The sequence below is a fragment of the Sprattus sprattus genome (genome assembly GCF_963457725.1).
Source record: "Sprattus sprattus genome assembly, chromosome: 15".
NCBI classification, from domain to species: Eukaryota; Metazoa; Chordata; class Actinopteri; order Clupeiformes; family Clupeidae; genus Sprattus; species Sprattus sprattus.
This window is the reverse complement of record NC_137913.1, coordinates 17,967,430-18,039,518: the sequence shown is the minus strand read 5'-3', so window position 1 is coordinate 18,039,518 and position 72,089 is coordinate 17,967,430. Positions and strand designations below refer to the sequence as shown.

Genomic DNA, 72,089 nt, shown 5'->3' with positions numbered 1-72,089 from the left:
CCGCACATTATGGACACAGTGCGGATTCAAGCCAATTCGAGGTCTACATTTTCACCTCGCTGAGGTCTACATTTTCATCTCGGTAAGGTCTACATTTTCACCTCCGCATCTCCCTCCGGGGTCATGAAGGGCTTTCAGGCTTCTTTGGCGCATTCAATAACCCAAAAGGCATCACACCGAACCCGTAACCAAGTCCAACTGAGGAATAGCGCAAAGCACTGGTCCGCTCGGACGCAAACACAAGGAGGTATCCGATGCCCCTTTGTGAAAGGTATTGATCTTGGCCCTGAGGATCTTGCTCGGTCCAGGGGATCCATTCATCGTCCTCAGCTGTTGCCAGGGAGCAGGAGTTGTCCGGGGGAACCACAATGTCAGCCGTATTGATTTTAATTGAACGGCTCAGTCCGTAAGTGGTTCAAATTACAAACTGATTGGGGGGGCCGTGTTTGTAATGATATCCGGGGCAAGCTCTTCTAAACATAGGCGCCTGCTGGCCTTGTGAAGGTGAAACCTAGTAACTGCTGTGAAAAAAAGAGGACGCTTTTCAACCCAGCAATGTGATCTGTGCCAGTGGGGGGGCCTGCATGACAGGCAAACAGACCAAACCCGGGGAAGGGGAGATAAACACGAGCACAGCGTCTTCCTCATGATAACAGCAAATTGGAATTGTGGGGGACCATGTTTTTTTTTTAGCTTTTGGCACCACGGTGAATACCCATTTGCATGAAATTAATATGTGGAGAGGAAGAAAATGTCTGAGCTCTGAAGTTAAACTCATTAGGCGGCTCAGCAAGGGGCAGTGCGTTCTTCACTAGCGCCGAATCCAGAGCTGGCTCTCATTATGTATTCCAATCCAAAGACTCCCTGACACTATTTGGTTTTCTAAATAATAATAAAAAAAACATTGTACTACTGTAGGTGAGGGAGAGCTGCACAGCAGGCTCTGAGCATTGTATCTGGATGACACATTTAAGAAGATGCTGTTTGGCAGTAGGAGATGATGTTTTCATTGAGGCTTATGGTGAATTTTTTGCTGGAAGAGCACCATGATTGTGAAATACTTCAATGTAATTGGTAATCATTACACTACTTCCCTAGGTTTTCATAATTGCTGCATTTGTTTGGCATAATTACATTGCCAGGTTATTACACTACGTAAATAAGGGACAAAACACATAAACAGGGTTGGGTTTGGAAAAAAAACTTGGTGTTCCCTACTGTTTATACAGTTCAGGAGTTTATTTATAACAAACATCAATTTACATACTTGACATTTGAGTATCCACAGTTTAAACCTCAAATTATTATAACATGCTAGAGAACAAGAGTCTGGTCTGATTTTACAAAGTATAATCTATGAGGAACATAAAGAAGACAAGCAATCCTTCTCCATAAACTCCACTGTAGAAGCCTTTAAAAGGCATGCACTCTTTGAGTGAAGGGGAAGTGACTGTCTACACTGTTTGGGGAAAAAGGTTTTTTTGATCATCATTACGTGTGTAATCAAATCAATTGATCAATCAAACCGCTGCCAGATGGGATATATCACTTGCCATAAAAAATATTCAGTTAATCTGCTGAAGGGGAGAGTGGTACCAAGGGTGTCGGGGATAAAGACCTGCGAAATTTCAATTGAGCAGAATGAGCGAAGACAGCTAATACGGGAGTCGGCGCATCTGTGAAATGGATTCATTGTGACAGCTTCTGATAATAAGCTTTACCCAATCAGCTCGGGAGTGCATCCAGCAGCCAGCCATGGCCATTGTTACATTGTCGATGCCCTGTGGGGAACTGCAATGTCACCGAGAGTGTGTTGCGGATGCCACACTCAAAGGGAGACTTTGTCTGTGAGGCCGTGAATGGGGGTTGAACAGTGAGTATGATGAAGATGTTTCATGTGCGTGCATCCATGGCTCCGTGATACTCCGGGTGTGGATCTATTCTGAGCTCTCCTCAGTCTTTGGTGCACAGAGACTTCCCTCACAGTACAATATGACAGACAGGAGTTGATGTAAACTGTGGGACATGTTTGCAATTAATTGAATTTCCTTCCCTGAAATGGGACTTAGTTATTGCAAAAGAGTGGTTGGAAGTGTAATTATGAGTTCCCTTCATACAGCCTGTTTGGTAATGATGGTTCCTTTCTCAAAGTGTAATCCAAAAGCATTTCTTCACAAAGAATAAATAAGAATGATAAGACTCACAGAGGTACTCTCATTTTTTGAACCACAATGAAAGCCTTTTCGGAAGGTACGGATGTAATACATGTTTCATAACAGCACCACTTCCCTCAGAAGAGCAGCTAGCAGAGGGACTATGTGTTTTGTACATCAAAGCATACATAATTTAACAGCATGCTTTTAAAGTATTTTATTTGCTTCAGGCAATAGGCATTTTATTCACAATCACCTGAAATGCACTGGAAGCTACAAAGCACCTACACTAAGCTAATAGGTCTATGGGCAAAAGCTATCTGAGTTTCACACGCCATGACTGATCACACAGCTCATTCAGTTCATTCAATTAGCCATGGCCACTTTTGTCTGTTCCCAACCTCAGAGAACAACAGTAGGTTATACTTTTCGCCTAGAAGTTGAATAATAATATTGAATAATAACAATGTGTTAAAGCTGTAAAGCTTTAAAGAAGGTTTTTAATTAAGGTGTAGATGAAAGCAAAATAGGTAACAGTAACTCACAAGACACGCCTAGCGCAAAACCTTGCGTTGGATTTTTTTTTTATAGGAAGGTTTATGGACATGGGCTTTTGGAATGTCCCTTTAAATTTCACAGTTTGACAATCACAACCACTGCCTTTCTTTTTCCTGCTCTTTATGCAATGTTCCCCATTGCAATTGAGCTACGCAAGAGTATAGATAGTATAGCGTTTATAGAAAAGCTCTGAATTATTCATTTCTGGTCATGAGATTGTGGTTAAAAATGAATTAGTTTGACAAGATTGCCCTTACTCCTATTGTGATTTGATTGCACCAGCCAAAGAGAAGGAATGCTCCTCCAAAGTGCATAAATGAAAGAGCAATGAAAGGTTTTCCTCATGCTGAAACATCCTCTACAATTCATGTCCAAGACCTGAGCGTGTCGAGAATGTATGACAGCTCTTTTACAATGGATGGAGAGAAAGAAAAGAGAAACAAGAAGAAAGGAAGGACAGAAGCATTGAAGGCTCGATGTATGTATGGCTCCTAGGGGTAGCTAAAGGCAGTCATAAATAGTAACACTTTATCTTTTATTTTTAATTGGACACATTACTATGATTACTATGGCTGCACAACATAGCAGTGTAGGGCTTCCTGAGGATGTTTGAAATTTCTAAATGTGGTGCTATTTAAAACGGGATTTAAAATCTATGAAATCCAAAGGGTAACTGCCAGGGACAAAGACGTACGAAGATGAAGTTTATTAGAAACAGCCAGAGCCAGAGGGGCACAGGGGGGAAAAAAAACGTAAAACTGGTTACGAACGCTCAGAAGATTTAGTGTCGAAAAAACTAGAATGCACAGAAGGTAGAAAGTCAAAAACCACAACGCTCAGAAGTAATCAGGGAAACAAAAGACAAACTAGGGGAAAAATGCGAAGTTGAGAAACCAACACTGGAACAATTAGTACAGGAGCGAGAGAGAGAATGCGAAAGGATGGCATGACCTTGAAGACGGAGTCAGGGCAGAGATCGAAACCGAATCCAACCAGTCTGGGGCCTATGCCGTCAGGTTTGCGTCCTAAATAATACGAGGTCAGAAAAAGAAGTGAGAGGAGTGAGGAGTTCAAGTAGGGAAATGAGAGGTGTCTGTGATTAGTATTCAGGTGATTTTAAATGAGATGGAGGTGGGTGAGTTGAAGCCAGAGGGGGTGTGACAGTACCACAGTTTTACTGTTTTACAGACACCAGTAAAAGTAATGACATTCATCATATTGGATGAAATATTATCTAATGTGAGTGTAGTTTTACTTAGTATGTATTTATTCTGCGCTGAATAAAAGTGGTGATTGTATGAAGATGATGTCGTAACATGTTAGTCAGTCAGTCAGTTCCAATTTTCTTTGCTTTTGTTTCAGTAAGTATTTTTATAACTTTTAATTAAAATTCCAGCATCTAAGAGCACTGCTGAGCAAGTGTCATTTTAGTGTTCACGCCACACTCTGTCAGGAGGACTGTGCCCCAGTTAAGTCCTTGTGATGAAGCCCTCTTTAAACTTTAATTAGGTAACCTGACAAGTTGCTATGCGAATACTATGCCAACATCACATCACATCACATACAATAGCCATGTAAGTGGTGAGACAAGCTTAAATAGAGTAGGTTGGTGATTATGAGCGCAATGGTATTGATACCATTTTATCAAACTACAGAAGTATCTAAGGGTATAGAAATAGACATGTAAATGAAATTGCATGTCCTTATCCTAGCCAAAAAAACAGCAGGGTGTGCAATAAATATCACTAAAGATATGAATTGAATGTTTCATGCTTGGAGGTAAAATATAATAACCAGAAATCCTGTTTTGGCTTGCTATGTAGAGACCATGCTGGGAGAATCAGAGCAAGTATCATTTTGTTCATTCATCTTCCATCCCCAAGTTAGCATAAGGGTCACCCCTCTCAGCAGTTGCTGAGCAATAAAACACTAAGCTTACTCTGAGCCACAAGGATGTTATACACAGGCCTTATGGTTAAAATCAATTGAACTTCACAAGCGTTGCCATACCTGTCAGGGTCAGAAGCCCACTGCGTGCAGCCATAAATACACAACAAAACCTCAGATTCAAGGAAATCACAGAGCCCTTGTCTGTATATGTGAATGTGCCCTCCTTGTAAGGCTAATATGACCACAGTGGACGTATTTATGCATGTTATTCATTATTATGGATGGATATATGCATGTTTTATGAAGAGGGAGAAAAAGTCTGTCACTGACTGGGTAGGTCAGTTCTTTCCTTTCCCATAAGTTATGGCCCTTGAAATCTCTTTGTTCACACAGGGTTAGAGCCATGGTATCTGCAGGGAGGTCTGCTGTATGTTGTTAAAATAAATTGCTTGTACGGCAACAAATGTTGAACGGCATGGCCTATATTTTTTGTCATCATTTTGAAGCTTTTCATCCAGTGGACTAGTATCCAAATAAATAGAAGAAGTCCAAGCCTTGAATGAAAATGTTGTAAGATGTAAAAACAATCACCTAGGATGGCTTTATTCTGGAGCCCATCTTTTGGCACTGCCAAAAAAACATTTACAGCTAAGCAGCTACTTTGTTGTTACATGAGACTGTAATGAGAAGATGAGAATGGTGCCTATCTTCTCAGTCCATTGAATGCATGAATAAATACAAAGTTTACTCATCCAACCGTTAAATTAAAAAAAATGCCTAGTCCCCCTTGAAATGTGCTGATCATGGGATTCATATTATTCGACAACCATAACAACCAGGTGTTCAAAAGTCTATCAAGATATTTTTGGGGAAGTGGCATTGAAACAAAACCAAAACCAAATTATTTATACAGAGAAAGTGCTTGCTTGAAATAATTACCTCTGGTTTTCGGAATGAAACCCAGGAAGATTAAGAAAAAAGAAAAAAAGGCCAGACCTTCACAGCCATTAATCTTACATACAGGAGTCGACCGTCTATTGACTTTTTAACCATTGCACACAAAAGAAAAGACTCTCTGAAAAACTGAGCAAGCCAGCAATCCACAGTTTAAACAAATGTACTGTCATGGAGTTTCCTTCAGACCAATCCTTGCTCACTCTGCATTTGTTAACCAAATGAAACGTTCAAATGCCTTTTTTAAGGATTTAAGGTAGTTGGGCTTAGGTGCCCTCTCTGTGCTCATCATGATTATGCTTGTAGTATTTATTAGACCAAGTCTGTAGTGTCTTGATTTCTTTTTCTTCATTTAATTTTCATCAGACTAGGTACAGCAAGTACACTGCTGCCTCCCACCAGTTCAAAACAAAAAGCATTTGGCCTTTGAAAATGGAGATGATGTACGTGTTTATTTGCATATAGAGCGGGGAAGTGAGATTCGACAAGGGGGCACTCGAGACACAGGTGGAGACGCATTCTAATGCCAGGTGTGAACTGATGTACTAAGGCCACGTCCACATGGAACCTGTATTGCTTGAATCCGGAAACAGTTTTAGATCCGGTACTTTTTTTACCGCATCCACACGGAGCAGTGTCATGAAAAATCTGCATCCACAAAGAAACGCTGGAGCGGAGTGGTTGAAAACACTGTAAAGACGTCATGGAGCATGGGCATAAAGTGACAGAAGTCAAGATCCAAGCTGAACGACTTCTCTACCAACTGGAAATCACTGTTACCACAGCACTCAAACAGGACTAGCTAGAATCGCGCACTTCGCTATAACCCTCATTTGTGTTAAGTTACCATTTTGAAACTTCCGTCTATAAGACAAATCTTTTCACGTCAGATTTGCACATATAGGCTATTGCTGACACTTTTAAAAAGCGGTTTTAAACAATGGTCCCGATGCAAATAGATTAAACAGTGATAGATTAAAGTGTGGCTTATTAAAGTCATCCATTTCCTAGGCAGCTTATTTACAACATCAATTTTGTTTATGTTGTTGCCGTTATGAAGTGACACAGCGAGGTTGAGTTTGCAAGGCGGGGCGTGGGGCATTCACGTCATCGGGAAAGAAAATGTGCGGATCGGGCGTCCACACGAACAAGGATCCGCTGGGGGTTTGGAATCTTTCCACTCTGGATAACAGATTCAAAAGGTTGCGAATTCAGGGACCCAATCCGCCGGGTTCGTGTGGACGGAAGGCAGATCTGACAACATTTCTTTCCGGATTCAGGCAATCCAGGTTCCGTGTGGACGGGCCCTTAGAGCTGTCCTCTTGTTATCGGATCACCTTAGACACATGTTAATGCCAGGTGTGAATTGGGCCCTATATTTACATCCATACCATCAATGTAAAAAATACAACAATTGCCATTGATGAAAGTCTATAACATTTGGAGCAACATAGATGGATGGATACATAGGATGCAAAAAGATGGCATTCAACAGTGCAGTATGAAAATACAACATTCTTGGATTTACACAGTTAATGAGAAAAGTGTTTAATTGACCACAAAATCACTGCATGTAATAGGCAATCATACAGTCTAATAATGATAAGTGCCCAGCCAAGATTTAATGACACAGTGTTGCTACCTCAGTCTTGAAATATTCTCTCTCTCTCTTTCTTTCTCTCTGTTTTTTCCCTCTCTCTTTCTCTCTCTCTCACACACACACACTCACTTTCTACTCCCATCCCTTTTCTCTCTCTTTCTCTCTAATCACTTGTAAAGGACCTTGGGGAGTGGAGGTAGTCCAGAGGGGGGAGTGGTGGCAGCCTTATGTTCTCTCCTCACCCCTGGCCTGCTCCCTGGGCACCGGCGCAGTGAGTCATCATTACACTCCCAGGCAGCCTGAAGTCAGCCCCGGCACCTCCAAACGCACCCCTCCGCTCTGCAACCTCGTAATTATTTTCTCTGGGAGAGCCTTCCACGGCTCTATCTTTAATTACCATCACATACAGGGAGACTTTATCAGACAAAGAAGAGACACCGTGTAGCACTTTGATGTCAGGAGCTCCTGCATCTCTCATCCGAGATTGTAATTTAAAATATGAAAAAAAAAACTGGTAGCTTTAATATTCTACTCCTAACTCCAGAGGCAAAGGCCATGTTAAGTAAAGAAAAAACCTCCTATTGTAAAATGGGGATTTATTTTCTCATTACTTTATTATTTTGAATGCACGGAGGGCCAAGAGCTTTTCATGTGGTGTGGTGGGAGATTTTGTGGCAGGACTTGGCTGACGTGTGTGTGGGTGTGTGTGTTTATGTGTGTGTGTGTGTGTGTGTGTGTGTGTGTGTGAGTGTGTGTGTGTGTGTTTGTGTGTTTGTGTGTGTACTTGTGCGTGTGTGTGTGTGTGTGTGTGTGTGTGTGTGTGTGTGTGTGTGTATGTGTGTGTGTTTGTGTGTGTACTTGTGCGTGTGCGTGTGTGTGTGTGTTTGTGTGTGTGTGTGTGTGTGTGTGTGTGTGTGTGCAGGGCTCCAGTAGTGGATTTCCGTCTGGCCATCTGTGCACCTTGATCCCCTGTGCTATGACTGAATCGCAATTGCGCAGCTGGGAAAACGGGTGGCCAGATTCAAATGACAGAGTGTCCTTCCTATGTTTTTTTTCTGTGTGTGCATGTAGGTATACGTCTACCAGCACAGCATACAGTATGTATTCAAACATCAATAAGTACGTCTGTCTTTCTTCACGCATGCATGCTTGTATCCATATGAGTGAGTGTCTCTCTGCTTACATACATACATCCATGAGTGTGTTTGCAGAAATGCACGCGCACAGAAATGTGTATCTGTCATCCTGTTATCATGTTGGCTCCCTTTGATGGCAGTGACAAAGGCAGCTGGTCTATAGAGGGGTCCAGATGGACACAGAGCAGCACTGATTCCCTGGCCAACCCTTTCTCATGCGAGACCTTGGCCAGGTGCAGCTTTCATTAACTCTTATCTGCCGCACTGGGCCTGCGATGACTGTATCTGTGATCATCTGTGTACCAAGAAGCTCCACTCCTTCCTCCTTAATCAGATGTCAGAATGAGTCAGCCATTACAGTGGTATGATTTGCATAATCTACTTTCTCCCGAGCCTGCTGTGTTTGATTTGCACTCGATTCACCTCCACAATGAGTCAATCAAGTTCACTTGCACACGTGCTTGCGCACCATGAACCGGCGTGAACCTTTTTTGCCAACTACTGCAAGGAAACGTCCATAGGTGCATGAGATCCAAGTACAGATAATAACTGAGCTACATCAGATGTATGTAATGCTGGTTGCCCCTGTGAATGTATTTTTCATGCGAGTTTGGCACATCATAAACTTCACCAGTGGATTGCGAGGCTTTGAAAAATCCTTGTGCGTCCGGTTTCGCTCTCCACCCTTAATATCCAGATATGCGCTGACTGCAAGTGGGAAAAACGATCTCAGACTAAGTGTTCACAGTCGGCTCACACAGGGATTTAAAACAACAATCTATCAGACATAATGACTGGTAACTTGGATGGCTCATTTTTTCCCCCTTTGATTAGACTTTTTGATGCAGTGATTCATTCCCTCGGCTGCCTGTTTCATTATTCTTTCTAATTACCTGTGCCGATTCTCCCATCTTATTGGGGGGCACTGGTGAAATGTAATTGCTTCTGCCATAAATCAAGAAACATTCAAGAACTCTCAGGAGTTTTCAGTCCATTACATAAACACATTGTGTGCAGGTAATGTTGGCATTAGTAAGTAGACTCATTCATTTTGATTTATTTGTGAGTCTGCACATGAGACCATCATACCAGCAGCATGAAGGATATCCGCATTCTGCCAAAATGACAACAAAAAATCCCTCTGCTAGCATGCCAAACAGTGCTTGACAAACATGATTATTCTCTGCTGGTTGTTTACTCTGAATATGTAAATGAGGTCCTGGGAAAGAGGGCTTTCTGTACAGAAAGTCACCTAAAACAAACAGGCAGAAACATCAGGATGGACTGATTGTGCTCTGTCCACAGAGGCCAGATTAAAATGCTAGAAATAAGACTGCTGCAGCTCACCTTGGAAGCTGGGTGTCAATGGTCTTTAGCTGTACGGCTCCTGTGCTGCACATGGATACAATGACATGACATAATCCAAGCAAAGGCAGACGCAGGTTTTTTTTTTAAAAAGACGGATAAGATATGATTTCAGCTCTGACAGAGACGTATCACCAGGTTAATATCAATGCAAGTTATACTGTCCTATGTATAGAGCTGAATCTAATAATTTGCCTTACAGTTTTGACCGTGAGCCAAGAAAATAACACACATCTGAATAAATGACAAGTACAAATGACATTTCAACCACCATGCTAATTTCCAATCCATCTGAAACCAAAGCACTCTGGCAGGGGCTCTGTTGTTCTACGTGTGCTTTTTACATCCAGGGGTTCTGTTGTTCTATGTGTGCATTTTACATCCAGGGGAGGCTACAAGGATGCCTCATGATGATGGACGAAAAAAAGCTATTTTTGTCCGTTTCAAAGTGACCTCAATTACACCTGGGGCACATGATTTAGCAAAACAACAGAGCAGCCATCTCTGATCATGTGCTGTTTGGCTTTTGTGTTACTGTGTCCCAGAGACCTCTGTGTCCCAGGCAATTGATCTAGACCAGATTCATCTGGTTCTCTCTCCTTAGATTCACCTACAGTGCAGTACTGTATCATAATGACTGATGTCTTAATTCCGGCACCAGTAGGAATACGACAATTATATTTGTAAAAAAGTGCATGTAGTGAAGCAGATGCTTATATAAAATTGAATTGCATTCTACCATTAAAGTGCCTTTCATTAAATCATTTTGCGTTTAACTACCCCAGTTTAGGTATCATCATAAAGATATCATATACCTTTAGAGTCCAATGTGAGTGCTCAGGTTGACATTACTGTGGAATTGTATTTGTCCTCATCCTCTAGCGTTTTAGATTTGAGCGACAGGGAGAGAGAGAAAACAAAAGAAAATGCTCCACTTCTCCTTATCAATCACACATCGCAGCAAATTACCCTGTCCCAAAAGACCTATTTTTATTTGCTGAAATCCTTCTCCCTCTATATTTTTATCTCAGCATGTCTTACTGTGTGTCCGACTGCTCATTAGACAGCCCTACATTTTCAGAACCTTAATGACCTTGAGAAGTGCTGTGACCTTTCACGTTGCTTTGAATGAGCTGCTACTAGACCACTGCTGCAAGCCATTGTCTCTTGCAAGGTCATGCTCTAAGAGCTGTCGGCAGCTTGGGCAGCTGATGAGGGATTCCATCTTAATCACTCTGCTCTTTCCCCTCCTGCCTGTCTGTCATTGTCACTACCTTTGAACTTGACTGACCTTTACTGCTGCCAGCTGTTTTAGTGAAACAGTATGCTACACATTCACAACTCTTGCTGTTATTACTCAGGACCATTTCTACTACTACTACTACCACTACAGCAGTTTCAGAACTGTTAGTAGTGAATTACTTACAACTGCTGCCTCGGCCTTTTCCACTACCCTATCATCCTTGGGCCTACATTCTCTTCATTCTGCTGAAGGTATTATCAATTCAGACTGCTACAATATCATCACCTTTGTATCAGGCAAATGCAAACTGCTAACACTGCAGCCACATCTGTTCCCCCATAATGCAGCCTTTGAAGAAAAGGTCAGAAATAAGCCACGTCCGTGTGCTGTAGGTCAAACTAGTAGAGAGAAAGGAGAATGTAATGACTGAATGCAAACATTCACAACCAGAGCCTCCTGCTACAGGCTGGTCTGAGCACCTTACACAATGCACACTGACATGTTTGTGAGGGCACCCCATTTTTTGCAGTGCTTCTTGATCAAAAATAGATGAGCATCTATGTTCTTTTCAATGGGGGTGCAAGTTGATAAGCCCGAACTAATCTATAGTGGCACATCTCTTACTGCAACTGCTTATGGAGATGTGCAGTGGAATCAGACTCCGGCAGGGGAAGAGCCCAAGCCCAAAGACATGGAGGACCCCCTCATAAAACGATAACGCGTTTTGATGAATATCTCATTAATTACCTGCCACATTGAATCCGCGAAGCAGAATTGAGGCACTTATGCAGAAATGCATTGGCTCTTTTCAGCGCGTCCTCCCATTTGCACGCCTGCGAGGCCATGCGGGGAGACTATGGGGCTGCATAACTAAAGGTGTGGTTGGCTGCCTTCCAGGCAAGTACTGCTAAAAGGCACGAAAGTTAAGAATCTTGGCCCGGCTATTCCGCTCGTGTGCAATGAATGCATATACATAACAATGATGTCAAAAAGGCTTAGCAACAGGACTCCAATGTTGGCGTTGCTGTTGTTGTTGTTGTTGTCATTGGGATTGGCCGGCAATAATGCTACAGATGAATGTTCATCTATCTGCGTGTCTGGGTGATAACTGCATTTATGGCCACATTAGCCTTTGAGGCTTTGTCTTACTCCCAACACAACAATTTACAAATCTCTCCTTTTTCCCCTGAGCTCAGCACCATTTTGATATGTTTTGTTTATTGCATCGAAGAAAAGATAAAAGGCAGAAGTTGAATGTGCAATAATGTACTCAAGCCCATCTGTTCTGAGGAGGCAGACTGACCAAACATATCTGCATCCTTCTTTACTGTGATTCATATTCAGCGGGATGCCTAATTAAAGCCTGCAGATAAAGCCAATTATTTCCAAGCTGCTTATCATGCAAGGCATCAGAACACTACAAAAAGAGACACAACATTCAGCATTCAAACTCAAAACTGCAGGAGATACAACGTGAGAGCCAAGGGGCGATGATCATTCAGCATGTTTGTTTGGGGGACAACTGGCTTAAGTGTTGTTAGAGGCACCTAAACACATATGGTGGTTATTTCAGGTTCTTATCAAAAAGGAATGAAAAAAAACTGAAACTACATTAGATGAACTGTGTGTTTATATTCATGAACTTTTTTTAAATACATTACATTACAGCCACTTGGTAAGATCCTTGAAGCGAAGTGACTGCACTGGCACTTAAATCAGGCACGTTGCTCTTTGTCAGAAGTTTTTGGATCAGTCATTTCCATTCTTCCAGATGCCTATATGGGCACCACATCAGACTCAGAAAAAAGCATGAAATATTGAAAATCTACATTTAAACTAAACTAGATGGTCTGGAAGCTAAATGTGATGGCTTCATCAACATTTTCAGGGTGAAACATGAAGATTTGTGCATTTCTATGTTTTTCATTCAAATGTTTGGATGGATGTGGATGGGGTGGGGGTATTCTACGCAGTGTCTGTGCCTGTGACTATAATAAGTGCTATCTCCATATAACTTACTAATGCAAACAGGTATGCTTAGCGAATTTTAGTTACAAAAATTAGAGAGATTTAGCATTTCCAGATGTCCATCCAACCACAAACCACTGTCAATTTTCACAGAATTTTCTCAGATGAAGATAATAATACATATACATGCATGTAATAATAAATAATTACAATTAAAAAACCAAAGGCACTCAACAGCAAAAACACAAGTCAATATTTCTGATGGGATATGGATTTGCTGCATTAGCAACATGTGCCAGGGTCATGCATTATACTTCTGGAAGCCTTGCCATGCACCACACTGTGCATGTGTGTGCATTCACATTAGGTCGGTCTTTTTGCCTCTGCAAAGACATTTGGCGCAACTGGAGCGAGTCCTAGAAACAGCAGCGTGTTGTGGGTTACAGGCAGCAGAGGACCAGTGCAGAAAAGTACCTTCATGATTACCAATGTCACTTTTACCACACACACACACACACACACACACACACACACACACACACACACACACACACACACACACACACACACGTATATTCCTGCTTAAAATGCTGACTGTCGCCGACAAAAAAGTGATGCGTAAAATACATTCATGAAAATGTCATTTTCTGTATTCCTGTGTCGATGCTTATGAATCTCAAAGCACAAGTTGCCAGTGCCACTGAGTGTTTCATTTTCCACTTATATGTCAGTTCTGATGTACGTGGAATGGCAGCATTTTATTCCTTTTTCTATTGTTACTTTCTGATCATCTTCCTGTACAGTAATGTTGCATTATACTGAATCATCAGGGATAATTTGAAATCAACAAGGGATGCAGCATTTGTATGTTTGTGAGTGTGTCTGACATATGAGCATTCATATGGAATGATGGAATGTTAACCTGAATATGATTAATCTCACTAATGAGCGGAAAGCCATATATAACTGATTTGATTTACTGTGAAGCCATAATTGGATTTGTCTTCCATACATTACGCTTTATGGGTATGGCTGCACACTTCATTATTATTATTATTATTGGTGTTATTATTTTCCCCTCACAAGGGATTTGTTGACTTGCTCTTGGGGAAGATTGCTTAAAACCTTCAGGTAATGGATTCTTGCAGCAATCTGCAACAAATATCTCTTTTTGTTTGTGTGTGTGTGTGTGTGTGTGTGTGTGTGTGTGTGTGTGTGTGTGTGTGTGTGTGTGTGTGTGTGAGTGAGTGTGTGTGTGTGTGGGGGGGGGGGGGGGGTGTATTTGCATCTTTATATAGAAAAGTATGAAGAAGCCCTATGTATAAAAGGACAATTAAACTGGACATGTCTCAATTCTTAAGCATTGTAATGGGCAGAAGCACAATGCCACAACACTGGATAGTTGCATAGAAAGCAAAGTATGCAAAGTCCAGTTAGGTACAGGGAGTTACACAACCCCATAAATGTCAATTTAGCCCACTGACCTTAATCGTTTTATAACACATACATTCTGCACATATCCAAATATCACTGACTTAATTTCCCCATCAGAACAAGACAATATGTTGAGGAAAAAATAACCCTTATGTTCTTCCCTCTTAACCACAAAACAGTCATTGAATATTTATGAATGTACCTCACAACGTCAGAGCACACAGTCAGAGAGAGAAAGAAAGAGGGAGCGCGAACGAGAGAGAGAACGAGAGAGAGAACGAGAGAGAGAGAGAGAGGGGGTGGGATGAGGAAAAGCATGTGAGCTAGCCAAAGAGGAAGGTTTTCTTGTTCACCATGGAGAAAGCGCCGCGGACATGGGTACCATCTGACTGAGCGTTCGTTTGTTTGTTTTCCGCTCCACTTTTGTGTAATGTCCGAGACCGGCCATACGGCATGATGTTCGACAATGTCCAGGTTCATTCTGGGCTATCGACACGAATGAGCCACATTTCGATGCATATGTGAATCCTGTTCAGTGTACGACCAAACGCCTTTGAGGGAGGAATGTCACAGCTGCACAAGAGATGTTCTGCAAGTAGACTGTATCATCTGAGAGTGGACTGACAACGAGCCTTTGCAATCGAGCTGATGTGTGTGAAATACGGAGAGACCATCACTGTCCTAAATTTTGAGGATCTGCGAGGATTTCGGGCTGAGGTGGCAACATCGCGGGGCATTCATTTGTGTATGTTGACCGACTGTAGCTTTCTCCGAACAGAAAGGAGACAGTGCGATAATGAGGTTTCTCAAAACCATCTAGTATAAAGTCCGATGTTCGTACTGTACTATCATCAATACCACAACATTGGTCAACACAGGAGAGCTTCGCAGTTTTGGGGTAAATTCGGCGCCTTTATGTCAACACAACCTCAGCCTCCGATCATCCCAAAAGTGTGGTGCTGAAAGGATAGCTCACGTTGTTTCGGGATCCGAAGTGATATCAGCCTTTTGCTTCTTATTCTCACGGGACAGCGGTTTCTCTGAATGGATCATTGTTTAGTTTGACTGCGTCAGCCTGGCTGCTATCGAGGGCTCATATGGCTGTGGCACGCAAAATCAAAACTTTGCTGACGGTTAACATTCTGGTGTTTGTAGGTATCATATTGTTCTCGGTGTACTGCAGGATCCAAGACCGCTCCGAAGAGCTCGTCCAAGTCGGGCGAATCTCGGATCAAAGGTTAAGGACCAGGAATGGCAAAGTTGTTACGAACTTGGTGGACAGGCAGTCAATCCTTCAAAGACTCGAGAGACTTGAAGACGTGGTGTACAATCAATTGAATGGTAGGAATCGTTCCTTTCCTAAATATTTAATAACAAAAGCGTTCTGTATACAGGCAGCTATGTATGACATGAAAATGAAATCCTGTGTTTTGAGGTCTGACCAATCTTGCATAACTTTACCAGACAAGCACGTTCATGGAGTCTCAATGTGTTGGTGCACTACCCTTTAAAGGTTAAGTAACATTATGTCATTGACTAGACTTGTCCTGAGGGACAGCAATTATATTATAAGTGGCTATTGCAGATTACAGTTCAACTGTGGGATGATTGACAGATAACTGCCACTCCTTCAGACATAATGTAGTCTATGTAAGTACAATGCATGTAGCTACTGTAGAATCGCTTAGCCATAACATAGATGTAGCGGCATGATATAGGCCAGATCAAATATGTATTTTCTCCATCAAAACCAACACCATCAAAATGGTAAGTGTCAGTGCAACACTGCCTGCCAAGGACCAGATGTCGGCCTTTTGGGGCAGTTAAGGTTACATCAACGTAATGTGATTTTTATGCTAATGTTACCGATGCTACAGGAGCCTAAGTCAAATTATTCAGGGTTCTGACTTCACTCCGCTCCTGCTCACTCTCTCTCATCTCCAAGTGGTCAAGGGCAGGCTGCTGGAGGGCTCGCGAGTGCAGAGTATCCCGCTCTCTCAGTGTTTTCATTTGATCTTATTATTATTCCACAGGACCGGCATCATTTGTATATGAAGGAGGTCACTCTGTCAGTTTGAATTATCCCTTTCATTTGGAGGAAAGCCAGGAGGCACTACCACACACAAAAAAAGGCTCTAATGCATGCACTCACCCTGAGAGCTTTCGAGCTTTAGGAGCGCCTCTGCCCATTTTCCCCTGAAGGACTAAAGTTCTGAGAATTAATTTAGCTGTCACCAGCCACCTCTTTGATCACTCCACATAAACACCTATTTGTACACATATTTATTTATTGTTGAATGGTGCACATTGTGTTAATGGAATTGTACAACAGCTGGATTTGTCTATTTCATAGAAACTATAGATAGTAACAATTACTTAAATGTCCCTCCCCCAAAGTAATTTGAAGATTTTCACTTTTAAACTACTATTTTCTATAATAGCAGTTGTATGATATACCTGTGGTGTTTGAAATTCAGCAATATTAACTGAAGGTGATACCAAACATTTGCTATTGTGTCTAACTGTAAATGACGAGATGAAGTCTGTGCACACGGCTGGCATATTGAGATACTTTAACCATATGACATGCTGACACCATTTGACCTTTGTATTCCATTCCTTTAAAGAGTCTTCTACAGTGTACAACTTATCAAGTCCCTTTGTTCCCTTAAAAGCAGAACATTTTCCTTTAAATATTCCTTACAAATCTTTCAGTGTTCATTACACACCTAAATCTAGCCTTTCCAGTTGATTCTAGAACTATTGGTTTGCATAGTTTAAGGGGCTCTCCACAGCTATAAGCCACGGAAGCTAATAGCCAAAGAAAAAGAATAATTTTATAATCAGCCCTTTGCTGGAGGGTTCTAAGTTTGACTTCTATGTTTGGCCACACAAACTAACAGCAACATAAAAGCAGGGTTTCTAGATGTATCCTGTGTCTAAAAGATGATGCTGATTACTTATATTTTCTGTTTTTCCAGTGGGATGAAACTTTGAAAGCCGATCATCATGTTACGTTTTACCTTCATGATGTATGCAGAATGAGTAGTGTGATCTTAAATAAATAAAGAATTATGTAAATATATTGGTACATTTAGCTGGTTGCATGAATGCAAAACAGTTTTGTTTTCATAGCAGTTCCGTACAGCAGCAGCGGAGGCAATGTAAATCCAGTTAGTATTAGACTTACCAAGTGCATGGTCATTTACAAAAGCCTTGCTATAGAGGCAGTAAAAAGTCACTGTGTTGCTGAGAGGCAGTAGCTGAAACACCAGGAATGCTGTGGACGTACACACACTTTTCAAAACTCTGAAAAATAAGAGAAGGATCAGAAAAGTTCACACAGAAGATGTGCATCATCTCTTTTTCCTTCCTGCATCAGCAGAACTGTGCTCTAGGATGTTTACAGTTCTGCAGTAGAGTCTCTATTTTTACTCTGCTTCCAAAAGTCGCCTCAATTAGCCAAACCTAGTTAGATTATGTTGTTCCGAATCATTGCGAGGCAAAGTGTAGAGTTTTGGACTGAGGGTCTCCGACATCAACTGCGTACAAAAATGGGGTTTGGGCTTGAACGTTACGTAATATAAGGCTCTGAACTTTTCTTGTGTAATACTGAGCACAATTGTGTGCCATAGGCCTAGTTCCACAGTCTGTCAGTTAGGCTTGGGTAAGAACAATAGTAACATGACAGATTGGTAGAATGAATTAATGTGATGCATAACATACTTTGACAGTCTTCCGCGCTGTTTATTCAGCAAATCTGTAATACTGCTACTTCGGCCATACTGCTTTCACACGTCATCAGGTCTGACGAGTGAGTATGTGTCACACATACAATGTAAGCTTCAAACTGGTTGAGGATAGTATTCTATAAGGAAATGATTTGTGTTTGTCATGAACTATAAACAGCACATGCATTCACAAACATAAACAGTTTTTTCACTTATGCACTTCTCACTACACTGTACTATTGAATTTAAGGCTATTAAACAACATTGTGAAGCCATTTGGCACTTTTTGAGGTATGTTTTCATCGGCAACTACTTTTGATATGGTCCTGTGAAGGACAGGTAAACACACTAGCACACTGTCAGTCCCACTAGCTAGTCCAGGCAATGCACTGTGGACTGGGATGGAACACCATGTAAAAATGAAAGAAAAGGTTTCACAGCACCTTCTCCTTTATATACTACGATATGTGTAATCGGAAGCCAGTTTCTTGACAAAATACCAAAGAACAGTCAACATGTTTTGGGGGAAATTATGACAGTTGTGCTCTGATTCATCACGGTTAGTGCTAGCCAACTCCCAACCATGATGTGTTGCACAGAAGGAACTGGCCAAGTAAATCAAGGCTTTTATAAAGTTATTTCCCTGCAATTCATGATTTATGGACATGCCACATTTTAGCGTTTAAAACATCCACAAGGATTTGTTTCTGTTCTCCATTTGAAAAATAGATCACCCAACCGCATCGTAGCATGAATATTTATAATAAAGCCCCATCAGTGTAGACATGCATATATTTATTTTGCCTTTGAATCATTCACAGAAATGGAGTGTATTTTAGCTAAAAGCTATAAAAGTCCTAAATAACAGACAATTGCAAAGCTGGTACATAATGCATTTCCTTGGGGTAATTGAAATGCTTTTCATTGGTTGCTGTGTAAACTGGTTACACGGCAACATATTTTTGTATACAGTGTAAAAGAGAAGAAACAGACAATAACAACACCTCAAGGTTGCGCTCTGGGTCAAGAGTAATTCACATGCAAAATTGTTCAATTTTCAGTAGAATATAGTAGGCCGACTCCACACATGAACTACTACGACTGGCAGTGCTGTGGTCATTTACTTGTCCAAGGACACAGGTAACAGATATATGCATAATCTCATTCCCATGTCCCATATCCTGTCCGCTTCACTATATGGGCCATTCTACCGAATTGATGCAAAGTCATGTCAGATATATTTTGAATTTTTATATGGTTTATTCCCAAAACTTTGTCCGTATGTATATTGTACCATATCTAAAGTACACATATCTAGTAAAAGAACAGTCAAGTTTTATATTGTATTTTCAGAATGTGTTGGAATGTTTTTCCTCTTCCAAAAATTGTCACTACCGAAACATCACATTTACTATAGTAAAAAAGTATTATTATTGACCTGTTCAGATTGTGTTTCCTTCCCTTCTCTGAAGAGTATTTTTACAAATATTTCTTGAAGGTTTTCACAATGAAATCCATAGAAATGAAATTTTTACCAAATTTTCAAGTTCAATTTATCTGTTTCGGTAGTGACTGCACTGTTTCGGTAGTGACTGCACTGTTGGATGGATGTTCATTTCTCTCCCAAAATCATCCAAAAGGTGCTCTGGGCCGCCCTTTAGTCCACACAACACATTTATTTAAAAATTATGGGATTGAACTACTTACCATTTCATTTGGTCACTACCAAAATCATCTGTTGACTACCATATGTTTCGGTAGTGACTGTTTCGGTAGTGACAATTCTAGCTAACTTTAAGCATAAATAAAGAATTCTAGCAAGCACACGGCTTACAAACACATCTTTGAAGAGGTGAACACACATACAAACATAAGATTTTCCATGAAACCCCAAAAGGTTTACTTAATTGAAGAAAACATGCGTTTCGGTAGTGACAATTCTTAAGGTTACAGGTCGATTTTCAGACTTTGGAACACATTTATATAAAAACTATGGGATTTAGCTACTTACCATTCACCCATTAGGGACAGAGATGCAGTGTCACTATATGGTCAAAAATGCAGAGTCGTGGCTAAAACACAGGCTCAGCCAATGGACTAAAACTCTTGTGTTTCGGTAGTGACATGAAAACTAGGGACATGATTTTTTGAGTATAGTAAATTGATTTAAAAATTAAACCCACAATAAATCTTAATATTCCAAGTTCTGTTTCAACCTAATCATAAAGATCTTTGAAACTAAATCATTGAAAAAAATTAAAAAAAATTGAAAAGTGTTATTTAAAGGCATTGAAATTTAGATGTCAGGGTTGGGGACAGCTACTTCCCAATAGAAAGTACCCTATAAATGATGATTTTGTATATATTTAGCTTATCACTATCTCATGTAATGCATTGGGTTTATATAGACCATAACATTTTCTAATTTAATATCTATGCCTAAATACCTAATTGTTTTGTAAATAGTTTTTATTGTTGAGGGACTGCATATTACACGAATTCGGTAGAATGGCCCATATACTGTATGTGTCATAGTTGATGCATGGCAATCCATTTCTGACTATGATTGATTTGTGCTCAGACATGTGGTCACACTAAGTCTAAGCCTGTCTGTCAGGGTCACCCTCTGCCCGCTTAAATTAACCTCAGTGGGCCCTAATTTCACTGACGGACAGCTGGCAACAGGCTAAGCAATGAGCAATAAGCAAAGTCAGCCACGCACGAATGAAAGCTAATTAAATAACTTGGCATTTCATTTTGCCGATTTAATTCCATGAGTAAGATCCAAAGTCCAAACAAGGGTGGGTCAGCACAATGCTCCCAAATGCCACACGATAGCTTTAGTTCATGTGCACCGGACTTAACTTGTTGCTCTGCCCGTTGCCCATCAATGAAATTAAGGCCCACTTTCTGTAATTAGAGTTTAAATGTGTTGAGTGACCGTCAAATAAGTTCATAGTTTGTTTAGACCAGATCAGACACAGCAATTTTAGAAGGTTCCCCAAATCATTTTTAACCTGGAACTGGAAATCATGTATCATTTGACATTGTGTGCCGGTGCAGGGATTGTTTGCATAGCCACCACGCAATATGTTCTGCTCGGAGTTGAGTAGGTTGATACAAGAGGTATTCATCTAGACAAGAGGTGACAGCTCTGCTAAGAGCAAAAGAACCTAACGCTAGGAAAGTAGCACGGATCATTTTGTGGTACACGAGCATGTATTGAAAAAAAAGTGTTAATCTTCTTTCGGAGTTACTTGGCAGGCATCATGCTGTGAGGATGACTCCATCAGTCTTCAATTGCCACCATTAAATCTCAGCCGCTTCCTGCCCATTATAACAGGCTGCTCTTTTGTCCATCTAAAGAACAACAACCCTGAGTAAAACCCAGCTGTATTCTCTGGGATGTTATCCTTTTTTTTCTGTGTTAAGCATGATGGCTGCTTGGAAGTAATAACGCTAGGTAGTATTATCCACCTCCTCATTGTCAACATTTCCACTGATAAACGACTTGCTCTAATTTTATGCTCAACCAGTTCTTATACCGAAAGTGGCAACACAGGAAAGTGGATTACATTGGGGTGTAAGGTGCTTGTTTTAGTGACTGATTCAAGGGAACATTGCTGAAATAATTATATTACCAGTATTCATAAAGAAGATGTTGTAACAGACTGCACAAAGGAATACCATGTAGCCATATGTTGTGACTTCCACATCAAACACACAAATAAGACCCTCACTCAGTAAATATGGCCACATAGACATCTTTCCTTCAATTATTCTTTCCCAGAATTATTCCTTAACTGGCACACAGATGTCCAGACCCAAGATTTAGCATGGAAGGCCAGAAGTTATACAGAGGCAATAGGCTTTTTATTTCCCAGGTGTGTTTCATCTGGTACTGATACATTTCTGCTCTGTCTACTCACTGAGCTTTATGTCACTATTCTTTGGGTAAGGGTGGGCTATGAACTATTCACAGGTTCGAGGGATTTGTTCACTTTAAGCTGACATAGCGTTCAAGGTTCTTTAGTGTGAGTTGCCTCTTACAGTTTGCTATCTTGAGTCAAGGACCTAAGTAGCCATTTTTTCTCCTTATGGCTTTTGTTTGTGGGGCAGCTGGAGCCAGAATCTAAGTTTAATTAAACGGCAACCGTCTCACGTTAGCGTTTTTAGGATGATTCATTCAGCAAGAATGTGAGTCTCTTTACCCTTTTGCCCTCGGAATCGAGTTCATTTAAAATCCATAATTTGAGTTTTGCTGACACCGTCCTTGAGCTGAGCAAGATATAAGTCAAGGCATGTAATGCCTCAGGAGATCAACACCAGCAAAGGCACACTGTGACCACATTGCCCACCATACACAGCACTCTTTCTTGCTTGCTCTGCGGTCATCACAATTATCCCCTAATGTTTAATTCGGTTTGTATTCTGCTTGTGTGGAAACACGGTGCTGTCAGCACAAACAATCTCACTGGCCATTCCGTGTGTTTATGCGGCCTCTTTCAAGGACAAGTATCAGAGGAGCCTATTAAAATAATGAGGGGTCTGCCTGGTATGGCTCGTTCCATTACTGCGCGGGGGATGTTCCACTGCCTGCTGGCTCGGCCCAGTGGCCCAGCCCAAAGTTGACGTGAAGTGGTGCTAAGATACAGTGACATTGGAAGCAGGAATGCATCACCTTGTCAATGCTCTGCACATTTTATTTCTAGTTTGATGGAGTCACTGAGGCTTTAGTCTCTACAAATGCACCCCTCTGAAAGTGTTCGCTCTAGGCCCAATTCAATTCTATTTGTTGATGGAGTGGATGATGAATGGGATCAAACATAATGATGTCTGCATTGCATGCTTGTGCTCACCATAATACTGGAATGATTAGTGCTTTTAGCAACCATATTGGCTGCCACTGAATCTGGCTGAGCATCGATAATAAGAGAAGTCTCATTTTACTGGCTTTCTTTGGCTAAAAGGCATGGCTTTTATTAGTGCATCTGTAGGACCTTACAAAGGGAACAAAGGCTCCACAGTTAATCACCACCATCAAGTATCAGGTGAAAAGTGCAGGATTAAATCACACTGTAAATCTTGCTGTGCTGAGTACAATCTGGTTGAGGTGGAATAAAATTTGCAGAAAATGTGTGTTCACACATCAAATAAAAGTCTGATTTATTGTCTCAATGAGTCATGGCTTTTGAAGGATTATGTGCAACTGACCTCAGTTTGGTGAGCTGTTTTTTGAAAATGGTAGATTAACAAATAAGGATACAAACATTTACAGTATACAATCATTTTCAGTCTGTAATTGTCAACCCATACACTGGGACGGTCTACTGGTTTGATTCTGTAATATTTTAAAATGTTGTTAAAAGTCATTAAGAGGGTTACTGAAATTAGCTTTGTTTCATATAGATAAAAGATTGCTGTAGTATACATTTGAGACACACAAAGACTGCGGCTGTAATCAAGGTGTATTAGTATTTTTCATAGTTTTTTTTTATTTATCTTCAGAGCACTTCACTGATGGACTGGATTTATGCCTGGTCTATCTTGCCAAGAACAGGCATACCAAACATCTGTCACCTTCTGACCCTGTGATGTGGAGGGGGTGGGTGGAGCCCAGTGTGCATGTCTCCTTGCTTCTGCCAGAATGAAAAGATGCTATGAGGATGTGTAGCATACATGCACATAAACATCTCATGGTGACCTCAGCGCAGTGGAGGTCTTTCAAAGGCTAGATGCCAGCAGTGATGCCCTGCTGTGAAAGAGAATGGCACAAAACAAGAAGTGGCAAATAGTGCCCACACGCTGACACACAGGGTGCCACGACAGTGGGCCCGTTTCCTCTCTTCACCTCGGGGGATCCAGGTGTTGAGCTCATCACAAGAAATTAAAGATGATATCCTGACATCTGGGGTCCTCCATAGGCAACGAACCACATATATACTTAAAACAGTTAGCGGTAAATCGCTTGTCAAAGTCAACCTCCAAACATGCAGTATATGTTTGAATGGTCATGTGGCTAATAATATCTGCAGCCCACAGAATTCTATTCATTTCTGGATGGTTGGCTCCCATGCTGTGGGACCTGCAGGAGCTCACATGCAATTTACAGAGCTTTGTGCAACATGTCTCTGCACGACATTTTACAATTAAAAGGAGTTTCCACACTTCCTACAGTGTCTCTCATGGTTGGCGACTGCAGAGCATTTTAAGTGGACTGGGATGAATATGGCTCATTGCCTGTGTTCTGTAATTCACCCCTTGACAATGTAGCTATAGCATCAGTGGTGAGCTTAGTATTTCGACAGTTATGATCCCCATAAAAGATTTATGGCCTCTAGACACATGAACAGTTGTGAAGGTATTAGAGTACAATGTTATAATGAGGTTTCCCAGTATTCTTAACACATGCCTGATTTTTTTCCTCGTAACAGCGTTTATTAATTCATCAAAAAACAAATATCACCAATGAGCCTGTCCAAATATCACCATTGAGCCTGTCCAAATATCACCATTGAGACACAATTTCTGTCCTGTGAGTAGAAACCACTGCTGTTCTTAGAAGAGTTCAAATTGGAGATTGTTTCCTCACATTATCACACAGATGTGACGATCGCAAGAGCCTGTGCGATGACACTTGCAGTCTACCATGTCTGGACCACTGGTGAAACAGTTAGGGTATGAGCTCTGAGACGTCATGGTATATGAGCATAGTAGTGCTATACACTGCAGGGTCTGTGGTTTGTCATAGTCTAATTGTTGCACGGTATGTGACCACTGTCCATGTCTACTGTTGTCACCTCATTGCCCCAGTGTCACAGTACCCACACTGCCAGGATCAGTCTATGTGTTAACACTTGCTGGTGACGTGGGTGATCATCTGGTGATTATCCAGTTCAGCTATGCAGTGATGGCACTGCCGACAGCCATCCCAGTGTGCCATGTGTCCAAGGGTCTGAGGCCCATCGTATCTTACAGCAACAGTCTGGGTCTGTGTTCTTACAGCAACGCTCGTAGCTGCTGTCCATGGTGCTGATATAAGACGCCACTGAAATTGTCAATTTTGCATTGACACAGTCCTGTCCATTGCTGGTGTCAGCAAACAATAATGTTTGTCAGCAAACAATAATGAGGCCAAATACAGACAATTATAATAGTACTATATAGTTACTGGTTGTGTGGAGGATTGGGGCCAGAATATAGTGGCACCTATACATACAATAACTAACACCACGCTGCATCTACAGTCAATTGTTTGGCCTAAAGTTCCACTGAATATTGTCCATGGTGCTGATCTGGCATTTGTCATTTCTTGGTTCCACTAATGTAACTCTGACATCTACCAGTAAATTGTCCTTCACATTACTGTAATTCAACCTAGTATGCAACACTGTTTATAACATGAGCCTCTGTGCAGTGTGATTACATGTGTTGGCATATATCCTTGTTTACAGCACCTGATCAATCTCAACTGACAGTGTGTATATGTAGCAGTAACATCCAGACCTGCATGATTCAATTGCACGTCTAACCGATGCTCACATGAATATACATGTATTCAGTCAAATAATAATGTGGTCACTGGTCACAATGGTATTTAATGCTGTAATTAATTTATGTAAAGCTGTGTCACTGTGGCATTTACCCCCATGCCTGATTTCCAGAAGCTGACATCGTATTTCTTTTTATTGTCACTATACCGGTTCGTAGAATTGACAGGAGCTTTAGGACAAATTTAATATGAGCTATCAGCAGGAAAATAGAGTTATCATCTATGACCTGATGTATCCAGGTCCCATACACACCATGGTCTGTTCCAAGAAAACCTCCATTGGAAGACATGATGTAGGCACTAAAGCCCCTCCACATCATATGGTCAAAAGTTAACAGATTGATACACCAATTGCTAGCAAAAAGGCTAAGGCACAAGTCCAGTCTATTGAAGCTATAATCAGCTTCCGGGCGTTATGATCTTAAAACATGCTTACACATCTTATTCTGTTCCAGTGCAGATATCAGTGCTGAGTACCCTCTCCTGCTTTTCTTTTAAGCTCTCATACTCACTTTTCCCGGTCGTCACTGCGAATGATCACAAATGTTCACAAGAAGGTGAATCAGCACAAAAAGTGCACACCGTCAGAGTCAGAAACAATCCTCAGAGGAGTTATCAAAGCAGATTTCTCCCCAGCAGGGATGTTTATTAGCAAGCAACCCCTTTAAAACACAGCAAGAGGAGCAGTCCTTCCAACACCGCAAACTGCTCCGCTGGCACTATTCTATATTCTATTCTATACTATAAGTCCCAGGGCCGAGTTTGGCCTGCTGTTGGCTTCTGCAGGAAACTGTGCTGGAGATGTGAGGGGTGAGGTCAGAGCCCATAAAGCCCTGTAGTATAGAGGGGAAGAGCCTGGGCTATGTTAATATGCTACTCTGCTCAGCATCTGACAGAAATCTCTCTGGGTTTAGCGCGTATGCCTCTGCTCTTCCAGTAATGGATTTTTTTCCCCCCGTTAAACCAACCAGAAGTGTCAGGGAAGAGGAAAAGAGGGGTGCTCACAATAAAGGAGAGTAGTGGCGAGCGTGCACACAACCAGGCATCAGGCGAAAGGAAGAGACGATCTGAAATGTTTCAGTGGCCAGTGTTTTTCTTTTTCAGATTGCTTTTGGTATAGAAACAGGATTTAACATTTCGTGTGTCTGTGAAGCTGGAGAGATGCCCTGTGTAATCCTTCATCTAGGGAGTTGACGGTCTGCAGCCCTCAAGCTTGTGCAACACATCTAAAAAAAAGAAAGAAAAAAAGAGAATAGGCTTAAGATCTGCGGCTTTTCTCGAGCCAGGGCCGGTGTTGATCCTGAGCTCAGTGCTCTGTGTTCGTGTGCGTTGTTTAATTTTGCTCTTGGCCCATCTGGATAGGAAACCGAACAAGAAGACAAATGAGGCTAGGCACCAGATTGATTGTTTTGTGAGATCCTTCTGACTGCTTAAAGCATCAAATAATTTAATACTCTCATATATCGACATTTACACTATAGTTTAGGGGTATTTATTTATTGTATCAGTTTTATCGGCTTATAAAACTTTGTTAGATTTCAGCTGGGCACCGCACTCAGCTAGACCGCAGAGTCAGGGGACATCTGGGTGAGAAGTAGTTCCATAGTTCAGCTTCCCTGGGCCGGAAGCCATGGAAATGGAGTTGGCCATGTTCTTTTTAAGAGTAAAAGCTGCTCGCTGTTGCTCTGTTTCAGCCCCAAGTCTCAGCAGGGATGCTGTGAAGCTGGCAGTGATGGGAGTGTGCCCTGGAAGCACTAGCAGCACTTTTTTGCTGCAGAAACACATGAGAAGGCATACGCTACTCTTTGTTCTCCTCTGTTGTGTAATAAAGTGAGAGAGTTGTGTGAAAGTTACCCTGCTTTTAGTTCCAGCTCTTTTTGTCAGAAAATATCAAGTTTATCTGCAGTAAGCATGTTTGGGTTGGAGGGTGAGCGTTGCATTCTTATAATCTATTAGCATAACTTCTGCCTGTGGATGTGGTGACAGAGACTTGAAGCGATCAAAAGAGGCTTGGAAAATATCACTTTGAGAAAGGTTTGAGGAAACAAAATGGAGTGGGAGTGGGTCAGTGGAAGAAGTGACAAGGAAATTGAAAATAATGAGATGTGTGGTGTCAACCGAGATCCTATCTCAAATGGCTCTAAAAACGCATTTACTGCTACCTCAGCTGGTTCAACCAGAATGTAGAGATATAAAATCAATATTTCTGGTATATATATAATGAAATGATTTAGGGATCCTACAGTGTCAGGTATATCTTCAGCTTTCTTACTATATATTAATACAAATGCAGGCAAGAGTATTCAGACAGTGATTTGATTCAAATGTCAAATGGAGCAGGCTTATATACGCTGACAAATTTTACAGGCTAAGGGCTGACAAAAACGCTAAATCACCAGAGAAATTGCCATAGGGCATTGATGGACCACATTAATCGCTAACTAAAAATATACAATAATACACATAGAGACATTAAGAGAAAGGGGAAAACACCAATCACGCCAATTCAGGACATTAAAACTGTTTTCAGCAGACAACATCAACATTTGAGCATGGGAGACACCACATCATAAACACAACAAGGAAGTACACAGTTATTAACACATCAGTCCAACAACATGCCACAGAGTGCTACGATCTAACATTGTGCTGTGCTGGTTTTTACTGACAAGCCTATACACTTTGGCACTTTGGCAAGCAGGTTGGTACTCCCTAGTATTTTAGTTTCGTTATTTTTAATTCAATATAACTCCAATTAGCGCATGAGTGGCAATGTTCTGCTGAAAATAATTGTACTGCTGCTGGTGTAGTCCTGCATTCATTACTTACACAGCATTTATTTTCACCCATGCTAATTTGGAAAACCCATGCGTGTTCAAGGCTCCAAAAATCCTTTTTATATGTAAATTGGGGCTTGGACGTCAAAGGAATCATAATAAATCCCAGATACCGGACATGTTTGCTCAACATATATTGAATACACAATATGATAAAAGAGCACTAAAGTGCTTCCTCCTCCCAATCATTCAAGCAGCTGTGGTTTGAAGCTTATTTTTAATGTGAGTGTGTGTTTCTGCTCTGGCTCTCTGGAGATGACATTTTCCCCTTTGTGTCCGTCTGCTGCAGGTTTGGCCAAACCCATGGGGCTGGTGGAGGGACCAGGGGGACTTGGACAGGGAGGGGCAGCAGCCACGCTGGGGGCGGACAGTCGAGAGATGGAGGGAAAGTACGAGGAGTACGGCTACAACGCCCAGCTCAGCGACCACATCTCCCTAGACAGAACCATCCCAGACTACAGGCCCAAAAAGTAAGCTGTTTAGAGTCTAGCACTTGAACCGCCAACGTTTTGCAGGATGCTCTTTCAGCAAAGTGGCACAGTGGCCATGCCAGATAACTACCGGAAGGGCCTGGAAAAAATCCCTTCAGAAATACAAACCTCTCTATGTCCCATGACTGTCAGAGGCTTAAATAATGCAGGGAAGGTCCAGTGAAAGTATTTTTTGAGAAAGAAGTTAGTGACTTTGCCAGAATATTAATGTCCCTTTTTAATGGATTTTAAATTTAGACTGGGGACTATAGCTCAGATACAATGAGTGAGAGGGGATAATGAGGGCAGCCAGTGGCATTTATATCACGCTGCGAGGACGAACAAAAAACCTCAGTGACAAAATAGGAATGGAGGGAGAGGGGAATAAAAATCAGACAGCAATATTTCCGTCGCTTTTGTGATTTGAAACAATTTCTCGGGTCCTGACTGGCTTTTGTGCTGCTGTTGAATCTGCTGACTTGGAGGAAGGAGCCAGAAGAGTTCGGACAAAGAGCACTAATTAATTCCAAGCGCTAAAGAAAAATCACTTGAGGCAGTGGGGGGACGCAGGGTATCAACTGTATCTACGAGGCAAGCCACTGAAAGATGAAAATCGTTTGCATGGCTGCTCACCCAACTAATTCACACCCTCAATGGCGCAGGTATACAGACATCTGCCTCTGTAACAGTGTTGGCCTTGAGCCAGGCCAGATGAGGACCTGATCAGCACCAGAGTAGATTACTGTCTGGGTCATGATCCCTATCATGGACCTCTGTTTGGTACCTATTGTATACATCAAATAATAAGTGAGATTTTTTATTTTATTTTTTGTAGGTGGTGTAGAGATTCATATTGTGAGCGTGTATGTCCTGATAGTCATGTCGCCGAATTCAGCTGAATACAATTATTCATGCTCTCATCAACAACTATGTGCCACTAAATTATTTTCCTCTGATGTCCGTTTTCTCTTTCTCTTTTCATGTCACAAAACAAACAACAGTGGCTTAGACATCTGGCGACAATTGCAATTCAATCAGTGGCGTGTACAGAATGTGTATGAGTATGCCCAGGCTTAGTGCTATAATTGGTTATAGAATGTTTTAGGGTTTATTTACTGGATATCAATAAAGACGCAAACATTGCTCTGGGGAGAATTATCATGATAATTATATGTTGAAAATGGCCTTTTAACAGAAGACATTTTCCTTATTATATTTATAGATTCGTGGATAGAAAAACAACGTCAACAACATATTAAGTCTTTAGAATTACATTCTTTGTCTCAGTATGGGCCTCATTTTGTACACGCCATACGGTCATTAGTCATTCATGGTGTTCTTGTTGGTCACCTCCTCAGTTGAATGTGACTGCATGTTGTTCCATTTCAAACACCAAGAGAGAGACTAATGAGGCATCATGTAGCACCAGGCCCATGGCCGCATCCCTTTTGATTCACGCGCACCTGTGGCAGCATCTTAAATTGGATAGCTACCCTGTTCTTCTGAGAGGGAAAGCTTGGAAAGAACCAACTGTCACAAATACACCCTCACGCTAATTAGTGGGCACCTTATGCTTGTGTATTTAGTGGTGTTGGGAAATCTGTGATATCATTTTAAATATCCACTTTGTAGTGTTTTCTCTCAGTTGATGTCTGTTAAACTCATATTTAATCATACTTACTTCTAATTATGCTGTATCTGTTTTTGGGCAATTTTCCTGGTTTCCAATAGTCATTAAAGGGGGGAAATAGTCTGTATTGCTTGGCCTAATTCAGTTGTGGATACCATTCTGATTTCTCACTGAGTACATGTAAGCCAAGCGTGAGAGGCTGAGCATGAGCTGTTCTTCCATACTTCCTGCCTGATGTCTCGTTAGACCTACTGTGTGGTCAGGCCAATAAACAATGAACAAGCGTGATCCTTCTTCGCTGAGGAACCCTGCCAGTTTGCATTTTGAGGAAAACCCAGCCTGACATATCTTCTGACATGGAATGGCAAACAGTAAAGCACAAATCATTAAACCATAGGATATGTGAACAAGCACATGGTTGTTCAGTGACTTCGGCTGCATGACCTGAATCTGTAGCAGTTATTTTTTCTCGGTTATATTCGTCTGCCCTACCTACTCGATCCAGAGCTATTTGTTAAATAATCTGAAAACAGCATGCAAGAATTACTACGCCGCATTCCATTCAGTGTATATATTTAACCTCACTTAGTTCAGAGATTGCATTACAATGAGTCAGTTTAGTATACAACTCAATTCGAAAAACTAAATTTTAGCACTATTCACAGTAAAAGGTTGTGATTCTTTTCAGAAAATTTTCAAATTTGAGCCGAGCTATTTTTTTCCTGTCACTTCATTGACCACACCTGTCTATCCTATCTCCCACTGCTTCCCCATCACCATGTCCTTTCAAGAGATTTCTACTCCTACACAAGCAGTGTCTGGATTTTAAGAGTGCTGTTCTACTGAGATCATGTTTAGTTTCTAAAGGACAATCTGCCGTCCCACACATTTTCCTCCATTCGCGCCATCAGCTTCCACCTGCGTGAGCGTGAAAAATGTCCCTTTGTGAGCATTCCCGTGTCTCAGAGGAGCACAGTCCCAATGCACAGCTCCAATTCACATTCGTAACAGACAATTACATCTACATCTCTCTGACTGAGGACAGGTGTACATCTCACTGGTGCCTCAAAGTAGATGAGCCATCGATTCACCAAAGGTCATTGATTATTTCTAGATAGATGACAGAGGAAGTGTTACTTGCCTAGCAGTACTGTAGCAGCATCACAATAACAATGTAACAATCTGAATATAGCCTACTGCATCATTGTTGATGTAAATTCAATGTGCTTACATAACATTGCAGGCAATGAAGGATATATAGTACACCTGAGTCATGCAGTTGTCCTCTGCTCACGGTATTTATAGATCTCCTTTAGTGTATGCACATTTTAAACAGTAATGTCAGTTACACTTTGTCCCCATAGTGTCAAATTTCATTCAGACCTGGCATTTTGTTGAGGCACAATGCAATATTTCATGCAAGTCGCGTATGTTCTTGTCCATATTTAACAACAGAGGCCTGTTAATAGGAGAGAGACCTCCCTCTCCCACTTATTGGGCCAACAGTGGCATCCACTATTTAAGTGACATTTACAATGATACAGGTTTTAACTCCTCTCAGGATATTATCTGCCAGGTTCCTCTTTTTTCTTTTATTCTCAAGGCACATGGCATCAACCCCTACCCACTCATCCACTTTATAAATAGTTTGCCAGGCAGGAAGGGACCAGGGATACTGTGTCCACACTCTGCCAGTTCTTACTGGAGGCTGCTCTTTCACTACACAGAAAATGGAAATGTGATTGTCTAAATCCGGACCGCTTTTTGCTATTTGGGCCAACATAAAGGATGCTTCATGTTTGGATAGAACCTATTTAACCCATTTAACCTATTTAACCCAGTGGAAACTTCATCTCATGAAAATGAGAAACAATCCCATATTTACTCCAGTGAAGCCCCTGGCACCTTCCTTCATATGATATGTGATTTCCCACCCATTGCTAAGTTTTCAACTAAAGTGGCATTTAAATTATCAGTTTTTTTTATCTGAAACTGCCTGAAACCATACCAGCCTTGATATTAAATGATCTATCAAGTATCCCCAAACATACAAAGCGTATAGTTGTGGCTGGCCTAACAGCTGCCAAGAAAATTGTTGCCATACAATGGAAACTGCCTCGCTCTCTTAGCATAAAACGTTGGCTTCTCTCCTATCTGGATGTCATTTTCCTGGAGCTGTCTACTGCTAGAATTAATGGCACCATTGAGACCCCTCTGAAAAACTGGCGTTCTGCAGCCAATGCAGTAAGAGACCTTCTTAACACTTCCATGACTCGCTCCTTGACCAGTGGCATTTAAAGTGAGAAAAGTGAATTTTCCTTTGTGTATGTTTCTTTCTGTTTGTTTTTGAGTATGGGTTGGGTCTATTAGTGTTTTGTAGGTGGAGAGGGCAAGCACATTTTGCTTGCATTTTGATTTAGTTTTAATTGGTATGATCATGTGCCTTTATTATTTGGTTTTATATTGTTTCATTTTCCAATAAACTAAACAATTGGCATAAACATTTTGTATATTATATACATCAACTGTATATAATATACAAAATGCCAATTGTTTAGTTGTCCTGAAGTAAAAATGCTGACTGTCAAAGGACACAGCTGCCATCCTGTCAGAAAGAGTACTACTGGTAAACAGCAGCGTCTTTTGTTTCTCGGCTGGTTTTATTTACTTTTCGAACAAAGTTTGCTGTTGAAACTCCGGTGCCCACTGCGAAAAACAGGTCACCGAAGAGACGTGTAAATCAGAGGCTGTGGCTCTAACAAATCCATCAAGTGGAATCGTCTATGCCTTTGATGTTTCCTAAAGTGTGCAAGGTGACAATTAGGACTGCAGCACTCCACAAACACTGCTACACTCCATCTTTAATCATGAAAAAAAAAATCTTTAGTGCTTTGAGAATAATGACAAGGCAGTCGGTTTGTGTTTGTTGGATAAGGTTTGCTATCAGATAGTTTTGATCCCATTTCCTGCTTCGCATGCTTGTGCGGCCGGGAAGGTTAATGGAAAATTTCATGATGAATCATGGAGCTGGCTACGGGAGGAGCTGACATCATACACCACCAAGAGAGCAGAGTGTGATAAGAATAAGTCTTAATCAGGTGGTCTGCTTCTGTCACTGCTTGTTCCAGGTCAAATTATTATAACTCTGAAGTGAGCTTAGTTCCGTTACCAACAGATGAACCGATTGCTCATCCTGTTACCGCCTTACAAGGCTCTCCAGACCAGCAGACCGGTACACATTTAAGGGTGAGCGATGGCCTAAATTGGATTCAGTAACTAGGGCAATGGAGCAGCTATATCACTTTAAAATCTGTTGACTGAGTTTGACCAACGAGACAATTCCACTGGAGTGAGAGGGCACATCCCATTAGCAATGTGGCTTTGAACAAACAGTTTTCACACCACACAACCCAGCCTCTTGCTTAAACAGAGTCTTGCGTGAAATTGAAGCTGAAAACGCACAATATACATTCAACCATTTCTGTAACTTTTAGGATTTCTGTGGCACCGTGTTTCTTAAGCATCTTAACGTGGTTCCGCCCTCGTGAAATCAATTAATGAAGTTATGAGGTTTACTTTTGTGAATGAGACCTTTAACTACCGTTATCATTACTGTGAAGGACTGACTTAGTTTAAATTATTATTGGTGCCATTTTAATGTGTATTTCTTTTCACACATGATTTTACCCCTCTGTTGCGAGCCTATGGTAGTACGGGCCAATAAGGGATAGTTCAGCTACTTGTTAAAAAGGGTTGGCGTAGTAGTTGTTGGGAGGCTTCTGTGGTTTGGTGCTCTATCAGCTTCCGAAGCATGAGGCTGATGTCCGTGTACTGTCTACATACAGGGCACTGTAATATTGACTGTATATAAACAGTTGTTTGTAAAGATCTTTTAGTTTTAATTTATATCAGTCTTTTTGTTTATATTTGGATGATGCACTTGGTGGAGGGCAAATAAATCCACAACAACAGAGCCTTGTCTCCCTGCTGCCTGTTGTGCCATCCCTAAAAGGCCGTCGACACGGATACCCTTTGACACAACGCCTGAAAGGAATTGCAGGAGCATGTGAATAAACGACCAGATGTAAAATTGACCTGAATATTTCTAGAATGAGTGTACTTGTTCACTTGTGTCAATATATAGCTACTAGATTTTTGGAAGTATTTCCCCCCTATATGTTTACAACTGAAGCAAATCTATGGCCTGTTTGAAAACTGAAGATTTCACTGTTGCCTTACACACTTTAGTAAACAACAGATAGCTGTGGTACATGAACCCTTTTAGATTTTGTCGAAATGATTCATATTTTCATTGGTGTCACTGCTGTTTTCCCCTTTCACTACACACACAAAGAGATACTGTGCTTTCAATCATATTTTCACACCCTGTTCAGTGAACAAAGGAAACCCTAGGTTTTGATTTCCATAGCCTGCACTGCACAGCATATTTTTGTCCTCGCCTGTCATTGCCCTAAAGTGAACACTGGTTGACACAGGCCAAACTCACACACCAAAGGCTGCGTGGCGACGTCATCGGTCTTAAGTGCTGACTGCACAATGTCCACAAGCTCGAGTTGGTCACGGGGACGTCTGTCCCTGCCTGCTGGGGTCCATCTGGTGTACTTCTGTTTCCCTGGCAGAGCCATGGGGGCCTGGCAACAGTGACTCGATGAGTCTCACCTTTTCGCATGTTACACCTGAACTCAGCTGCATGACTTCACACGGCTAGAAAGCTTGGATGAGGGCCAGAGATGGCCATCGCACCACCAGATGAGCAAGTCAGGAGGGAGGGGGGGGGGGGGGGGGGGGTGTTCTTTGATGACTGTGCTCACAATTTATGTGTGTGACAAAGCACTGAAGTAGGTTATTCTCAAGAAAATATTCTATTGTGACCTCCTTAAAATACAGATATGTATAACACAATTACATTCATTCTGGTTTTGCAGGTTGCAAAACATGAACAATCTCTAGGTCTGCAGTCTCTTAAAACATTGGGACGGTACACTTGAAAACTGATTGGCAAGAGTAAAATAAGAACAGTACATGGATTTTAAGTAACATCTTATATCTGCCTGTTTATGTTTATGTTTTCTTTCATTTCCTTTTCTTCTCATTTGTCTAAATGCAAGAATTATGTTCTGCATATTCCTGAAGACCACAGTACCTTAAAGGTGTAGTCTGTGATTTTAATTCCATACACCTTTTGACAAATTCAGCGTATTGCTCCTCAAGTCCTCTAGCTGCCAGTTCAGTGTTTGTAGTTCCCAGTGGATCGATGCCGCTATCGATTACCGTGCCGTTGCGCATGTGCGATGACGGCACACGCACGCAGCCTGGTTTTGTGTAGACCACAGCCAACATGGCCAAATCCTATCAATTCCCATCCCTATTCATACACAGCCCTGGGCCTGTAAATGGGAAACAAACATTATGTCTCATACCAAGCCATGAACAATCTCAGCCAATCAACACAGGTGCTTCAGGAGCATGGAGGGGACGGGTGTAATTTGATTGGCTGTTGAGCGCAAACAACAACAACCTTTCACAAAACTAAATCGTGGACTGCATCTTTAAATGTCAAATGTGCTGTGCACAGGTGTAGTACAGATGCACCTGCAGCTCTGCTCAGCTGTGCTGTGACCCATATACACCTTTCATATCTGTAGTTAGAGCAGCCTTTATGCAACCCACCTGTGACACACCCGAACATTTCAGGAAATGTGGAAAATGTCTGCTGTATTTTTAATTTGCTGTTGAAAGAATTGCAAGAACATGAATGTGGGGTTGCTCATGGTTAGGTTTTTATTCATTACAGCTTATCTTGGCTGAATATTATCTTGGGTTGAGACTAGGTTAAAACATAAATAAATAAATAAAAATATCTTTTCAAGATAATTGCACTGATTGTATGAAAGACTGTTATGTTGGGTTTTGTACTGTGAATGTCTCGTTCTCGTTTACCTCACATAATATTTTTAACCTCAAGTGGTCTGCATTGCTGCAAAATCCTCCAATTTGAAATGCAATTGCGTTTGCCAGAACCAATTCGTTGACTGCCCTACAGGGTTATTGCATTTTATAAATATCTTTTCTATTATTTCTACGCATTTCTCTGCCAGCTCTTCAAATATAACCAAATCTCTGTCCTTAAAATGTCACTCTTGAATTGTATGATCACAGGATATACTGTAGAATGCTGCATTCATAGCCCCATAGGCTACATAATCCCCAAAGATTTCAAAATGAATGCCTAGCAAGCCCAAGGGGACCACTGCTGGACCATTCTCTCAGTAACAGAGAGGGGGATTTCATAAGGAGATGATGATCAAGTGCTTACGGTTGCTATAGGAATCAGACAACTGTGACAGAGGCTCAACTGTGACTGCAATTTGTGCTGGGCAGGATGGATGCTGTGGAGGCACATGATTTACCTGACCAGTGGAGACTTGGCTCAGCTGAGAGCAATATCATTCTTTTAGAAATGGAATAGAAGTCCTTTGTTGTTCACTGTTCATATCTCTATTAGCTTTCACATTGTACGTGGTCACACAATAGTATAGTCATGGTTACTTTGGTTGTCATTCACTGTATTAATTGGGTCACTGAAAAAAACGACACCGAATCAGATTCTAGCCATTACTCTCTCCAGCTCGAGTTGCCATGGCACTGAATTGAGGGACCTACAGTAATGAGTGCTAACAGAGTGTTTTCCATTTTTGAGCAGACGCTGAGCTGCAGGGATGGGCTCAGTGACATTCGATCACCTTGCATCGTCCTTCGTCTGCAGTTCACTGCACTACACATAGTGTCTGAGTTGAGAAAGTGTGTAGGGTGTCTGAATCGAATCTGACTTTAATCCAGGGGAAAGAAGCTTTAAACTGACCATCTGAAGCAGACGACTCCTTTTGTGCATGTATCTTAAACCTTAGTGTTTGATTTAATGTGTAGACTAGGGATATGTATTGATATTTGTACTTCTATGTTGTTATTTCTTTCTAGATGCAAGCCGCTGAGCTACCCAGATGATCTCCCTCAGATTGCGGTGGTGTTTATTTTTGTGAATGAGGCGCTATCAGTCATCCTGCGCTCCGTCCACAGTGTAGTCAACCATACACCAGCTCACCTCCTCAAAGAGATCATTTTGGTGGATGACAACAGCGACAGTGGTAAGGACATTGAACAAACATTTCATTTCATCTGTAACTTTAGTCTGCATTTATCTTTTCCACAGGAATGAGCTCATTTGAAATGATGCTCCCTGTTATGAGTTTCTGATTTGTAGAATAACAGGGCCTTATAGGAACCAGGGATGTGACACTTCCTCACACTGATTTCATCAGACCAAGTATTTATAACATGGTGTTTATTAAACATGCAACCACTAACTACTCCGTGCCATGGTTAGTGAGAACCCACACCATTCCCATAGCCCTATATGCAATCTATCTACGGTTTTAGCATCTTAAAATCGAAATTAAAACGGTTTCATGAGAAGGCTGTATACACACACTTAAGCAATGAACCTACCAGCTGTACTGATTAAAAGCACATTGTGCATGTTTTTACCGGTGTCTGGAGGATGTTTTTGTAGTCCAACCCCAGTAGTTTGTAGTGTTACATCATCCTCAAATTCATTTCCATGGTAGGCTACAGTGATTCGAAAGACAGATAAGCACATCTGTATCTCTATTAACTGAACAGGCGATTCAAGTTCACTAAGCAACGTAGAGTAGTAGCGTGTGTGAGAAGGTATGAGCAAAGTTATAAAAGTGTATGCCATTTAGATGAGTTAGTTGATTGATTGGTTGTTTGGTGGGGGTAACACATCAACTTGATTGGCAAAGGACAATATTGTAAAATATGTGTAAAGCACAATCGTTAGCCTGTCCAGGTTACAGGTAACCTCTAAAGAGCTGCTATCGATTTACTTCGAACTTAAGACGACATTGGCACAAAAGTCTTCATACCTTTTAATGCACTGTTTTATGTATGTTGTATCTTTTTGTTTTTCTCTCTTTTTTATAGTTGTATGTCTGTTATTTTATATGGAACTTGGCGTCTGAAATAAAGATTTATAATAATTGGTGCCCCATTCATAGCCAGCCTACTTATGTACTACAGCATCCATAATCACAGTTTTAATCACAGTAAACTCTACAACCAGAGCAATGGAATCCCCTCCTTTTTGTTAGTTGCTAGGAAGCAAGGGGGTAGTTCCAGATGGGTTTGTGTCAGAGATAATTAGGTAAAATTAATTTAGGTTTAAGAGAATAGGAAGTTGCCCGTTGATTATAAATAAATTGTTTATTTCATTTCTGGCTGCTTTTGTTTTCTTAATTGATACATTTCACAATGAGAGGTTCCAAGGGGAGTAAGACTAGCCTACATTATAGAGTCAAGTCATTGTGCCAAGTATGAATTTATATTTATTTGTTCAAAAAGAGAGAACCTGCTGACCAACGACCTGGGCCATTCTGCAACAGGCTACGTTGCTGTATGAACCGCTGTACAGTCTCTGCGATTACTAATTGGCCAAGCAGTGATTTGCTTCGAGGATCTGTGTGTGTTAATGTTATATACACATGTTGTATTTCTTATATCTGACAAACACGTTTTGATGTTAACAAGACCATTGCTGGTAATTGATTTATGAAAGCAAAATGTCTAATGACATCCTGGTCATTGAATCCTTTTCCATTGCTATGCTAAATGCAATCTTCAGTCGTTACCTAGTTAGCCTGAACAACCCAAAAAGGCATTATATAGATTTATTTTTTTCACCTCAGAAAATCAATGTGGTTCATGTCCGCCATGATTGTCAGTCCTCACAATCACTGCATGGCATTTCAGGACCCTGGAAGGATCTGGGCAAATATGCTTTTCCTGCAATAACTTATGCTGGAACCTCTGCTTGTGACCCAATTCATAGAGTTAATAGACTTATGTTTCTTTGCTAATGCACATTCAATTAGAAGAACACATTTGAAATGACTGGTTTTACTTTCCCAAACAAAGGTTGGTAGTTAGAAGATTAATGTATTTTTTGTCCATATGTCTCTGTAATATTTTTGTCAGACCACTAATTTACCTACAACAGAGAGGTAACTCATGTTTAGTGACGCACATTTTCATTTGAATGAGCTTGTTAAGAGAACTAAGTTGAAATGTGCCAATTTTATGCTACAACACATTACTGGGCACCTTCCAGCAGATTGTGCTCCTGTGCAACCCAAGGCTAAGCCAGGCAAGTTCATGGATGATTCATAAGCAACCTTAATTTTATGAGTAGAATGCCCAGACATCGACATTAATTATAATACACAAGAGTCCCTTGATTCAATTGTGTGTGTATGTGTGTGTGTGTGTGTGTGTGTGTGTGTGTGTGTGTGTGTGTGTGTGTGTGTGTGTGTGTGTGTGTGTGTGTGTGTGTGTGTGTGTGTGTGTGTGTGTGTGTGTGTGTGTGTGTGTGCGCGCGCGCGCATGTGTGCCAGTGTGTTTTTTGAGAGTGGAGAGAATATGAAACACCAGAGAGAAAAAAAAGAGAGGAAGAGATGGCAAACCAAAATGAGCACCCTTGGGGATGTACTCTTGAACACAGTTAGGAGTTCAAAAATAGCAACAACACCAGAGATCCTCATTCCTGCTGTGTCCTCTGGTGAACCATTGTGTACAGTCTCCACACCGTTAAGGCAGAAGTCTGTTTCTTTTGTGTTTCGCTGTGTTTGTTCTGCCCGCTGCACACCTGTATTTCTTGTGGCAGCCAGTTTGGAGCCCAAAGCCTGCCTTTTTCACAGGCGCCACAATGTACAAGATTCCAACCGACATTTGGCCCTGAATCCCTTGGCAGGGACTAAGGTCCCATCTTCCCCCAGGCTGGCCTGCACAGGAGCTGCATAAATGATATCTTGAAAAGGGACCAAGCCAAAGTCAACAGTGGCAGCAGTCTCGTCCCAACTGCATCTCAGTGGAAGGCTCGCAGTGGGAAGCATATTTAACAATTTAAAAATGGAGAGAGGCAGGATTTTAACACTGGTGGTGGTGTCTCCAGTGGTAGTGCTAACCAGTTTTCTTTTGTTTCGTTTGCTGTTAATGATTTCAGTTTGAATGTTTTGCTGGCTCGGATGCCGTGCTCAGGCAACATTAAACCATTAACATGCAAGGCTGGCGACTTGACCTTTCCTCGCTGGTTCTGCTTGTCCTTTCTTATTTAACATGTGGTGTGTGAAGCGCCTGGAGGTACACTGAGGATTACTTGTGAATAATGAATCATACTTAGCAACTGCGCTCACTCCTCCATCTCTTGTCATCTAGACTGGGTCCACTATACACAGCAGTTCTGCTTGAATCTTGTTTTTTTAATTTATCAGGGTTTATCCTGTTTCAATATACTAACAGACATTGTTTGATTTTCACAGAGAGAAAAGACAAGCAGCATTATCCAATCTTTCTTACATGAGGAGAGCATTGGACCTTGACAGATCCTTTATTCCTTGGACGTTCATATTAAACCGAACAGTGAACAGCTATTGTCTTGGCTTGCATTATTTTCCATCTATTATCATACCCTTGGGGGCTTGATGGTATAGGAATGTCATCCATCCGGAGAAATTGCCTTATGAGCCACACATCAAACAGTGGCACCAGATCTACACATTTGTGGAGGAAAAAGCCGAAAGTGTCCAGTCCATCTCAATGAAAAAGGGCAACAAATTTACCTTCGACTTAACTTCTCAGTCTGAGGCAGCATGCATGTGATATATCTCCATAATGCACAATATAATGTTCACAGATGCTTCGCTCGTAAATTACCACAATTACGTTTGAAAGACGGTAGTTTTTCTTCGCTCGGAATCATTGTTCAGCACTCTTTGCTTCGGTACGTGGTGATTAAAAAAAGTGTTTACAGAAACAGATGGCGTTTGATTCCAGCACATTGATTGCAGTCACTAGGTCTCATTTTTACACTGCTAGATAAATGTAGCTACAATTTGTGGACAGTAAGGGTTTATTTGTTGAAATAAAACACACAGACACGCTCAGAAACCCTCACAGCCCCCCACAGTCCCACTGTCACACTCGCAGTCCAAATTCCCCTCTACTGTGACATCTTCATCAAAGTTATAAATTATGTTGTGTATTTCTCCTGAACTGATTTATGTGAGGAGTGCGAGTCAGATTTGCGCATCGGAGCGTTTAGGAAGCTGTGCACGGCGAGTGTCCTTATTACTCTCCTCTGCCCGAAACTAGAGCACTCAGCAACCTGCAGCGAGAAGCTCAAACACTCATCAATCTCCCCCAAGCATGTGTCCTTGCCTGCCATTTGTTTACTTCCCCCAGCTCAGCTCATCCCCCACCCGAGCACGGGAGGCCTCACCTGACTGCTGAGAGAGGGGAGTGTGCTCAGGAGCAGCCCCTAATCAGCACAGTCCCACACAGCTTATGGAGTCCCCATTCTATGTGAAGTGATACAATTTCTGAAATTCAGTGTGTAGCCAGGCAATAGTGACCTTTTAGGAGGTCATTGGAAAAATGAATTGATCAAAGTAATGACTGTCATCAATTCAATGATACGTCTCCAAAAAAGGAAGAACTTTGCTGGTTAGGATCATGACTTGGGACTGTCACCCATTTATAATAACCATTCATTAAATCCCTTTAATCACTCATGTGTATTTTTTATATATATATATCTGTCCTGCAGTGGAGTTGAAGTTCAATCTGGACCAGTACGTTAACAAGCGCTACCCAGGCTTGGTGAAGATTGTGAGGAACACAAAGCGTGAGGGCCTGATCCGCGCCAGGATACAGGGATGGAACGCTGCTACCGCGCCAGTCGTGGGCTTCTTCGATGCGCATGTGGAGTTCAACAGCGCTTGGTGAGTAAAAGGGGGTCGTACTCATTTAACCTGGTATTGACTGTGATTGCGAGGAGAGAGCGGAGCGGTGGGATGACCTTGTTCTGACTGTGTTAAACAAAAATGAAGCTACTCCCCTGACTAAACTGAGCTGCAGCCTAGCTTTCATTCCCTGCCAACTGTAAATATATATGGATTGAGCTGAGGGGTTTAACACATTCATCACATGTGAGAATCAGAGCGTGCTGTTGCAGGCTGTGTACTGATTCATTCTACCCCTTCATGTTGCATTATTTGTGTTTTAGAACACCTTCCTTTCTTTTTAGACAAGGGTTTGTAATTTATGTCATAGTGAATGTAAGAGGAACATGACTTTTTAAACTGGATACATTCTTGAAAAATGTATTAAATCACTTGTATGATGGAGTAAGAAGGTAGTTGAATCCCCTCCAAAAGAGGATATATAGTACAAACCAAAATAACAATTTGAGATGTTGAGCCTATATTCCGAACTTATTTAAGGTGTGATGTATTTCAGTTCATAAACAGTATTCAAATAGGGATATTTCACAACAAGAACTTCTTAACTTAGCATTCAGTACACATAGAATTATTTTCCATCATTCAGCTTCTAACCAAAATTGTTGGCTTTGCCTAGCCTTAAACACCAACTATTTGCATCTTAATTTCTTTTCTGAATTCCAATTGACAGAAGAAAACACTGCCTATTAAAGCACTATGTCAGGGGGCGCTCTTTCATTTTGTGAGGATATTAATTGAATAGCTGTGGGATATTGCAGTGATGGAATTTTAATGTGCTGATAAGTTAATTGAAGATTGGGCTAAGAGTTTGGAGGAGTGTCAGGAAACTCAGTGGAGAAATTCTCCTTGTCTTCAACCGCACTCTGAGTCTTATTAAATCAAATTACTTTCTCACTTTAGCCCACTTATATTTGTTTACCAATAGTAGATCAATGTCAGTGTCAATTACATATGAATATGTCCTACATTAAGACATTGCTGTTACTGAGCATGGCAGTGGTACTGACACTTCCAGTGTGGCCTAGTTTGTAAAAAAAGGTCTGATGTAATTAATAATACATGCATTTGATCTATCTTCGTTTGCTGGTGGGAATTCAGACGTCCCTGATTCCTCACATCTCTCTCGCTCTCTGTGCCACCCTGGACTCACGACAAGACTCAGCCAACTCGCATAAATCAGCCTAGTCCACCTGTTTATGCACGGCGATGGAGAGGGTTTGCCGTTACCTGTAGTGTCTCGTCTCGGTGAGGATGACTGATGTCCCAGCGTCTCTCTCATCTGTTTCGCAATCTGCTTGTCTTCAAATATGGATGTCCTCTCCTCCCTCTCGTGACCCAGTCCCCTTACACGTGTTCCAGGCTCCTTGATCGAGAGGCTGTTGTTTTACATTCTCTGGTCTCTTTGAATTTCCCTTTCAGACGTTATACTCGCTACATCACGTTATGGTTTCTTTTGTGCAGGGGATGTATTCATGAGTGTTTCCTTCAGCCTCTGGATGATTCGTTTTACACAAGTTAGCTTTTCTGTGCCTCCAGAAGAACAGATGTGTGCTTTGACTGCATCAACCACACGTACAGACCAGCACGGTGCCTTGGTCGAGAATTCCTGGGATTATATAATATTCATGCAACTCTTTGCATCAAATATTTGTGTGTGTGTGTGTGTATGTGTGTGTTTACATTTGTGTATGTTCATGTGTGTGTGTGTGTGTCTATGTATAAGTGTTTATTTCTTTGCAACCATACTCCCTTACAGACAAATACAGTGCATGTTTAATTTACCACTTGCTGTGAATATCATAATCGAAACCATTTGTCTCATGCATACATCCAGGTAAACTTCCTTCTCCCTCTCTCTCTCCAGTAGAGTAAATATTGAATTAATACACAGCGAAGGAAAACGGAGCCTTAACAGATATAAATTCAACCCCTAGCAGAGATACATGTGCATGCCTTAAAAAATGCCTTAAAAATACATCCCATTTATCACATAATGGTAATATATCTGGCACTTCCGGTGATAAGTGAGATGGATAGTGTCTCATGCTTTGACCTTGTTATGGCTACTGGAGCGGTGAGACCATACCTGCTGTACAGCACAATAGCAGCACTCCCGATCAACAAACACCAGCAGAATGTGCTTCCACTGTAGCAGCTCAGTGCAATCACAAATAAGCATTCGATTCCAACTCGTGATGTAGCGGCGCGTTTACAAGTTTGTAGCCCATTTCACAATAATGCAACTGCTTTACCCAGTGTTACGACTGGTGTACTATTGATCAGTCCCCTCCACCATCTATAAGCAGGCAATCCATTCGACTAAAAGGGTTGCCTTGAAACACCTGAAGATATTTTCCGCCAGCCTAATCCTTGTTTAATCTTTACTTTATTGACTTGATTAACCAGGAGCTGAACAGCTCTAGTTAATAGTTCTTTTTTTCAGTAACCTTGTAGATTAGTTTTCTACTTGACAGTCCCATTACAAGCCAGGAAACAAAACCATTCATCGCTTTGCAAACTATTCCCCAGTCCACATTATCAGTCACAGCCATGGCTTATTCTCAGCCTAATGCATACAGTTAATGAACGAACATATAATGAGGTTCTAATTAAAGCATCCTTACACCTCGAACTGAGGCTTCGCAAGGCAGCTCCAGAGGCATTGATATTTGTTTATTTGTCTTTTTGTTTTTTTGTTAATGCTGCTCCGTTGCAAACTCAGGTTAGTCGTGATTAATGGAACCTCAGTGATGGCAGTGCACACTGGAGAGATAAGGCAGCCCCCGTGGTGTGTAATGAAATGCACATCTCCAGAAGCAGAGAGTGTTGCCTTATAATAACCTCCCAACCCTATATCATCCAGTGTTCAGGGTAAGAACCACAGGACCAGCTACAAATATGTTTTATACATTACAGTGCACTGAATCCTCAAAATATACACTCATTGTTCTTATTGTCAGCATTTGTAATGGAAAGCATACTTCAGAAGAACCAGCTAATTTTGCTATGTAAAAGCACCCAATCGTGGAAAGATTAGATAAGCAGTACAGTGCAGAAAAAAATCCTGCTAACTGAAATAAAAGTGTGGCACCATGCACGGAGAAATACTATATTTCTTCAGGAGAGCCATGAGCCTTTTAAATTCGAGACATTGGACATTACAGTTACTAGGATAATGGAAAAAGGCTTCTGGAACAAAGCACTCTTGATCCTGTGTACACAGATAATATTGCAAAGCTCACATAATGGAACTTGTTTGAGATCCCTCTTGAAAGCTTTGTCAGGTGTGTTTTATGGCCATAATTTGGTCAGGTATATTTCTAATTTCAATCGGGAGGTCATTATAGAAATGAGTGGAAATGCAAAACATAATCTGATGATTTTATATATAGAATATTCTGGAATTTCACTAGCCTCTTAGATCTGTACTCTTACAGAGCTGTTTTTCAGGCAGAGTGGTCCAGCCTTCAAAGAGGACATGTAAAGTCAAGCACATGAAGATGAAGATCACAGTTTATTACCTACGCTATATGATGAATTGTGCTTTTATGGTAGTCCTTTGCTTTTACAAGTCCATACAGGCATGTGGAAGCCCTCATGATTTAAGTATTAGCCTAGCTTTCAACTGAACCTGAACATCTCGGCCCACTCCAGGTAGGCAGAGAGTCCTCATAAAAATACAGTACGACACAATCAAGGAAGTAGAGTGTCCATTTCAGAGGTCTTTTTAAGGAACACTTTAAGCGATGTAGCTGCATTTCATTTAGATTCAAGAGAAGCTTCTTGGGAAACCAAAGCCCTTTTAGAGGCTAAAGGCTGGGCAGAATCTACCTGGTTACTTTCAGCTCATCTGAAACACAAATTCATATGGTCATTTCTGTTGTGTGTGATAGCGTCTGTTAGTCCTTTGTATAACCACTACCCTGGCTGCCATGTATCCAGAGACAAACATCAGCTGTAAATCAGAAAATACATAAAATATATATAGAAAAAAACCGGTATCTGTTAAAAGACTTGACAGCAGCTAGGGTTGTGAATGGTCAATAGGTGGAAAAAAGCAGTGGCTAGACACACCTGTAATATATGGTTCTCATCTTCCCAGTTACTACACTGTGACATGTTGGGGACTCAATATTGTTCAGATGTTCCTGTTGGATTGGAAGGAAATACATCCTGTACATCCCTATTTCTTTCTGTGAACTGTATGTTGAAAATGTTATTGCTATGATAAGGTAGTGTACTGTTGGTTGGGGTTTGGATTAGTTGCTTTATGCCAGGATTAGCTAATGGCCTGTTGGCAGGTAGTTGAGAGGCAGGACTAATTTATTGTAATTTTGTAGTTGTAGTAGACTCTACAGTCATAAGATACTTGGTATGAAATATAGGCTAAGATTTTAAAAAGACTGCTGACTCAGGAGTTTCTGACCAATTTCCTGCCAAATACAGCCTTTTTGCGCTTGTCTCAATTACGGTTTAATTTCACGGTGAAAGCTGTATCAATAACAGCTCAGCTGTATCAATAGCAGTTCAGTTTCCCATTGATGTGACTGGAGACTAAAAATGGAAGAACTAATTAGTCTAACATTAGTGTCCCTATGACCCACAAGTAGCTTTTTGTTTCAAAACAATAAAGAAATAGCAAAATAATCATTGAATGAAGCATAGTTCATAACCCACCAGTTCATGTATTGTATTGTAGTTGCTGGTTACTATTTTCTGGTAAATGATTTGTTTGCATGAAGAGACATTAAGAGAAGTGGCAGCGTTACTTTGTTCTGACACAGAGTTTGATCTTACGGTGGTTCACTTGTGTCTTCGTTCTCTCCTCCTGTTTGATCATGACTTGATTCCCAGAGGAGCCAAGTGTTTTAGTGTTTCATGCGCCTAGCGCTCGCTACAGAGCTACTCTCAAGGACGGAATCAGACAGTAGAGTCCTTTGAAGGTCAGACACAAGAGAGAGAGAGAGAGAGAGAGAGAAAGAGAGAGAGATCTCCTTGTGTGCTTTAATCACAGTTTCATCATTAAAGCAAAAACAAATTTGAAAAATATTACGAATTGTCATGTGTATAGTGACTAATTATCTTGTGGTTCAAGCTCTAAGCCAAATTAATCACAGATCATCCCAAATCTCTTTCTGGCAGCGATTCAATTTTGTTATTATTCCTCTATTATTCGGCCAATTAAGAAAATGAAAGAAAGGAAATGCATTTGAGTGTGGATATCACGGTTTAAATTTGACCATAATCAACACATCAACACTGTGCTATTCCTATAGTCCTACTACTGGACCTACAGGAGTGGCTTCTATTTATCTTATATGTGCTTTTTTTTCTGTTGTGCAGTATAAATAGACTTATCGTGGGAGATGGAGTCAGACCTGCTCTATTACTGTGCGGGTCGAGAGCATACACGCTACTCGTGATGGCAAAGTGCTCTTAAGAAGCTTATGCACTCAGAGCTGTAGCACCTCCTCAGTGTGTGGAGTGGGTGTGGAGTGGGTGTGGGGTGGGCTTGCATTGAACTGCCCTATGAATCCTCTGGTCCAGACCCCAGGGGAGTTGTGCAGCAGCCTTGCAGACTCATATATAATGGTGATTAATAAGGGAAATAAGCAGAGAGAAGTGTATCCAATCGTGGGTATAACTGCCGTGACCATGGATCAAACATTTATATCGTGTGAAAGGCGATTCTGAAAAGAACAGTTTTTGCCTCCTGTCACAATGTGTGACATGCAATAATTTGACATGGCTTCGGGATGTCAAGTGCACTGGGTTGAGTGAGGCAGAGCTTTACTTATCAATCGCCTCTAGTTCCACGTAAGCACTATTTTTATAATCTAGCATTACACTTGCCTTATTGACATGATGAATGTGTCTGATCATTTGGCATCCCCAGGTGTATAAATATATCTGTTAAATGAAATACTGATGGGCTAGCAAAGCCTTTAGCTGGCTTTGGAAGTAGTCTTTAAATTTGTATGTCTTTCCAAATGACCTTCACAATCAGATAGAAATATGGGGCCAATGCTGTATTGATTGAATTTTGCTGTTAGTGCAGAGGCATGGGCTGCGTTAATCATTATTACCTGCTGAAGCGTGGTCCTGTGGTCTCTTGAACTTAGTGATTTCCACCGGTGAGGTGTTCATGCACGGACTCATCCTCCCTGGGGAGACGGAGAGGGCTCATAAAACCGCACTCCACACTCTTATCCACACACAGGATTACTAATGGAAAGGCCTGGCTAGTATAATACATACGTTATCACGCAATTCTCAAATCTGCAGTGTATACATCAATGTAATGGAAAACAAAATTGTATGATGTGCATCAAAGGTGTTAAATGAAAATCTTCCCCAGCCAATTTTGAGTAAAAAAATAATGTGTCACCTTGACGTAATATACGAAAAGATATATAACATGGGGTCACCTTCAAACATTAACAGCACCTTTCTGTGAACAAATTACCATCTTCTCTAACTGCTGGCTCTGTCTGTTATTTTTCCCTTCCTGACAAATCCACTTATGGTTCCATTTAAATCTTTGTCCCCTTAGTTTTGTATTGTTGGGTGGGGAAACTGCACAATGAAGGATAGCCTTGATTTTCACAGTAATGTGAACAAAAAATGACATAGACAAAAGGGAAAAACAGCTCCGGGACATAGAAGAACCAGTTATTGGCATTATTCATTTGTGTGTGTGTGTGTGTGTGTGTGTGTGTGTGTGTGTGTGTGTGTGTGTGTGTGTGTGTGTGTGTGTGTGTGTGTGTGTGTGTGTGTGTGTGTGTGTGTGTGTGTGTGTGTGTGTGTGTGTGTGTGTGTGTGTGTGCCTCCACAGCACAGTTCCAAAGTGAATCAGCTACACTGCCTAGCCACATTATCCTCTCCCCGATAGAAATCTGTTTACATTTCACAAAGATCACATCTTATTTCCAAGTGTGATAGAGTGAAAATCAGTGCTGGAAATGCAATCATCAGAAATCCCCCATGATCCCGCTGTTTGTCGTCTGGAAGAACTGTTCATTATAGGGAAAATGAAAAAGAGATGAATAATCAGAGCCGTACATTTTTCCTGTTGTTAGTTTAGTTCTATACACCTGCCAGAATATATCATTACTTCACAGACTGTGTGTGTGTGTGTGTGTGTGTGTGTGTGTGTCTGTGTGTGTGTGTGTGTGTGTGTGTGTGTGTGTCTGTGTGTGTTGGTGCTTTTGTGTGTGCATGTTAGCTGCTGAATCTGAGAAAGCCAATAGACAAAATGGTTACGGCTCGTGGGTTTTGTGAGAATGGGCCGTGTTGATCAAGACTACCTTATTCATGCTGCCGTAACATGGTAAAGCATGTCACTAACGACACCAAGGACAAGGCTTCATGTTCCAGGAAAGAAAGTCTGAAATGCTGTGAAAATGTGTGCCTCCGCTGTGCTCTCAGTTTTTATTTAATTCAATGTTCTTTTCAATGTACATTTCATCAGTCTGTAAAGGTGATGCTGGTGGTTAAGAAAAGTCAGACAACAGGAAAGAGTCAGGGGCTGACCAGCAGAGGCAGTCCTTAAAGCCTTAACGCTCACCTGTCTGTTCAGTGACAGCTAATATAGCAAGAAAAAACATCCCAGGGCAGAAATGTCAGAGAACTTTTGCTTTCAGACAGGAGTGATGTTGTTGTTAGTGTGTGTGTGTGTGTGTGTGTGTGTGTGTGTGTGTGTGTGTGTGTGTGTGTGTGTGTGTGTGTGTGTGTGTGTGTGTGTGTGTGTGTGTGTGTGTGTGTGTGTGTGTGTGTGTGTGTGTGTGTCTGTGTTCGGTTTGTGGAAACTGTGAAATACTATTACTTGTCATCCTCTCTATTCCGTCTCTGTATTTTTTTCTCTGACTTCGAAGATAAATCTCACAACTAGATACTGTGTTATTACAGTAGACATATGCATTTGCAGTACATTTGAGCCTATATAGCCTATGTTTACTGTAGGATGTATGTGTTTTGCCTGCTTTGATGGCTCTCTGGGCAAAATGCACTCACCGCACTCACCGCCATCACATACTTCACCACTCCATTACTGGTAGTGGTTGAAGGGTCAGCTGGTCATTTTCACCTCCACTGCAGATCTACCCTCTGACATTTTTTTTTGTTGTTGTTCCCTTTTTCTCCTCTCCAGGGCCGAGCCCATCCTTACAAGGGTGAAGGAAGATCATACGCGGATTATCCTCCCCGCCATTGATAACATCAAGTACAACACATTCGAGGTGCAGCAGTACGCCAACGCGGCGCACGGCTACAACTGGGGACTGTGGTGCATGTACATCATCCCGCCGCAGGAGTGGCTCGACAAGGGCGATGAAACTGCCCCCATCAGGTGAGCGCTGCCACCCCGAGCTACTCCATTATACATGAGGAACTTGTGTAAAATATGGATGAGTGGGAGATATGACGGATTAATATTTCAAACTGGTCTAGAGAGCCCCCCTTTGTCACCAGCACAGGATCAGCCCATAAATCTGGGGATAGGTTTGAAAATCATTAGTTTATTTTTGTTTTCATTCCCTTTTATATGATAAGTGGAGAATCAACAGTGTGTTGGTGTATAGTGGAGGTATTTAGGACTTTAGGTGACCAAGAAAAAGCCTATTGGAATGATGATTTCTCTATTTAGGGATACCAAATGTTAATCAATGTGATCAGACATTCCTAGTTGATGCTTAGAAAGAGCAGAAATGACATTGTAAACAAGGGGAAAGAACTGTGCGTTTCATCTTTTCAGATCAGGTCACGGAATCAATGGTCTGTGTTGTCATAAAAAACCCAATTCATTATTCATGCAAGCCCTACAGCCAGAGGCAGGGTCTATGCACATGTGAAGAGCAGTTTTAGCTGTGGCAAAGGGTCTCAATGCTGAGGTTTAGCTGGCCAGGGAGGGCCAAATCACAGTTCATACTTCATACAATTATTCTGCAAATCAGAATTATGCGGAGGAACGCAGAGTGCAAAGCCCTCTTGTTACATTCATTGCCCACTGCGAGAACTCGCATTAGCTAAATATGAAGTAAATGGGATACATCATTAGGGGGTAGATATTCAGTGAAAAGCAGAACCGATTGTAATAAGGAGAGCAATGTCTCAGAAATTACATGTACTTGATATGGAGACATGGATTTACACATTCATTTAATTGACGGCTAATGTATTGATTGATTGATTGATTGATTGATTGATTGATTGGTTGGTTGATTGATTGATTGATTGATTCTAGTTGACACTTTGTTTGTGTATTTTCTTCTTGGGAAAGGTAGCCATTGGATTGAGGAAGAATAACGTGTTGTGGTCTTGCTTGTGTGGAGTGCTGTTATTGACAGATATGGGCACAGGTCTTGGTGACAGGAACAGATCAAATACTGATAGCGGTGATGTGTCAGTAATGCAAAAGCTACTTTTTCCTCTATCCACTCCCTCTTCCCCAGCTTTCGGCTAGCATTCAGCACTTTGCCTCTGGTGATACAGGACAACCCACAGACACTTTCTATTCACTTTAGCCTATATTTGTTCACTGTGTGGAAAGTCAAGATAAAAAGGCAATTTCAGGTTTACGTAATGACTTGGTAAGCAGAATAAAGGTGCATCGCAGAGGTTGAGTGTGATATTATTTGACAAGCACTGGCAGATGGAGAGAGTCCCTACCAATGAGAGCTAACTCTCTGTACATACTGTACCCCTAAATAGAGGACAAACTGTTCTGTTTTGTGTGTGTGTGTGTGTGTGTGTGTGTGTGTGTGTGTGTGTGTGTGTGTGCACGTGTGTCTTTTGTAGAGGTAGTGGTTGGAAGGGGAGTGTAGGTGGGTGAGTGTTTGCTCCATTACTACAACAAAGGCAAATATATACAGTACAGCGATAAGTCCTTTTTTCACCTTGCAGCCTGTTCCAAGATTCATTGCACCAGCTTTGTGCTTTGTTGTCCATGTAGAAATAGCTGTCGGATTGGAAGGAAAATCATGTATGATTATTGTCATTTCTGTCGAACTTAGTCAAGAAAAGAAGAGGGTGTTAACAATCTTTTTTAGTCAGTCTTGGGTACTTAGGACTGCACTGAGCCATGTTATGAAGCATGTATTAAATAATAATATAAATAATATAGATTAAAGGATTTTCTCTATCTATTACCTTTTAATAGGTTGAATGCAGATCTCATTTATATTGCAGGAAATGGGTTATGTTATCTTTTATTTGTTCTGAGAGCATTTCACAATTTGATAGAGCAAGTCTTTAAAAAACACTATGCTGTGCATACATGATAATATAGAACTAGTGCAGTATGTCCCACGATATATTTGGTGCTGTAATCACACAAATCGTTTTGGAAAGTACACATTTTCTTCTTATTATAAACAATAATTTACCTTCATTCTGTGAATTTTAAAGGGTTCACATCATAAGAATCCATCAGATGTCGATAGAATAACCACTAGTGCTGTAAAGACAAAGGTGCTGGTTCTGTCATTTTTACCAGCTCTCTTCAAGAACTGAGCAGTGTTATTTTTAGTGGTGGTCCTTCATGCGGGCTGTCGAGTGTGGATACGCTCTCGCTTGCTTGCATAAGCCTTCCGAGAGCAAGCGAACAGCTGCTTGGCATAGTTACTCACACTCGAGCCGCGCCACTTACCTCCGTAGCACCCCCTGGCCCCCCCACCCCCATCTCAGACCAAGAGCGTAATTCTTCCTCTCTCCACGTGTTGGCTCATGGAGAAAGCAGAGGCACCATGCTGCTTCTGAATCATCCTCCGTAGTTTCCAGATAAATTCTTCCCTTGGAGTGGTGCAACCCCCCATCTGCACATCTGCCTTGCCCAGGACCCTGCTGTTGGCCTCCCAAGGGATTTGGCACTTAGGCTGCTCTCCAGCCAGATATAAAACGGGGGAAGAGAGTTTCATTTCAATAAAGGCAAAAGAATGAGCCTTTGAGTCCTTTGGGAGAAATGTGAGAAAGATACCGTACTCTTTGCCAGTAAATGCTAATGCCAAAATGGAGCAATATTCAACACATCATGATCTCCCTCATAAATGTAGGCTTTTGCCTTGTATTGAATACAAATTATGTCATCAGTGTCATGGTGTATAATGACTATTTAAGATAATATATATTAACAATAATGTTTATGATTTAGTGCTAATGGTATATAACATTTAACATTAGTACATTATGTAATGTTCAAACTGTTTAAATACTAACAAAATAATAATCAAACATATTACAAAACTACTATACATGACAAGATTGTCCATGTGTGTACCACCTATGACCAATTATGCATTTCAGGAAAAAGAGGGAAAAAATTGTATATTACGGCATGTGTACTCAAACATATTCCTCAGAATTTGCCTGTGGGTGAGCCCATGGCCATTTTAATCTTTTACTGGATACACAGTTGAGATTATTAATGGCTCGCAAATGGCTTGTTTTATATATAGAAAAGCCAAAGGATTATGCTTAGACTATTTAAAAGGCTTTACATTTCATTTTATTTTATTTCAGGCAAGCCAACACTGCAGTCGCAATTGACAGTTTTTTTTGTGTGTGTGTGAACACATGTCTTTGAAACTAGGACACCAGCAATGATTGGCTGCTCCTTCGTGGTGGACAGAGAATACTTTGGGGAAATCGGCCTGCTCGATCCAGGCATGGAGGTCTACGGGGGTGAGAATATTGAGCTCGGGATGAGGGTAAGTAGTCCTGTGATTAATCTTTCTCTGCAAACATTAGTTCCTCTGGAGGTTTGTCTGTGAAGGTTTCCTGTGCAAAAAAAAAAAAGGCGTGGGATAAAGGGGGATTTAAGGAACTACTGTATAGCCGACTGCTGTAGGCTCTAGAGGGTTAATGCTTTAGAGTGCTCGGAGGGTCAACAAACAGCTGTTTAACTGTGACAAGTCAGAAATATGTGGCTGGAAGGGAGGTGAATAATAAAAAAAAAATCTAAATTACAATGTGCACTTGGCTCAAAGGCTTCAAGGCTCTGGAAATGTAAATCCGCATTGAAGCTGCCATAAGTTGAATTTAACGCTTTGCATGTGCCAGTGCAGGGTGAGGAATCTGGGCCTGTTCAAATTTGAGAAATGTTTCACTTAATCAAGTGGAATGCCTGAGCACCACCACACACTTGTTTCAGTGTGTTTTTGTTATCATTTAGATTGGTTTCTATTTGATGGTATCACAGGCCAATGAACCTTTAAGACTGAAGGAACAGTATTTGCTGATGGGCATCACTAAAGGAGGCTTCCAGTTTTGACTGCAACATGCAACCATCCATGAGTTTTGAGCCTGTAACATATAAGCATGAAATACTAACCAAAAATAAAAGCACAGAAGACAATATTCAGGGACTGAACTCTTTTTCTCTTTCTCCACTTTTACAAAGGCTGTTGAATACCTTTTATTTCTTTACATTGTGCAGAACAATTATTCCTTTGAAGCCGTTCAGGCTGCGGCTGCACATGAGAGGGCTCGCGAGGCATTGTCAGTTGGGATAGGCGTGATTGACATGAACATGTTTAACAATTAGCCCAGGCTGCGCTCAACTGCCAGGCGGGCCTCAGAACATCTCACAGGCTGCCTATGAAAGCCGTAGTCCAGTGTGCAAGGTTATTGAGTATTTATAATTTATTGTGTTCTTCAGCCTTCTCAACTGCTTCCGTAAATGGATTCCTGGCACCGTTCCTTCAAGCACTGCAGCAAAAGTCTTTTCTTAAAGCCGGGGCTTCAAAACGTTGTGAAATATTGCATTGATCAGGCAAAAAGCAACGTTTTTTGCAGCTTATGTTGGTTTAGTTTCAGGGTGTTCATTCATTGAGAGCTTTTTTAGTGTTTATATCTGAATGCATGAAAAAACAATGAAAAATTGGGACGTCTTCCGATGAAAGGCTTGTTAAATCAGTCTGTCAGCAATGTGGTGTAATAAAACCAGCCAGCAAAACAGCATTAGCAAGCTCATTGTTAAGTTTCCTGTAATGACGCCAATGATTCTTTTAGATTTTTGAGCACAAGGCTGTCACTAAATTTCACGACTTTTCCAATACGACAACTGAAATGTATGCGCCCTGTCATGCTCTACTCCAGTTAACAGGCAGTCACCTTCAAAGAATAGAGAGGACAGTCCTGTCATTACAAACACATATTAAGGCTCCTACCATCTGTGGTAGCAAGCAATTTCAACCCCCAGTAAATTACAACCATATCCAGTGTAAGGCTAATGACGAATTCTGCTAACTGTGTGCTGCACAGCTCCGGTGAAACACAACGGCTAAATCAAAAACAAATGAATCCAATTTGGAGAGACTGAAGAAAATTGACCTTTAGTTGCTGTCCTGGCGACAAGCATAATGCATGAACGGCAAGATTGATTATTATAGAGTGAGAGCATTTACACAAGGACTTAGTTACTATTCTCAGTGAATAGTGTAGGTATCAAAAAGTCATCTCACTTTTGTGTAATTTGTTTGACTTTGACTTCATGTTTTCGCAAGTTAACATTTTCATAATACATTTGTACTGTAGATCATAAAAGGACATGTGTTGTGTTGCATTGCACAGGCTTGCAATCACTTGAGGGAGAGAAGGTAACAATAGGTTAAGTCATTCAGTATTGATCATGCACTTGTTATTTCCCAATACATCCATACATTATTAAGCGACCTAGAATCAATTTGCTTTGCTTAATGTAGTCAATGTTATTTACAGCTTAGTTCATTCCCATATGTTTTACTTCATCATGAAGGACAAATGGTGATCTTTCCCAAGATTCGAAAGCATTGCTGAGTGGTGATTCACTAACTTACCAACAGCCCCAAAGGTATTATTCATCACCACATGAGTGCATTTATACTGGATGACAAAACATAATTGCTGCAAAGTGTACTGAATAGAGGGAAGACATGCCAAGAGAGGCTTTGAAATCGCCATCACTCTTTTAGATACACTGAGCGATTATATTGATAGGTTTGACATGAACGAAAATGATGAGGTACAATTCCCCTTCCCTATTGAATTAAACATGAATGTACATACCACTTTGAAACGGACGTGGCCAACTATATTCTGTGCCTCATTGGAGGTGGCATTTCCGTTTTTCCACTATGCATTATATGGCAGAAGCAGCAGGACTAAAACTGTGGGTTGAACATACCTCTGGAATGGCCAGGGTTTGCTGGAATAGTTGATAAAACCTTGATGTGTTTACAGCTCTCGTCCACTCTGTTTCAGGAGTGGTAGCCCTCTCTAGGGGGCAGCAGTCATAGGGAAGTGTTTACTAAAAGCCTCTTCCCCTGTACGCTACAATCTACTGAGAAAGAAAGCACTCTGTTCAAATATCTTTAGATGAACCATTTTGTTGGCAAGGCTTTCCGCATTTCTTAGAATGAATATAGATAGTTCAGGTATTGGTTGATGATTTTACAGTAAAATATGGGGGTAGGGTCTCCTATGTGTCAAGTTCAACTCAATATAAACATGATGAAACGTGACAGGAACTAATTATTTTGTTATGGCACATGGGAAGTCATAGTATGCATAATAACTATACTAACAATAATGAGGATAATTAATAGCTGGTACATTGCCATTCAACTTTGCATTCAATCTCAGTGGATAGTACTGGCAATATCGGGCATCAAACCCTGATGGGTGAATATGTGCATACTAATTGGAAAACCAGAATTGATTTTTAAATGTCTGAGGTGCTACAATAGAAAAGTCAATTATGTTATTTCTGAGGTTTGCACTGGGAGGAGGGCTAATGGCCCTAACTATATACAGTACGAGCTGAAAATTCATAATCCAATTACCAATGCCGAACAGTCAATAACGCTTAAAAATGGCAGGGACTGATGAGCATGTTAAAAAATAAGCTCAGTTTCCACCGAGTCAGTCAGGAGATTCTATGCAGCATTTCTGATGTTATATGTTGACATGTTGTTTTGCTATGCATACAGTATGTGTAGTTGCTATGACATTTTGTGACATAATTAGTGCTTCTAGTATGTGTTTTTAAAAGTGAGAGCTGATGGCAGAGTAAGGATGCTAAAATGAATCACCATGCAGTCGTTGTGACATATAGAGGCTGTTAAGTAGGAATGCGTTTGTATCCAATATCCAATTCAGAAATGTACAAATACTGACTTCAAATGAGATACCAAATTATTCAAAAATATATACTTGTTGGACTGATCTCATCTACAAGCAAGTTAGTTCAGTGACAATGTAGACCAGTAACATACATCCAAAGTTACTTTAATCTAAATCTAGATTTGTCAATTTTTTCCCCCTTCACCGTTTGGCAAATGAATGGGTATTTATTTTTGCTTGATTTAGATTTTTATCAAGCCTTATTAAAATACAAAAATCTTTTTGTAAACTACCCTGCCTCTTGAGTTTTGGTCAGACCCACCTGCACTCGGTGACACCACTTGGTCCTGTTACAGTCAGTGGTGTTGAAGTTTTTATTTTAAACAAAGCCATCTACACCAAAATGTCTGTCCTTCAGTGAGATCTATCACTATGTTCCAATGTAGAGGCCTACCCCATGAAATGTAGTCAAGAGCAATATAAATGCAGACACAGTATCTTGTATTTTACATTATTTAACGTCTCAGAGCTAACACTAGTTTAAATTCTTTCTGGTTGTATGCATTGTCAGTGATAGGCCTACAAATTGGTGTGCAGGTATGTGGATTGGATGGGCAGCTGACCTCTTGACCGTGTGCTGAAGAAGATTCTATTTCAGTTTTCTTTTCTGAGTATTTCGAATATGGTGGGAAGAATGTGGCTCAGTATGAGCAATACTGAACATGAGGCGTATTGACAAACTTCAGTTTATGAAGCAGCCAATTTTGTGTCTACACTGCCTTCCACATTAACTCTTAACCCTGGCACAGATATGAGGATTCAAGCTTACTACCCACCACTTAGAATGAAACTGAAATATCGTAGTGCTGATATCTTTAAATCTTTAAATGCACTATAATAAGGTGATATAGATGCTATGGTGCTGACAATGAGTTCAATGTACTCCAGTGGCCGCCACAATCAACAGATCTCAATCCAATAGAACATCTTTGGGATGTGGTGGAATGGGAAATTCGCATCATGGATGTGCAGCCGACAAATCTGCAGCAACTGCGTGATGCTCTTATGGCAATATAATGGAACAATATGGAAAATCTCTCAGGAATGTTTCCAGCGCCTTGTTGAATCTATGCCACAAATAATTAAGGCAGTTTTGAAGGCAAAAGGAGTTCCAACCTGGTACTAGAAAGGTGTACCTAAAGAAGTGGCCGGTGAGTGTATAAACGGATTTGCATATAGCATGTGCCAGTATGGAGAAGAGTACAGTATTTAAACTGATCACAAATTCAAATCACCAACTCCCGCAGTTGAAGATCAATTATTTGCCATTTGGAGGAATTATCATCACGACAATTTTCGCATGGCTTGATGCAAATGGGTTTTCCAGTTGGCACTGGTGCAAACATCAGTTCGTCATTATCTCTTTTGTGTCCAAGGAAAGCAAGTCATTTGGTCTAATTTGTTTTGCAAATGCTCTGGCGGGGACCTCAAAAGACAGAGGAAAGACGGCGGGATAAGACATCCAGGAACATGATGCACGTGAGGTGGCAGCCGGCTGCTGTGCACCACCTGTTTTCCCTTCCGAAGCACCAGGGCTCTTTCTTGCTCGAGTAGCAAAGGTCAAATTATTACCACTGGGGGGAGGGGAGGGGGTGAACAGCACACAGAAATGTTCCAATTTTAATATTCCATTGCAGGAGGTTTTATACCAATTTAAAGTTGTATAGTTAAAATGTAATACATTCCTTTATAAGATTATCATCACAATAATTAGGACCAATATTGACAAGAAAAGCAGCACTGTGTATTAGGGGAAACAAAAGCTCTAAAGCATTCAAGTGCCATGTGGTAATTTTGGAAAAGAAAATCACTGAGCACTTGGGGAGAACTTGCTAAACGAGGCCATTCCACTATGTGTTAATAGCATACCCAATTAAGTGACTGGAATACATGGGGGAGACTAGGAATGTGATTTATTGTCTCTGTTACCCTGGACCCATACAACATGCCTTTATAAAACATGTAATTGTCTCCATGTATTTGGCGGAGAGACCAATGACAATACTAATTGGTATTTTATCAAATGGATATTATTGTGCTGGAGTTATAAAGAGGCTGAAGAATCAGCAAAACGGCAAAATCAGTTAAAATTAGAAAGGGAAGAGTTGGTCAGAGCAGACACTTTTATAATGGATTTTTGTCAAATGTGTTTTGAAAATAAACTAGAAAAGGTTACAATATGTTAATCATGACCCTTACCACAGAGGAGGGTGGGGGCACTTGAAGTAATGTTTTGTCTAGAAAATACACCTGTTCTAATCAATTAATCTGGTTTGACCTTTTAAATAGCCGTCTACTCTCTTCGTCTATACAAGCTGCTTCTTGGCTAAATTGTGTTTCTTTGTTCTGTTGTCAGGAAAAGTCACAATGTGAATTAAGATCATTTGCAGTGTTTGATCAAATCTAATGCAGTCAGAATGGAAATAAGCAATGACTTGGCAGTTTGCATCATAAACTGTACGTCCAAATGTCAGACAACCCAAAACTATTCCGCAGTGACTTTTTTCTTTTCTGTGCTTGAGGTTTTATTAGCACTCTTCAAGATGACAAGCATTTGGGCAGTCAGGTGTTGTCAATGAATGTATAGTTCAATTACATAAAAAAGTCCTGTTTAAAAATTCATCACAGAAATGATTGCCATAAAGAGGAAATGCTTAACAGCCTCTTGAGCAATTCCATTAAATCAACATGCAGCACGTTGATGCTACGTTGGGTTTATGTAGCTGGTGATGATGAGGCTCTCCTAATGTGAGTTTTGTGAGAAAGCACGTGGAGCACATATTGCCAATACATCTTGAAGATTAGGAATCCATGTCCAATTTAATTACTTTCTTCCACGAAATCCATCCCCGCAGCACTCATTTCCCCTATCTAAATATTTAGTTGACTTTTTCATTCAAGTTCTCACTATCATTTTTACAACTCATTGGCTCACAGATGACTTAACCCCTTAGATAAATGAAATGGTTGCTGCAGTCCTCTGCACAGGTGAAATTGATTTGCATGAACGTTGGTTAAAAATTCATGTTTTCTTCTTCACATATGTAGTATAATCAGGTAACTAATTAATATATATAAACGTAATATAATATAAATACAAGACTGACAATGCACACTCCAGGTACATGACACTTTGTAGTGCATTTGGCACACTGAAGGTGTGGTAGGCTTCTGATGTGAGAAGGTGACAAAAGTAGCATACTCTGTTTTCCACGGCTGCAGATTGCAACACTTACATAAATGTCGAGCTTGTTGACCACATGCTTCAAATGAACATCATTTGAGGACTGATTCCACCGTCTTGCTTCAAGTTGCCACTCTCTGGTTGTAAAACAAGTTTCATTTATTTTTTTCACGAATAATCTTTTTTTAGAATGACATGCATTTGCCTCCTATTTTTATGTGGATCCCTGACACACCAGCAAGCACAACAGTTTCTGTGTCAGGGTAATTCTGTGCCACCAGTCTCTGCAGGGATCCACATATTTATGGCCTCATTCACAACAACCTCATTCATCACTCTGTGCTACAGCCATTTCAGCAAATACATACACAACCATAACTCTTAATTGCCTTAACAGCAAAACAGTCTCCCCATCAGACCATAGGCCCTAATAGTATTTCAATTACATTTTCCTGTATTCAAATGAATAATGTTTCTGTGGTTATTGATGTGTTGGTGGTCCTCCTTGCAGGTATGGCAGTGCGGAGGAAGTATGGAGGTTCTACCCTGTGCTCGTGTGGCCCATATTGAACGCACCAAGAAGCCATATAATAATGACATTGACTACTATGCCAAAAGGAATGCCTTGCGTGCTGCAGAGGTTTGGATGGATGAGTACAAGTCACACGTCTACATGGCCTGGAACATACCAATGAATGTGAGTCTGTGCACCAGCGAGGAATCCATCTGTCACTAATTTATGGATGTTTTGTTAGAGAGGGATTCAATTGTACTTAAATTGTACTTCAAAGAACTAAAAATAATACTAATGTTAGCAAGCAACAGCAAAGGAGTGTTTAGACAAATCTAGATGTAAACACCACCCCACCCCAACCTATCTATCCGCTCAATCCCACCATCATCTCACCACTCTAAACACTGTGAATGACAGTAGCACACTCTGTGCCTGACAGAGGAACTTGATGAAGTAATCACCCAACCACTCCCGAAATCACTTTTGACAGAAATGTTTTGAAGTGTCTGTGGGAGTGCAACATTAGTCAAACCCACAGCTTCTGACATCACTAAAGGTTTAACTTATAAATAATGAATTGTATGCTTCTCATGCATTTCAGTTCCTTCTGGAGAATTCAGAGCGAATTGGGTTGGGCTCTACTGAGAATACCTTTACAGTACACCTCTTTAAATGAGACAGTTGACCTCTTAATGACATTGATGAATTTGGGGAATGGGTGCATGTTGACTTGCCATATGTGCCCAGATCAGAGGTACACCAGTGTCGAGTATGCTCTGAGAAAGGACTTGAGCCAACCTCTAATATAGTCAGTGAGCCCAATGAGAATACATTTCACATACTGTTCATTCCAGTCTATCTCCTCTTTATGATCACTAGTGGATTACTTTGTATGCTCTTTATGTCCATGATAATGAACGTGTGCGCTAATTCCTATCGGTGTAACTTCATATTGTTGATATTCAGCTGTGGATTGTGAATGTTTGCAGAGGGTGTTGAAGTAGAGTGTCTCCAAATGAGGCGTCTCGTGTCAGGGGAGTCTGGCTCACTGAAGCATCGTTATTACGGTTATTACGTATTCCCCACATCACTCTGAGGAGCCTCTCTCTCTCTTTCTCTCTCTTCTCTCTCTCTCTCTCTCTCTCTCTCTCTCTCTCTCTCTCTCTCTCTCTCTGAGCCAACAGGGCCGTGAACGCTCATAATTAAACAGCTGATTAGAATTTGCTGAGCATTGTATTACACCTAATGAAAGAACAATAAGGGTCCCCGATGACTGACAAGATGGTTTCCTGCAGGGAAAAATGAATACTTTTCACCCTCCGCATTTCTTCCCCTTGTTCGTTCTTCTCCTCCTGTGGGCCTCTACTGCCGGTCGGTCCACAAAAGACTTTCCCCCTTCCTGTTTCACGAGTGCCGTTGTGGCTGATAAATGTGGGTTTCTCATCTGTGCCACACAGAACCCAGGGGTGGATTTCGGTGACGTGTCGGAGCGGATAGCCTTGAGGAAGAAGCTCAAATGCCGGAGCTTCCGCTGGTACTTGGAGCATGTGTACCCTGAGATGAGAATCTACAACAACACTATTACCTATGGGGAGGTGAGTCCACTTGGGCATTTTAAGTATGGATAATGTGCTTTATAATCATCTCTGTGATGACACTTGGTACAAATAGTAAGGCAAGCATATTCTGATAATTCATAGAGTCAGTTTTTAAAAGGTTTGAAATGATTCATGATTTTCCTCTAATAAAGGGTTGCTTTTGGATGTACATGTTTTAAATGAATTCAATATTAACAAATAAATGAAGTATTTAATACCAATAGAGGGCTGTTTGGACAATTCTAGAGGTTTACTTTATGGGAAATAATAGTGCTAGTTTTGAAGACTGCAGAGCAGAAATTATGAGAGAAAAATCGACTGAAGAGGCCCAATTGCATGTGGAATCATTGCAGAAAAAACAGTGTGATTTCCACAAGAGAGGAGAAAAATCAATAACCTTTCCAAAAATATTGTGTGGATAAATCAAAATTAAAGTATGGATTGAACAAGCATTACAATCTTTTACAGACAGTTTTGTATGGATGTTCTGCTTGGGCATCTTGCAAATGGATTCCTTGAAGCATAGCACATTTAGATGGCACTATTTCAAACCGGCAGACTGGCCACAAGACAGTCAGCGAATCGCACACTGCCATATTGAAACTGCCAGAGAAAATGGCTCTCTTCTCCTCTCATCATCTGTCATGGCAGAATCAACTGCACTATAACACTGAGTGTTGGCCGTACCATCATAGAGGGAGCCATCTGAAATGATAGGCAGCATATCTCCATCTGGTTATATAGGAAGCACCACAACACCATTGTGAAATACAGGATCAACAGAGAATGAAATACAAAATAAATGAACTCATAAGATTCTACTTAGCAAAACAGCAATGCTAGCCTAAACACGCACTTTTGCTTGTACTTCATTTTCAGTGTTTGGGTTTGAAGTACAAGCATTATGTTAAAAAGAGGATAATCTATCCGGTGTGCCTTTAGAAACTGTGTGTATCCTGAAAGCTGTATGTATTCTATAATTCATGTCGCATAGCAGATTTAAATGCTGTGAATCTCTCTGTCTTTGTTCTTCTGTGTGTGTTTGTGTATACACGTGTGTGTGTGTGTGTGTTTGTGTGTGTTTGTGTGTGTGTGTGCGTGTGCGTGTGCGTGTGCGTGTGCGTGTGCGTGTGCGTGTGCGTGTGCGTGTGCGTGTGCGTGTGCGTGTGCGTGTGCGTGTGCGTGTGTGAGTGCGTGTGCATGTGTGTGTGTGTGTGTGTGTGTGTGCGTGCGTCTGTGTGTGTCCAGGTCAGAAACAGTAAAGCAAGTGGATATTGCTTGGACCAGGGATCTGAAGATGACGACAAGGCTATACTCTACCCTTGCCATGGCATGTCTTCTCAGGTCAGATGTCGTTTCTGCTCCGCTCTTCTCTGTTGGAACACTCTTATTCCAAAAGAAGCCCTGTACAATGCTTTTGGTTCTGGCCATACAATTCACTTTCAAAGACATCTCAACAGACTGGGAATATCCACACATTCTGTTTGCCATGCCAGCTACAGTTGAAGTGTTGTCAGTTGCAGAGACAGGTTGGTATGTTTAGATTGCCTCGAGGAGCTTGAGGCAGACATATAAAAGGTTTGAATTAATTACTCAAACGTCATATATTGTTCTCCCCAGGACAGAAGAGCTCCTCTAAATGAGATTCTGGAATTGTTTACGAGGTCTTTTCTTACTCTTCAATGCTGTATGTAGCAATTTCTCACTCAGCCTTCAATCCTAGCCCCCCTGGCAAATAAAGGAATTCAAATGAAGTCTGTCATTATGTTGCTGCACCAGAGTAAAGACAGAAATTGCATTGCGGCAAAAAAAAAGAAAGAAAATATTTTGTTCATGAGCATACATTCTTGTCATGTTACAATACTCAAAATAGACTCAATCGAACAAAATTAAAGCTGACAACACGGGTTTTGTGAAATAACCTTTTTTTTTACACACAGTATGAATGTGTATCAATCTGGGGTTTTTCAATCCTGTCTTTTCAGTACATGCACTTTCTCTCACAAGTATTCTAAGGGTCAAGAGCACCAGTTTTCCACTTTTTCCACTAGCCCTCTCACACCACAAGGAATGTGAGAAATGCAGTAAGCGTGCTCCCCTGTGTCTGGAGCCCCTGTGCACTGCTCGTGCCACCCATGCTAAAACAGGGGCCCCTCTACAAATCTCAGCAGATCGCCTGCTTTAAATTGGTCACACTCTGGCGCATTCTACTGGTGTTCTGCTCTCCAGGGACATGTGTTTCGCTCGTGCTCATTCTCTGGACCAGGCCGGGAGGGGGTCTGTAATCTTTAGAGAGCAGCTCTGTGCTGCGATGTCGCTAAGTGGTAAAACAGGACGATTACTACTTATGGGTTCTCTTAAAACAAGCTCTACTTTTCCCTTCACACCATTACACCACCGTACGCTCATTATGAAACAAAAGGGCTGGAAGGCTAAACATTTTGAAGGACTCGAAACAGAGAGAAGGATCAGTGAAATACCTTATAATTACAGTATACATCCTTAAATATAATAAACAGAAAAAAACGTTTAAAAAAAACTTTTAATAATGACATAAATTGTTTTGGGACTACAAGTTATAGTCTGTACACAAAACACTGATACATTTCCATTGTGATATTTGGCACCATTTTATATTGGTGAGTTCCATGGCTTGTTGACTGACTGCAAGCAGAAGAAAGACTGAGCAGAGGAAAGCAACCAGCCGTGCACAATCCCTTGTTTTTGTCTCTGGCATCAGCCATTTAGCCCCACAAGTAGGACAATTAACTCCAATTAAGAGTGACTAACAAACAATGAGCAAGAGATGATAATTTCACCATTCACATCCTCAAGGCCTGTGCGAGAGTTTCCATCTTGCATCTCTTATTTCACTGGGAGTACTGTTCTCCTGAATAATTTATCACGTCACAGCTCTATCGTTATGTAATGGATACTCATAGATTTCATCGCTTTCATTCAGTAGATTAAATATTAAGGATCGTGTCTGCTGAGATGCAAAGGTCCTTTTTTTAATTCAAATACAAACCTCACAACATATTCTCACAGAGAAATTAGGAATGTTCATCCTTCCCTCGCTGCCGCTCTCATCAACGTTTACTTATTTTCAATCTGTTTCCTCCTTGTAAATGAGATTGTCATGATTGTGCAGCGCAACACATTAAATACTTACTTAGAAGCTACTTCACTGTATCGCGAATCATGAAAGCAGTAAGTGAAACATCACATAAAGAGAATTACCACTCCCCTCTGAGCCACATTGTGATTTGGAGCCCAATCTAATGTCAAATGCCCTTGTGTTTGTATCCGTAGCTGGCCCGCTACTCTACTGAAGGCTTGCTGCAACTTGGGCCCCTGGGTTCCACCACCTTCCTGCCCGACACCAAGTGTCTGGTGGACGACGGGAGGAACCGCGCTCCTAGCCTGAAAAAATGTGATGCTGTGTCTCGAACGTCCCAACGACTGTGGGATTTCACACAGGTACTTAGTACTATGACTACTAACACACTACCCTCTTACTAGCACTTTACTTACACTAAGAGTAGTTACATTCCTGCACTTTTTAATTTCTTATGTAAAGTAGTATTTATTGTTACACTAGGTCTCTATTGCTCGTAGCTTGATTGTTCTCTCCTTTGTACGTCACTTTGAATAAAAGCGTCTGCTGAATGACTAAATCTAAATTTAAATCTACTTACACTGCTAACACTACTACTACTGCAGTGACATAACATGATAAAACCCTCCTGGAGTGGATTTCTAGGTAGCACATACAGTACACTCATATATACTGGTATCCTCTCCATGCTGTAATGTGGTTTGATAATAAGGCTGTAATGGAAAAAAATACAAAATAGTGGGTACAAAACATCTTCAAAAGGAGTTAATTGAAAGCACATAATGCTGTCATAGACTTTACATAGTCACATTAACCACAATGAATTTGGTTATTAATAACTATGTCCTCGGTGTGCACATCATGATATGCCATAACCGAGGCAGATTGAAAGGCTTTTTTCTATCTTCAGTGGTTCCTTTCTTTGTGTGCGATAGTGGGCTCGTATCTCAGCGTGCACCATCTTTATTGATTATATTGACACGACTTTTAGCAGATCTGTCCTTAAACCATATATTCTTAGGTTTGTATTAATAACTAAGATGTATTTCTCAGTAACAGTGGTAACAACTAAGAAATGCCTGGGGCGGGATATGGATGCTAATGATGTTGACTGAGCTTTGCAGGGCAAACCTTTAGGTTCATTCGACCATGAAATAAGAATTTGATGTAAAATTTCAGTGAGATGAACATGACAGGATTTTTAAGTAATAGCCTTGGAGGCATTTACATTCAGAAGTGTTGTTTTTATCTTTATCATTTGAATGAGCTTGTTTCCCCTCTCTTTTCCATCAGAATGGTCCTATCATAAGCAGAGATACTGGACGATGTCTGGAAGTTGAAATGGCCAAAGATGCCAACTTTGGCTTACGGCTTGTGGTCCAGCGATGCTCTGGACAAAAGTGGATGATACGCAACTGGATTAAGCATCCAAGACACTGAATAGTAATACCAAGGAGAACATTGTTGATGACATTATCACAAACAGGCAATGAACCTCTGATTTAAAAAAAATAAAAAAAAAGATACACTATGAATGATGGACTCAGATGAAGAATGTGTTTGGTTCTCCACAGACTACAAAGACCCTTTGCTGGAGACAAAGTGCTTTTGAAAGATCAACTCTAAAGATAAAATATGATCAATAAGTACATTTTCGACAGCGCTAAGGGAGCCACAGAGGATGACCACGGTGCAAACGGCAGGTTTTGTCATGCCCACCCTTTCTACCACCCACCTGCAATACATGCAAAGAGCAAAAGAGCAAACAGATGAAATGTTGTACTCGTGTTTAACAGGCTTATAAAATGGATTGTGTAAGGGGAGTGTGTGTGCTATGATCACAAGGGCCATGTCAAGGTTGGTTAAAAAAAAAAAAAAGTTACCATGTCAGCTATAAATAAAAATCATCCGGAGGTTCGACTACTGTATATCCAAAGTGCTAACATGAAGATAATCCTATCAAGATCCAGCTCCCTCAAGATTACAACGAACCCTTTCTGTTTTTTTTTCTCTCCTTTTTTGATTTGTTTTTTCTTTTCTTGACTTTATCGCTTATGCACAGATGAGAATCATGTGTTCACAGGAGGAATCATGTGCCTTTTTCAGTCATTGTGCTACATTTGACTTGGGAATGTGAACCCCTTAAGCATGTACAAAACTTTTAAATTAATTAAATCTGAATATAAATATAAACAAATGTAAAGATGTCTTATAATAGTATGTTGTAAAATTTAAGCGGTTATCAGTAACTCAGTAATAATTATGACAATAAAAAAGAACGTTTTTATGCTTTAGGTGAAATTGGTTTTGTTCTGTCGTTGATTTTGATCAAATATGTATTTTTCCTGTTCATGCACATTTTTTCTCTGAAAAGAATTGTTTTTTAAATTTAAAGTGACTTAAACAAAACAGTAATTTTTATTGGATAATTTTAATCTTTCTGGTTAAGTATTTCTGTAGGGTTAGCACCTTGTGGCTTCCATAAACGATGTTCCATTTTTGTATCTATGGGCAAGGACGCCTTTGGTTGTTGACACAGAAAGTGAGAGCAAATTAAATGTCTTTGTTGTGCTTCCACTTACCAACTCCTAACTCCTACAGGATTCAAGCCTAATGCTGTAATCGTTAAAGCCCACCCACAGGATAGCAGGTCTTCAGCGACCACTGAAAGCTTTCCAATTTATCAAGCTCAGCAAGAAACTCCTCGCTGCTGTGTGCTTTTCTGAAGTCAAGCCAAGGGTTCATAACTCTTAAAATAAATCATGCCTTTATTTTTGCCTATGGAAGCTTGCAATGGTACATTTACTTTTGAAAATGTTCTATCCGTACTTTCACCTGTTTGTGGCTATAGATTTCTGTTAATGCACTTTGGACCTGAGTTTCCTCGGCTTGTGTTACTTCTGTTCCCATCTTGGCTTGCCCAGCAGGTATTCATAAAGTAATGATTTTTTCCAATACACACATGTACAGAATACATGAGAGCCTTGGTCGAACAATGCCCTATGAGAAAACATAACACCATTATAGGTACGTTTTCTACACAACTCTTAAATAATGAGTGAGCCACACTTCGGAATTGGAACATGTAGTGTACAACAAACCTGCATTTTAACCACTAGAGATCATAAGTCAACTGAATCTATATGAATTGAAAGACTTTGTTCATTTTCAATTCAATTCAATATTATAATATATATAATAATAATTCAATAACAATTGAAATTGCCCCAATGCGTTTTACAAAGCCCAGATAAATGAACTCCCTCTAGAGCCAGCACTAAGGCGAGGGTGGCAAGGAAAAATCTCAAGCAGAACCCAGCTCAAAAGGGCGGTCCTATATGCTTAGAGTCGGCCGGGTAGAGAGATAGAGAGATGGGGGACCGAAGGGAATAGAGGAGAAGGGAGGAGAAGAGAGAATCAGAAGCAAGCTGATTCATTCATACATGCATCAGGATACTACATGTGGCATATATGCAGGATACATACAAGATTGATAACAGGTAGAAAATGGAGAGAGCCAGCATTCAAAGTATAAGTTGTTGAACAAATCTAATGGTAACAACATATTGAGGGTCGTAATGCACTCATTGGGTTCCTATTAATAGAATGAGCAGATCATAGTGATCATATCAGCAGAGGAATGGTAGTTAGGCTGGCAATGTGAATATGTGTGTGATGTATTGTAGGCAAGGAGTAGTGGAACTTTGGATGCGATTGTTAGGTGTGAATGAGCAGCAGGAAGCAGGAGTCAGCAACACCTCGCAGTTGAGAGTCTAAAGTGAGAGAGGAAGAGTGAAGACATAATGACAGAATGGGATTAGGATTCTAATGGATTGTTTTATATATGTATACATACATATGTACACAGTGGAGAATAATGGTCACGGCCATCAGTGTTGCAGGCAATGGTCCTACTGTAGGGAGAGAGAAGAGAGACATGTTTGTCCACAAAATAAAAAAATATGTTCCACTAGTCAGACATCAGAGAGATGGAAGAGGAAGGAGAAGTTGTACAGCATTAGACACATGAGAGGTCCTTGGCAGCCTTAATCTACTATGGCAGGATAGCTGAGAGATGGTGCATGCTGGTCCAACACCACTGCAAGTAACATCAAAGACAGTCCTTTCCACCAGAAGCTCTGTAATAAGTGCTCAACATCTGAATACCATTCCTAGTTCTAGTCTAGACTTATAAGTAGAGAGGGTGTCCGCTTCTCAGATGCAGGAAGGATAATTATTCCTAGGAAAGGGGGCTCAATAACAAAAGGCTCTCCCAGACTCTTCAAGACTTCTTGATGGGCAATATGGGACTAGTAAATCCCTATGGTAGTCAGAAGCTAGGCGATTCAGGGCTTTGTATTAGTATGAGTATTTTAAAATAAATTCTACTTTTGACAGAACCAGCGAAGAGAAGTAAGCACATGAGAAATGGATTCATATTTTGTAGTTCTAGTAGGTCCGCAGGTGGCTGCATTTTGTATCGGCTGGAGGAGTGAGTCGTTACTGCATCCTGAGAGTAAAGCATTGCAGTTGTCAAATATTGAAGTGACAAATGCATGGATTAGCTTTTCTGCATCATGAAAGGATTCCCTGAATTTGGCAGTATTATTTAAGCGAAAGAAGGATCCATTCAAGATGTGTTGAGTGAAAGGTCTTGATTGATGATTACACCATGATCCTTAATAATTGGGTTGGATGTCAGTTAGAGGCCATCAAGAGTGATTTGGTGGCTAGATAGTGTGCCTATCGACCGTTTATCACCTACAATCATAACCTCTATTTTGTCTGAGTTCCGAAGCAAGAAGTTGTTTGTCCAGACTTTAACATCTTTAAGGCAGGCTTCAAGTTTAGTTAGCGGTGTAGCTAGCTATATGGAGAGATAAAATAGGTAAGCTCCACCAACCCCTAATGTTAATTTTAAAATCCTGAAATCTCATCAGACAAGAATTTTTTCCTCTAAAAGAAACAATAGCAAAATTATTTACAGCAATGTTGAACAGGCAAACACAGACTCTATGCAGCAGTTATGCTGTGGGAACTGTTCTGTATTTTATGTGTATGTGAGTTGTGGTTCATTAATTTTGGGCAATCATAGAGTAACTCAGATTTTTAATGAGCTGCTCTTTTCTGTGGGAACATCTGAGTGGCACTCAAGGACACAAGGGCACACACACGCACGCGCATGCACACACACACACACACACACACACACACACACACACACACACACACACACACACATACACACTCTCTCACACACATTATATATGCATTCTGAAGGCATTTTTTAATTCGGTTTCCAGCTGGTTTACCACAAGGGATTGCAAGGGCCCTCCATCACGCCACAGCTACTTGGCTCTAATCATTTCATAAAGGCCATGCATCATTTCTGTCTTGTCATCTTCAAAAGTAATATCTTGTTTAAAGCGGGCCGCACCGTTGCTGTGTAGTACACACCACCAGGGGCGGCCTTTCCTACAGGCGGGTTAGGCGGCTGCCTAGAGCGCCATCTAGAGGGGGAGCGCCAAATAATGCGCCCGAAAGAAGAAAAAAAAACACAATAATAATTTTCTTTTTTTCCCCCGGACGCATACATTGGCGCCCCTTCTATATCTCCAACTTATATTTTGACATTAAGAACTAAATCTAACGTTAGGGTATATGAGCCAAAAATCAAAATCGTCATTGGTATTGACAGAACGGCGTGCATGATTAGACGGGCCGGATTACAGAACACACCAAATTGCTCTCTCTACCGTTGTAAAGACAGGTGAAATGAATGATGTTGTAACCTCGCGAGGTGCAGGCATATGTACTTATGATGTACAATACACATTAAGGGTTTCTACAATATGTTATCATGAAAACACTAATGAACACAGTATTTCAGAGATCAAACTAATTTTGGAGAAACAGTGTAAAATAAGCAGATAGACAACACGTGGGGAAAAAATAATACAACTTCTTCAGGGGGTTATCAAACATTATTGTGAATGACGAACATTAACATGGATTTATGGGAACAGCCGCTCAACAGCGCCTCGTCTGCTGCAACTAATTACAAAACAAACTTCCTCCAACAATGTCACGTAGGCCTAAGC

General features: G+C 40.9%; 1 protein-coding gene across 1 annotated transcript; it reads left to right on the top strand.

Annotated features, from left to right (window-relative positions):
- Positions 1–15,398: 15,398 nt before the first annotated feature.
- galnt9 (polypeptide N-acetylgalactosaminyltransferase 9) lies at positions 15,399–67,428 on the top strand (the record flags this gene model as incomplete). The annotated part of the gene is made up of 11 exons (XM_080852102.1): positions 15,399–15,642; positions 28,711–28,891; positions 37,521–37,687; positions 42,223–42,397; positions 50,568–50,765; positions 54,003–54,120; positions 61,270–61,455; positions 62,730–62,867; positions 64,119–64,214; positions 66,183–66,350; positions 67,282–67,428. The coding sequence occupies 11 exons, from the start codon at positions 15,399–15,401 to the stop codon at positions 67,426–67,428; spliced, it is 1,818 nt and encodes a 605-aa protein (XP_080708228.1).
- Between the last annotated feature and the right edge of the window lie 4,661 nt (positions 67,429–72,089).